General features: G+C 49.7%; 1 protein-coding gene across 2 annotated transcripts; it reads left to right on the top strand.

Annotated features, from left to right (window-relative positions):
• The first annotated feature begins 16,769 nt into the window (after positions 1–16,769).
• Positions 16,770–39,145, top strand: EDN3 (endothelin 3). Of its 2 annotated transcripts, XM_036824260.1 has the most exons (6): positions 16,770–16,948; positions 17,581–17,869; positions 34,407–34,580; positions 35,710–35,790; positions 38,503–38,561; positions 38,645–39,145. In XM_036824260.1, exons 1-6 carry the CDS (start codon positions 16,897–16,899, stop codon positions 38,653–38,655), a joined length of 666 nt encoding a protein of 221 aa, XP_036680155.1. In that variant the 5' UTR covers positions 16,770–16,896; the 3' UTR covers positions 38,656–39,145. The 2 variants fall into 2 exon arrangements, with proteins under 2 accessions (XP_036680155.1, XP_036680156.1); XM_036824261.1 differs by lacking the exon at positions 38,503–38,561.
• The last annotated feature ends 31,722 nt before the right edge of the window (positions 39,146–70,867 follow it).

Genomic DNA, 70,867 nt, shown 5'->3' with positions numbered 1-70,867 from the left:
GCTTATTAATCGTTTGTACTTTTTTTTTTTTTTGGAGAAATGTCTATTCAAGTCCTTTGCCACTTTTGAATCTGTTTCTTTGTGGTTGAATTTTAGTATTCTCTAAATATTTTACGTATTAATTCCTTATCAGATATGTGCTTTGCAAATATTTTCTCCCATTCCGCGTGTTGCCTTTTTACTCTGTTGATAGCGTCCTTTGATGCACGAATGTTTTTAATTTTGATGAAATCCAAATTGTTTGGTTTTTTTATTGAGTTATAATTAACATACAATATTATATTAGTTTCAGGTACACAACATAGTGATTCGATATTTTTATACATTATGAAATGATCACTGCAGTGAGACCATCTATCACCATACCAAGTTGTTACAATATTATTGACTATATTCCCTATGTGTCCATTACATCCCCATGGCTCATTTATTTTATAGCTGGGAGTTTGTACCTCTTAATCCCCTTCACCTTTTTTGTCCATCCCCCACTCCCCCTCCCCTCTGGCAACCACCAGTTCCTCCTCTGTATTATGAGTCTTCTTCTGTTTTGTTTTGTTTGTTCCTTTGTTTTGTTTTTTTGATTTCACATGTAAGTGAAATCATACTGTATTTGTTTTTTCTCTGACTTATTCCATTTAGCATAATCCCATCCAGACCCATCCATGTTGTCGCCAATGGTAAGGTTTCATTTTTTATGTCTGAATAATATTCCATCGTGTATATATACACCACATCTTTTTATCCATTCATCTATGGGTGGACACTTAGGTTGCTGCCATATCTTGGCTATTGTAAATAATGCTGCGATGAACACAGGGGTGTGTGTACCTTTTTAAATTAGTGTTTTTGTTTTCTTTGAATAAATACCCAGAAGTAGAATTGCTGGATCATATGGTAGTTCTAAATTTAGGCTTTGAAATGCAAGTCAAAACCACAGTGAGAAAGCACCTCACACCCGTCAGCATGGCAATTATCAAAAACAACAGGAAACAACAAGCGCTGGTGAGGGTGTGGAGGAAAGGGAGCCCTCGTGCACTGCTGGTGGGGATGGAAATTGGTGCAGCCACTGTGGAGAACAGTATGTTTCTTCTTTTTGTTCCTTGTGCCTTTGGCATCGTATCCAAGAAATCACTGCCAAATCCAAAGTAATGAATTTTTTCCCCTAGCTTTCTTCTAAGCGTTTTATAGTTTTAGCTCTTAGGTTTTAGGTCCTTGAACAGTTTTGAGTTAATTTTTGTATATGGTGTTAGGTAAGGGTCTGACTTTATTTTTTTCTATGTGGATTTCCAATTTTCCTGGTACCATATGTTGAAAAGACTGTCTCTTCCTCATTGAATGACCTTGCCACCCTTGTTGAAAATCATTTGCATATATATGCAAGGGTTTTCTTCTGTGCTTGCATTCATAACTTTTACTGTATTTATGCATTATTTGAATTTGCCATGTTCTAACAGCATCTGTGTGATCCTGGTTCCTATATGGTAGTTCCACTAGATTATAAAATGCTTAACCCCAGTTAAACAGATTTTCTCGTTATTTTGTTTCTTTGAGTTGCCTGGTGGCTTTCTTTTTTATTTGGGTGATTGTCCGGATCAATGTAGTCAGGTGTACATATTGACCTAAGTGACCTGGTGGGTGGGTCTACCTTGATCCCGACTTGAAACTTGACCCCCACCCGCAGGCATTTCATAGGTAACTTATGCAGATTTCTAATGATTTTGTACCACAAGCTTTCTCCTCCAGCCAATGAGCACCTCGGAAATACCCTGCCCATTGCTCATGTCTCAAGAAGTTTTGTTGAGTAAACAGATGAGCTGGTGGGTAAATGGTGTTGGGAATATGGGAGTGACCACGGATGTCTGTATCTGTACCCTCCCACCCTTATCAGTGGGGAGAAGTGGCCCAGTTGGGTTGAATCACAGTTAGATTCTCTTCTCTGTCCTCTTTTCTGGATCTTCCAGCTCTAAACTTTGGATCTCCCCAGGTCTCAATCTCCAGATGTCTTCTTGATCCGCATTTATTTCCAAGGTGAGCTTATCCTGAAAGCTTTACATGCAATCCATCTGCTGACAACTCCCAAATTCAAATCTTCAGACTGTAGTTGAGTCTCTGAGCCTTTCTGCTCCTCAGTTTCCTCATCTGTAAAACAGGGATAAAATGACCTTCCTTGCTGCTGTGTATTATACATATTGTGTGTCAATATGCAGCACCCAGCAGGTGCCCAGCAAGTGGCAAGCATTATTTTTAGTTTCTTTTATTAAGTTTCAGCTATAGGAAGCCCCCAAGATCAATTCTAATAAGGAATACTTGGGGGGAAAATGAAAGCAAGAATTAAAATATTGTAGATCCTAGCATCTCCTGGCTGTTCTTAAGAGATAGAGGGGTGGGTAGGAGGTCCCAGGGCTGGAGGGAGGCCCTCCCAGCACTCTGGGTTACAGAGTCAGCCTCCAAGATAACTCTTTTCTCTTTCTCACCCACAAAAACTCTTCTATAGGAAATGTGCTTTGAGTTTGAAGTAGAGATCAGGGTTGGAATAAAAGAAAGAAACTAGTTGAGTGCTAAGGGAAAGGACTTTGGGGTGTGACCCTCTAATCTTGGGGTATAGGGGCTGCCCACCCCTTAGTTTCAGTTCCTGAAACGGTATGAAAAATTCTCTTCACTCAGAATTCCACACATTCCAAAACACATCTGCATCCATTCCCTCTTCCTAAGTTTCAGGCCAAAATCCTCGAGGGCATTTTGAGTCCTTTCCATCACTCTTCTCTTGCTTCCCAAATTCAATATCACAAAATCCAGTTGGCTCTGCCCCCAGAATATTTTCTGAATCTGATTTGACCATGATCCTTTACTGCCACCACCGTGATCTCAGATTAAGCCGTCGTCATCTCCTGTTTGGTCTGTACAAGCCTCTTAACTGGGCTCCGTGCTTCAGTCCTTGAAATCAAAAGTCTATTCCTTACCTGCTGCTAGAGGGCCAAGAGCCACAGAGGGTGGAGCCAAGAACCACAGAGAATTATTCTCAGGCCTGGAAACCTAATGGAAGTTGCCCTGCTGGATTTCCAACTTGCTTGGGACCAGTGACCCCTTTATTTCCCACAGTTCCTCCTTTTCGGAATGGCAGTGTCTGTCCTATACCTGTCCCACCATTGTATTCTGGAAGCAGATAACTTGTTTCCTAGTGCACAGGTAAGCAGGTGGAAAATAATTTTACCCTGGGCTCGATCGTAACCCATGTCTCATCCACGCTGATTTAGATGATGAGATGCTGGACTTTCGAGTTGTTGATATTTAGATGAGATTTGGGACTAGAGTTGATGCTGTAATGGGTTGAGATTTGTGGGGAATTGGGGTTGGGGTGAATATGTTTTGCACGTCAGATGGACGTGACTTTGGGGAGCCAGAGGCCAGAATGTAGTGGGTTGACTGGTAATGCTCCCCAAAAGACATGTCCCCAGGGAAACTGTGAGGGTGACCTAATTTGGAAGAAGGGTCTTTGCAGATATAATTAAGAGATGAGATCATTCTGAATTAGGGTGGGCCCTGAGTCCAATGACAAGTGTCCTTTTAAGAGGCTTGATTCCACCCTTGCTGGTCTTTGCACATCTGCTTTGCTTCTGAGCAACTGGACCTGGGAAATTGAGGGGCAACTGGTGCCTGGAGCAACCCTCATAACATCTGGTGACATTGCCATGGGGTCCTATTGATGCCACCTTGCATGTTCCCAGCCTCTGCTCCCAAGACGGTGCCCTTGGCAAGTCAGTTCTGGATGGAGACAGGCACACAGGTCCCCAAGCCCAGGGGATTCCCTCCTTCTCCTCCAGAGGAGGGGCTGGGTTGGCTTCTCTTTAACATAAACCCCGGGTACCAGAGCACGTCTTGACTCCTCGTTCACATATTTTCAATGTCAGCTCAGTTCTGCAAACTCACCTGATGAGTTTCAGTTGGGCACCATCACCTGCCAGGTACTGTGTGATACTGAGGCCATGAAGGTGACGATGACACGGTCCTCACACCAAGGAACTCCCCTTCCATTAGCGGGGACATGCCAGGGCAAGACCGCTACTGCAGAGGAGGGAGTGTGAGAATCCGATGAAAAGTCTGGGTTTGGTGTCAGACAGACCTGAATTCTGGCTCCGGTGCCTCCGTTTTTGGGGTTTTTTTTTTCAGCTTTCTGACCTAAGGCCAGTTACTCGATCTTTCTGTGCCTCAGTTTCCCAGATAGCGAAAAAGGGATCATAAGGATATCTACACCATGGCTGACATGAAGATTAAATGAGATGAGATACGGGAAAAGCTCAGCCTGGTGACTGGCACATAGCGGAGAATCAGTAAATGATACCTTTTAATCTTAATAATAAGTTATGATTTGTACTCAGCTCCGCAGAAACCCACCTCCTGGGTTTCACATCTGGCCACGCAGAGGGTAAACTGTATCCCCTCCTGTGCTTGCATCATACTCAGTATCACTGCAGTGGAAAGCTGCTCCAGAGATGCATTTTGGGAGCAAAGTAGAATTTTGGGTTTTGATATGGACCATCTTCTGGAGTTGTCTCCAGACTTGTCCTGTGGTGCCCCTAGGTCTCCTGGAAACAGACACGATACGTCGAAGTTTTCAACTTTATAAATAATTCTTACACTTTGCAGAAGGAGTGATGCCAGGGTTACTTTCGCACCAATGCCTGGGCATGCCTGGCTCGGGTCCCATGCTATGTGGTCGGCAAGGCGCTCTCACAGGGAAAGGAAGGTTTCCTGGGTGATGGGAGCGGAGGGTGGCGGCAGTACTTCACCCCGGCAACGCCCAGGCAGCCCTTTGGAATGAACACAACGTGGGCCTCCCTGGCCACACCCTCACCCAGGATCAAACAGCTCCCTGTGAGGCCTGCCTGGCCTTTGCCCAGAAGGACAATGGGTGGAAATTCCCAGGGCCCATCTATCTCTGCCAGGTGCTTGGAGCTGCTCTCCCATTGGCTGCCCAGACCTGCTCATTTGCATGGCAGGGATGTTCCCTCTCACCTGTTCTCCCCTCACCAGCACTGGGCGCTTTCCCAGGAGGTCTTCTCTGATTCCTCAGACCAGTCTGGCTTGCCCTGTTCTAGCAACTTGGGCTCAACCCTTGCAGCCGTCATCAAAGTTGTCACCTTGCTTTTGTTGGACTGATACTTCCCGCCCCACTGAAGTCTAAACTCCGGGAGGGACAGGACAGTGTCTGAGACAAGGGAGCATTCATAGTGAGCGCCAGATAAATAAACCTTGAGCCACTCCTCCCAGCAGGCAGGCTGTGGGTCTTGGTGTTACCACCATCACCATCATAATTACAGCAAAAATAAAGCAGCTTAGAGTTGTCGAGTTATGATGCGTTATCATTGCACATAGGTCATCTCACTTGAAATCCTCCCGATCTTGCTGCGAGCCGGTTAGGGGTCATTCTTGCCTCCGTTTCTCCAAGGACGACACAGGTCTGGTGCTCAGAGCCAACACTTTGAGTGACATCTGAACGAGTGCTGGGATGCTGACGCCCTTGCCCACAGCTACCCTGCAGGCGTGCCCAAGTGGGGCACGTGAGACAGTCTTAGACGGTGCAGGGAACATGACATTGACACTAATCACCTCCTGATAAGGCCACTCCCGAGTTCCATTTCAATCCTGATTGCCTCCAAGACAGTCAGTATCTCTTTGCCAATAGCATAGCCTGGGCACCTCCCTAACACTTGCTCCCTTCCCTTTTTTGCAGAAAGAGGGCCAGCCAAGAGCTGAGAGTCTTTGGCACACGATCAGGTCTGGTTTGATGCTGTTTTGTGCTTTCATTAGGTTTAATTTTATAGTTCCTTTCTCTTTATGGCCCATGAGACTGGTGTCTGTGTAGCTGATGCCATCTCTCTAAAGCAAAAATTTTGAGGAAAAAAAGTTACAGGGACAAAGGAAGAGATGGAGTGACTAATGGTAGGGGAGTCCCCAGCTAGGGCAAGAATCGTGGTGGTAGAGTGTGTGTGACAGCCCTGCTGCAGGGACCACGCCTGAGAGCCAGCTTTGCATCTTCTGAACGCCCGTCACCCACACAGACCACGGGACACGACTTAGCCCTGACTGCATTGTGCTTGAACAATCCCCTGTCTTTTCCTTCATCTCCCTGGCAAATCACAGGCTTTTAAAGTGCAAAGGCTGTGTCACACTTCTGCCTGCCCCTGGACCCCAAGCACAATGCTCCTGAGTTGCCAGTGATTGATGGATTCATCTCTCTTGGGTTTAACAGTGATCACATGACTGTTACCTGGCTTCAGCATTTGACACGAATTAATCATTTATTCATGATATTGAGGAAAAGGCAGACAGGGCTCAGAATTTTCTTACCACCAGACTTTCCAGGCATCTCATTCCTTCTGGAGCTATGGTAGCCACAGCAGGGAATGGGGACAGCTGGTTTACCATGGGAAATCTGAGCTGCTGAGAAGGTTAGAGAACATGGGAGGGGATGCAACCTTTCTAGAAAACTCAATGTGTAACTAGCTCTGGTAAAATATGTACATATTTATATCTTAGTTTCTTCTATAAAACACTAACCCCGGTAGGGATGGTGATGACTGTTGCCAGAATGTTCCATCAATTAGAAAATATTGATGTTCCAGGTGAAGACACAGACCCACCACCCTAGAACAGGAAGTCTTGGCCGTCCATGTGCAGGTCTGACTCAGGTGAGGCTGACCCAGTGCCTCAGAAGATGTCACCGTGGACCTGCTTCTCTCAGTGGCCCCATCCTATCTTCCATGGAGGTGGCTTCTCTTCCCCAGAAGCCCCAGCAGTGTTGCCTGATTCATCACTGGCTCTGCTTGGGTCACGTGCCCACTCCTGAACACATTGCCTCTCCAGAGGGTGGGGTGCCCTGGTTAGGTTTTAAAGGCAAACAGGCCTGGATTAAAATCCTGACGCCCCTCTCTCCCGCAACCGTGAGACCTTTGGCAAGTCACTTCCCCACTCTGTCTCAGTTTTCTCCTCTGTGAAATGAGGATAGCCATTCACAGATGAAATGGTGGTACCCACGTGGCAGCGTTGTCATGAGGATTAAAGGAGAGAATGCACGGAAGGTGCCAAGTGCATTTGGGACATGCTGCTAAGTGTCAGGCCCTGGAGTCCATACTGAAGCCCCAGCGATGAACAGGGAGACGTGGTCCGTGCCTTCCAGCAAGGCCACGGGGGCAACACACACTCAGCAGGTTATCACAGAAATGGGCGTTTGGTCACAACTCTGAAGAACGCTATAAGGGACAAATCGGGAGTCTCCCGGAGCATCAAGAATGGGAGACCGCACTCAGCTTAAACGGGGAGGGAAGTGAACCGCCCTCAAGCCGGGCTCAGAAGGCAGATCAGATGATACTGTGGAGAGTAACTAACAGTCTGGACCTGCTGCCCTTCCCGGAACATGCCAAGTTCATTTCCGCCGTGCTGTTCTGTCTGTCTGGAACGTTCTCCCGTGTCTTTGCATGGCGTGGCTTTCTCCTTCAGCTCTGTGTCTCTGCTCAAATGGCACGTCCTCAGAACAACCTCCCTCTCCACTCCGTTCGAAACGGGGCCCCTCTGATAAACCATAATGGAAAAGAATATCAAAAAGAATATATGTATATATACACACACATACATATGTATCACCGCGTCACTTTGCTGTAAGGCAGAAATTAACGCAGCCTTGTAAATCAACTATACTTCAATAAAATTTAAAAAATAAAAATAATAAATAATAAAAGAAACAGGGCCCCCTCCCTACCCTCTTTGTCACTACTACTCCTTCAACTCATGCATTTTTCTTCATAGAACTTACCCCAGCCCGAATCCATATGAATTAATCATTTGTATGTTTATCGGTTATTGCCTTTCTCACTGATAGCCTGCAGGCACCGCGGAAGCATCCATCTTATTCAAGTCCTAATATCATCGGTATCTAGAACAGTATCTGGTTCCTGACAGTTGCTTCACAAACGGTTGTTGAATGAATAAAGGAACACACTTAGGACCCTTTTAAATGCACTTTCACTGTGACACCCGTGGGCATCTCTGGGAACTAAGACTTTAATCCTAAGGTTAAAAAAAAGCAAACTGTTTCCATTTCCTCCCCCAATTCATCACCACGTCCCGGCCGGAGAGTTTGCTGTGTCTCAGAGCTCTTCATCTCTGAGAAGGTATCAGGTTAAATCCCGGCCTCTCCGGATTTCTGAACTTGAGTTATGGCTTCCAGACTCAGTTCATTACTCTTTTGTTTAACTGGTGTCCGGCTGCAGCGGCTTCTCTTGTCTTTTAGAAGGAAAGCGTTTTTATAGGAGAAAATGTGGAGCTCGTTCAAAACACGATTGTGTGATTTCTTTCAGAAGAAGGTGCATCCGTGCCGTAACTTGAGAAGTTCTGTGGAGTCCCTTCTTTATTCTAACTTTGGAAAGTTCCAGAATCAGGCAGCCCCTTAGGATTCTGTCCGCCCGCCCCCCCCCAACAACTTCCTCTTCCTCCCATTTGTTTTCACGTCCCTCTCACCCTTCGTTTCCTTACTTCTCTTGGAAGTCTGGAAGGTTCCCCAGGTGTACAGGAGACTTAGATGAGGAGAAAAGTGCTTGACACACCAGGGAACTTAGGCAAATGGAATAGATCTTTTTTTTTCCTCCGACCCTGGGAACAAAAGTTTAAAGATTTCCATCTAAGGAAGTAAAGCTAGCTGTTTGGAGGAGAAAAAAACCCCAAACTTCAATAACAGTGAATCACCTGTACTCTGTAAATTCCTCTATTTTTAATCGCCAATTCTGATGTTTGGCAATATTGGCAACCTAGGTTTGGAGCCCAAGGTCGTGTCCGACTCAGCCAACTTTTGCAGATTTCTCAGGGTCAATTTTACCTACCATTTTAGGCGTGTTGGAGGATTTAAGTTCCTGCCTGTGGTTGGTTGCTAAGGGGTCCGATTCTTCATGCCTCCCTTACCATGCCCTTGACCCTGTAACCTTGTAGTGTCCTCCCCAGTCTTGGGCTTGCCAAGGGAGTGGCTTTGGCCAATGAGATGCTCACAGATGTGGCAACAACAGAGGCTTGAGAAGGGTCAGCGCATCGGGTTTTCTCTCTCTGGAGCCCCTTCTACTGCCATAGGAAGGACATGCCTGGGCTGGTCTGCTGGAGGGTAAGAATCATGCGAGCAGAGCTGAGTCGTTTCTGTTGTCTCAGTCAAGGTCAACCTGGCTCCCCAGCGGTCAGATGACCACCGGATAGATGAGTGAGTTCAGCCAGATTGCAGAGTGCTTAGCCGACGAGTGCTTTGTTGACCAATTGTTACAGTTACTACACATACTATTGTGTCACTAGGTAATGAAAACGCCACCCTCAAAGGACTTCCAATCGATCAGTCAAGTCTGCACACAACGGTAATTATTACAACTACTACCACAGCTGGATAACATGTATGAAATGCTTATTTATTTTGTGCCAGGCCCTATATTCAATGCTTTACCTATAGTCTCCAATTGAATCCATAGAGCAACCCTACTAGATGACTACTACTATTATCCCCATTTCAAAGATGAGGAAGCTGAGACTCAGAGAGATGGAGTGACCTGGCCAAGGTCACACAGCTAGGCAAGGTTAGGGGGCGTCAGGATTTCAGTTAGGTGCCGTTCAGTTCCAAGACCCGCAAGTGTTACCATTTGGCTTGACTGCAAGTCTAAATGTTTCAGCAGCTCTCAGAGATTCAGAAGGTATTCCCTTTAAACACGCAAATCAGGTAGAACTTTCTAGAAGGGGCAGCATTTGGGCTTTAAAGCGGCTTTGGGCAGGATTCGTGCCGTGACGTGAAGGGAATGGAGGAAAGTTTTGCGAATATTTTTATTCTGCATACAGATCAAGGCCTCTGACAGCTGCTGGAATCAAGCTTCCCAAATGCAGCGATTGGTTGCCTTTGGTGGACATGGGAACTTACCCCTCTGTGAGCTTCAGAAGGATACAGTTTGTGAGAAATTCCTCTGATAAAAGTCAAGGCTACTTCAAGGCAGGTAAAAGGGGCAGGTGTGTTTGTGGCATGTTGACTTAACTTGTTCAAAAGTATCTCGCCCATTAATCTGCTGGGATGCCTGAAATTCCCACCTTTAGGTGAAGCATTGGAGGTAAGTTGAGAGCGGGTATGTGAGACAGTGGTCTGGGTGGAGGCTCTTAGGAGGGGGTGGGAAAGGTATGAGTTGGAGGCATTGCTGAAGGAAAACAGACACTGAAATGTAGACCAGAGATTCCCAAACTAAATCTGCTTCTGCCAAGGGCTGATGCTGGAAAAGGTGGAGTCTCTGTGCCCTTCCATCAGGCGATGGTCCCTCTATGGTTTGATGCTTGTGACAGGCAACCATGGGGCTCTGGGCTGGCACTGCATTTGATGGTTGCATAACATGCTGCTTCACGGTTCAGCTAGCTCTCCCACCCCTTCCTGTGTAGTTCCTGCTACCACAAGAAATGGTTTGTGAACAGGCACTCATGTCTTTTGCCTGCTAGAAGTATGGAACCTCAGATGTTCTAGAAAAGTTTAAAATATTTATTTTGGTAGCCCTTCTCATTCCCAACCAAGTCAACCAGCATGACATCCTGCTACTCTTTCTTGAGGCAACCACCAGTAGCCACATCTACTGCCAGTTGCTACCCACTGATCCCTCACCCTTGCATCAGTTGTCTTGACAACTGACTTAACAACTGACTTAACAATGACAACTGACTTGACAACTGACAACTGACTGACAACTGACAACTGACTTAACAATGAGTTAAGACAAAATATATCAGTATAATTTTGACTGCCAGTGGCAGAAACCTAATTTGAACTGGCTTAAACAAAGATGGGAATGTAGTGGCTGATGGAGGTGAAAAGTCTAGTGTACCATGTTGCATCCGGGGCTCAAGACTTAGTCTCATCTCCCCACTTCCACTTTGTACTTCTGCTCTTTTCATATTGGCTCCATTCTTGGACAGACTTTTTCCCTCATGGTGACAAGATGGCTGCCAGCACCTCCAAGCTTCCATCTGGTCCTCTCAGCACCTCCATGGAAAAAGAGAAGAGTGTCCCACTCAAAGTCCCAGAACTGAATCCCATTGGCTCTGATAGGGCTGGTCTTAACTCACGGGCTTATATCCAAACCAATCACTGTATTCAAGATTGTGTTAATTTCCTCTCCCTGCTGTAACAAATGACCACAAACATAGTGGCTTAAAACAAAGCAAGTTTATGATCTTATAATTCTGGAGGCCTGCCTATCTCGAATATGATGTGATGCTCTGATTGGATAATCCAGAGACACAAGCCTGGTCTTGCAGCCCCCCCCAAACCATATAGTGTGTGGAGAAGCTGTTTTCCAGGGGGAGATGTAGTCCGAACCAGAGCTGGAGGAACGGGATGCCCAAGGGGCAGCAACAGCAAGCGTCTATAACAGAAAACACAGGAAAAAACTCTTTCAAACAAATTTTTTTAGACTCGCTGTCAGATTTCTTTTGGGGATTGACTAATTTCTTTTAGCCCTTGAGCACACGGAATTGGCAGGGCTGAAGTTTGGAATGCATTGTGGTAATTTTATTTCACTGAGAACTTGAAAGACAATTTATGTCGCTTTTAAAGCAAGGAATTTGGAGCCTGGTACCTCCTCCAGTGGATCCCAGCGACCACAGGAAGATGGGGAGGTGCACAGCTAAGACTTGGGCAGCGTGGAAAAGCACTTAATTATCTGATTTCTGGTCAAGTTCAGGGTTTCCACTGATGAGGCCAGGCGAGAGGAAGAAACTCCAGGATAGTGGAAAACTACATAACGTGTTATGTTACTCTCACTTAAATCCCCTAATTTTAAGGGAAAACAATCTTCAAAAGAGTCATAAAGCACATGAAGAGGCATCTTGAGGGGATGCTTATCTAGATAAACCACAATATTCTTAACAGCTGGATTTCAAGTCAAAATTTAAGCGAGAGGTACAGTCTCAAAGATACATCCACACATCTACCAGCTTGGAAAATGTTGATGAAAAATAAACAGAAGGACCCTAGCCATGCAGTTGGCTGAGTCCTAGAAGTGTCCTGATATATCACTTCTCTTAGGGGGGCATTTGATGGCAGAGACAGAAAAGGGTGACTAAGGAGGGATGGAGACTCGAGAGGGGGAGAAGGACCCTTCCTTAGTGTCCTCTGCGGGGGAGGCATGCGGTCACCATTCCTTCCCATGACCTTTCACCAGAGATTATGGGAATAAAGAAACAAGACAAATGGAGAAGCAATGACTCGTCGATGACACACAGAGGAAAATGGGTGTGATTATAAACACAGGGTATGAGATCTAGAAGCAGCGCTGCCTAATGGTTATGAACTGTGTCCCTGATATTGAATGGAACTGAATTTGAATACTGACTCTGTCTCTTAACAGCTGTGTGATTGTAGAGCATTCACCTTAACCTTTCTGAGCCTTCATTTTTTCATCTGTAAAATGAGGATAATGATAGTACAAATTGTGTTATCATAGGGCAAAACAATGATTAAAACCCTCACCACCAGCTTGTGAATTGTATGTTTCCTTTGCATACTGCATAGCCTGGAGCCCAGGAAGACTGGTAGTGTTCCAGCCAGGATTTTTTTCGGGTGAAAGTGACAGAATTCCAAATAAACTTAAAAAAACAAGAAACTATGAGCTTTTACAAATGAAAAGTACAGGGATAGTGTGGATTTCAGGCCCAGTTGGATCCAGGGGCTCAAATCAGGACACAACCCAGCTTCTCCAGCTCATCTCCATTTTTAAAATTTAAATTAATTTAGAAAGGAATTTATATTACTACCACACATGCCATAAGTAAAAGATAAATATAAACTTAAATGCAATGAAAACAATGTTACAAAGTCCTAAGTGGAACAGCAATAACAAAAAACCCCAAACAGTCCAATTAAAAAATGGGCATAGGGGACTTCCCTGGCAGTCCAGTGGTTAAGAATCTGCGCTTCCACCGCAGGGGGCGCAGGTTCAATCCCTGGTAGGGGAACTAAGATCCTGCATGCCACGTGCTGTGGCAAAAAAAAAAAAAAAAAGATGGGCATAGGACTTGAATAAACATTTCTCCAAAGAAGACATATACAAATAGCCAATAACCACACAAAAAGATGCTCAACATCAATAATCATTAGAGAAATGCAAATCAAAACTACAATGAGACACCACTTCATACCGATTAGGATGGCTATTATAAAAAAAACCCAAAAAACCCCAGAAAATAGCAAATGTTGGGGAGAGTACGAAAAAATTGGAACTCCTGTGCACTGTTAGTGGGAATCTAAGGTGGTTTAGCCACTGTGGAAAATGGTATGGTAGTTACTCAAAAAATTAAAAATGGAATTACCTAATGACCCAGCAGTTCTACTTCTGGGTATACACCCCCAAAGAACTGAAAGCAGAGTCTCAAAGAGATATTTGTACACTCATGTTCAAAGAAGCTTTATTCACATTGGCTAAAACATGGAAGCAACCCAAGTGTCTATTCACAGATGCATGGATAAGCAAAATGTAGTCTATCTATATGATGGAATATTATTCAGCCTTAAAAGGGAAGGAAATTCTGACACATGGATGAATGTTGAAGACATTATGGTACGTGAAATAAGCCAGTCACAAAAGGACAAACACTGTATGATTCCACTTACATGAGGTACTTAGGGTAGTCAAAATCAGAGACAGACTGAAGTAGAATGGTGGTTGCCAGGGGCTGGGGAGGGGAGGATGGGGAGTTAACGTCTAACGGGTGTAGCGTTTCACTTTAACAAGATGAAAAGAGTTATGGAAATGGGTGCTAGTGACGGTTGCCCAACATTATGAGTGGATTTAATGCCACTGAACTGTACACTGAAAAACGGTTAAGATGGTAGATTTTACATTATACGTATTTTAGCACAACAACAACAAAAAAAATGAGAAAAAATCCTAGCTAGATTCTGTGGCCTGCCCAAGACTCTAAGCACAAAAATGGGAGATTGTTAGAACGTTAAAGACACACCCAACTGAGGAGCTCCCTGGGCACAGTCAGAAGGACTGAAGGAGTAGAGAAGGGGAGACCTTTCTCACCTGTGCACAACTGCTGTTGAGTGTCATGGCAGGTACACCTCCAACATGGTCCTCAGGTTGCTGGAAGGACCAATTAAAACTCTCGCTCGGGCTTCCCTGGTGGCGCAGTCGTTGAGAATCTGCCTGCCAATGCAGGGGACACGGGTTCGAGCCCTGGTCTGGGAAGATCCCACGTGCCGCGGAGCAGCTGGGCCCGTGAGCCACAATTACTGAGCCTGCGCGTCTGGAGCCTGTGCTCCGCAACAAGAGAGGCCGCGATAGTGAGAGGCCCGCGCACCGCGATGAAGAGTGGCTCCCGCTCGCCGCAACTGGAGAAAGCCCTCGCACAGAAACGAAGACCCAACACAGCCATAAATAAATAAATAAACAAATACTTAAAAAAAAAAAAAAGAATGTCATTATTGTTAAAAAAAAAAAAACAAAAAACTCTCGCTCGTCTGACTCTCCAGCTGACCATACTCTCCTTCTCTCAACTAGATTAGAAGACTGAGGACGGGCCAGTGCCATGCTGGTATTCTGTAGCTACGCGTGCCTTGCAGGCTCAGCCGGGTGGTGCAGGTTTTGGTCCAAGCTGTGGAAGGCAGCAGACCCACTGAGTGGTCCAAGAGCTCTGACATCTCCTGTGTCTGAATATACCAGGAAACTGCCCTCTACCCCTTTTCTCTTTTTAGCTGATTAGTATACTGTATTTTCTATTTCTCCAGCCATCCCCCAATCCAAGATTTTTTAATTTTGTAGGCGATGAATATTTGAAGTCCAAGGAGAGAGATAATAACAAAGTGATCCAGATTCTAGCCTGGCAGGAGCAGAAGATGATCCTAGTCTTGGGCTTTTCTAATTTTCCAAACATGCAACACAGAAAATGAAGAAGAGGCCCCTGTAGAGTATTTGTCCTGTTTGGTGACAAATGACCTGTAAAGATGGTATCTCTCCCTCTCCACACCTTGACTTGGACTCAGGGACTGGGTAGGATGGAAGGGGGTTGGAGGTGATGGAGAAATTTAAGCATCAGCTCAATTCTGGGGACTTGGGTACCTTTCTAGTTACTACAGCTCTATAACAAATTGCCCGAAGTAGAGTGGTGTAGAACAACCATTTCTTATGCCCATGGGTTCTGTGGGTCGGAATTCAGACAGGGCACAGAGCCGGGATGGTTAGTCCTCAGTTGGAAGTCTTCAAGGCTGGGGGCTCCAGTCACCTCAAGGCTCACTCATTCACACAGTGGTTGGCATGGGCTGTTGTCTGCGAGGCTTCCGTTTCTCTCTGTGGGCTTGCTTGGGCTTCCTCCCAGCATGGCGGCTGTATTCAGAGGACCAGGATCCCAAGAGAGAGAGCCACGTGGGAGTTGTACCACCTTTTATGACTTTGCTTCCAAAGGCACTCGTGTCACTTCTGCTGCTTTCTATTTTTTCCAAGCGGGTCATTCAGGCTGAAGGGGAGTGGGGTGGTACTCGACTGCGTCTTTTGTGGGAGGAGTGTCAAAGGATTGGTGGACGTGCTCAAGTCACCGCAAGTACCCTGCGACATGAGGAGTGACTCCGGGGCCTCAGACCTGTTTATCTTCCTCTGTGTGGCCTGTGACTCCTTGCCCTACCTGGGGTTTTCAGGGAAGCCAACTCCCATCCAGTCCAAGCTGATGGGGTAGGCAGTGGCCAAAAGGGAAGTGACCGATGCCACCTGGAGCACTGCCTTTCTTTATATCCTTCCCTCTGGTCGGGGAACTCTGGCCAGGGAGGGGCTCTAAGTGCTTCTTGGTCTGCTCAGAGGTCAGCAGTCCAGGGCGGAGTCCATGGGAAGCATTTATTCATTCATCTTTCATTCATTCATTCATTCATCAACAAATCTTTCTTGAGTACTTCCTATGCGCAGGCACAGTTCTCAGCAAAGGGGGTGTTTAACAAGGAAATTAACCGACCCTCTCTCCTGTGCTGCTCAGGGCAGGAGACCAGTCTCAGGTGAGCTGGGAGAGCCTCCCACACGTGGGGTGGGAAGACCACGATTGGGAGAGGAACCTGCTTCTCACCGAAGCCACCTCCCCCGTGCAGGGGGCTGTGAGCAAGTCAGGGACACCCCAGGACCGCTAGCTCTACTTCTTGGTTGACTTTGCCCCTGATTGCTGCCCAAACCCACCAGCTCTGAGCTCCCGGGAGAGGCGGGGGAGACGCTGCCGGTGCCCGTGAGTCACGAGTGTAAAGTACGCCCAGGGCCTTGGCAGGCAGGTCTGTGCAAGGGTAAGGTGTCATTAGGTGAACGCTGAGAAATGCTGCTTTCCAGAGCCCCAGAGATAAAAGACAGGATTCAGGCGCAGCCTTTTATCTCTCCCACTGCGCTGCGGTGGGAGCTGCAGGGTCCGGGCAGCGACGCAGCGGCGTGGGCGCGTGAGCGTGAGTGCGCGCGTGTGCGTGTGTATGCGAGTGTGTGCGCGCGCGTGGCCTTCCGGCAGCTGTCCCGGCCCCCACCCCACCCCACCCCACCCATCGCACCCGGCCCTGCGCCTGGCCGGCTCCCCCGCGCCTGCGAGGCGACCCCCGTGCGCCCCGGGTTCAAAGGCCCTGCGCGGCAGCTCCAGCCCCTCCGGGGGGCGGGGAGGCGAGGGGGGTGGTGCGGGAGGCAGAAGAGCCGGAGCCACAGCCGGCCAGCCGTGCGCCGGGATGGGCAGCGCGCTCTGAAGTTCGAGACCGTCGCAGCCAGCCAGCGGCCGGCCTCGAAGACCCCCTAGCCGGAGGGCGAGGCCCGCTGTGCCCGGCACGAGCGCCCTTTCGCGGCCACAGGCGTCCGTCCTCCGGCCCGGTGCTCCCGCGGCCGACCGGGGTTCATGGAGCTGCGGCTGTGGTTCCTTTTCGGGCTCGCAGTGACCTCCGCCGCAGGTAAGCGGGAGGGGCGGCGCGCGGCTCCTGGCGCGAGCGCACACAAAAGGACCCCGGGACGGGCGGGGCGGGGGACGCGGGGAAGGGGGCATCGCTGGCAGAGGCCTCTGGCCCCGGCTCGCCACCCCTGCAGGAGCCCGGGGGGCGGGCTGGGGGGCAGAACCTGAGGGCACGGACCCCCCCGCGGGCTCGGGAGGTTGCAGCCCACACGCATGCTGGAGACCCGGGGCCCGGGGCGGACTTCGTCGATTTTTCGTGAAGTCGGGAACTTTTCCAAAAGTTTGCAAACGATTCACAAACTGTGCAAAATGACTGCAGAGTTTTCCGAAAGCCTGCACAATGCTTGCACGTTTTCAGCGGGCACAGATAGCTTGCAGGCTGCGCGACGAGAAGAGATCCCAAGCTTTTCACCAAGGGTGCACGCAACTTGCAAACTTTTCGGAAACTGCGCGCCTAGCTTTGCACGCTTTTCCGAACCTCGGGCGTAGCTTGGAGACTTAACAGAAAGTGCCATTAGCTTGCAAACTTGGCAGAAAGTTTGGCTCTCCCCCTCCCCTGGGTTTTGGGGGATGGTGGGTGTCCGGGGCCTGCACCCTCGGCAACTCAGGAGCCCCTCCATCTGCCTTCTGCAGGATTGGTGCCTCGCCCCCAGCCTGGGGACGCTGGCAGGAGCGGCGAGCCCCGGGCCCCCTCTGCAGCCAGATCGGAGGGGGACACGGAGGAGACTGTGCCCACAACAGCAGTGCGCGGTCCAAGCCCCCGAAGCCCTGGGCAGGCGGAGGGACCTGGTCGGTTTGGGGAGCAGGCGGCCAAGGGGGGCCCTGTGCACCACCGAGCCCGGCGCTGTACATGTTTTACCTACAAGGACAAAGAGTGTGTCTACTATTGCCACCTGGACATCATCTGGATCAACACTCCTGAGTGAGTCAGCCCTGGGGGCGGGGGCTCCTGGGCCAGGCCCCTCTCTTCACACTCCGGGATGACCTGGTCCCATCCCAGCCTGGTCAGCCCAGAGCCCGCCTGGCACAGCCTTCAGCCCTTGCTAGGCTCTCCTGCCAGCCCAGGTCAGGTCTGCAGGTCAAGGGTGTGACCCCCATCCCCTCTGAGGGTCTGGCCCAGGAGAAACCCAACCCCAGAGTTTCTGATCCGGTGGAAGGGCGAGCCCTCCCTCTGTGGGAAATGAGCCGGCCAGCGGGATTAGACACCCGAGAAGTCCCTCTGGGAGGGAAGAAGCCCCGAAAGTTATCTCCTGCCCCAGGGGCTAAGTGGGCCTGGCCCCCCTTGCTGACCCTGCCAGGCTCCAAGGAGTTTCAGATTCCTTGAAAGCAGCCTGCTGTCTAGGGAGCACAGGGGTGGGCTTGGCAGGGCCTAGTGGAACCTGCCCCGTAGGGGTGAAATTCCATGGGCTTCAGGCTCCTTACCTCCTGGGGGGGGTCAAGCCCACGGGTCCTCCCCAGGCTGTCACCCCCTGCCCCAGACAGCTCCCCTTGTCCCTTCCGGTCCCTGAGAACTCTCTTACTGCAGGACCGAGACAGTGGCACCTGAGTTAGTTGTGGGGTCTCCTTGCTGTAAAGCCCACTCTCTCCCGAGGCCGTGGGCAGCGACTCAATTGAGGAACCCCTTCTGCAGAAACATCATCCTGCAAACTGTGAAGAGGGCTTGACCTCTCACACGTCTCTCACCAGCCTTTGGGCTTCACCTTCCTGGTCTCTAAAATCTGGGACTTGGACCAGACGTCTCTAGATGTCTCTAGGTATTCTTGGGATCTCTTGGGCGTCCTGCTTGCACCTGACTAGGGATTCTTAGCCTTCCTGGAGCCCTTGGCCTGGAAAGGCAACTTTGCCACTGTGTTTGGAGCCCCTTGATTCGTGTCCTTCAGGGGTTCCTTCATTCCGAGCCGTCTAACCTCTGAGCACCCCGGGTGATATCTCGATGGGCCTCACATACCCACCTTGTTTCACCAATACCTTGAGGATGAAATGCAAAGGAGGGTGAACCTGGGGGGCCGAATGTGTTTCAAACCAGGTCATGAGCCGTCTAAGTACATCTGGGAGAGGTCTGGAAAGTCACCCTGTTGTCCAGCATGGCAAGCAGGGCTGGCTCCAGCGGGGAGCCTGGACGTGTGCACAGGGTTCCAGCTCAGAAAGACCCTCATGGTTTAAAGTGTATTGTCGCCATCTTGAAATGCTTAATACTTTTTTTAAAAAAATCGAAGTATAGTTGACTTACAATATCGTGTTAGTTTCAGGTGTGCAGCACAACAATGGAAATGCTTAATACTTTTTGAAGCAAGGGCTTCAAGGGCATTTTATCCCGGGTCCCCCAAAATGAAGCTGACCCAGATGGCAGAATTTGCTTGCCGGGCTGTGTCCGATCAGGTTCCTACACATACCGTCAGCCCACAGTAGGGAGGGTGGGGCCAGGTCATAACAGTGATGTGTGCTGGGGAGGGACTCCTGGACGGGCTGTCACTGATTGCCTTATATTCTCAGACAGTGATCAGGGTCACCTTCTCCTACAGCCCCATCACCCTGACACTTGTCCTTTCTGATTCTTATCTTCCCGGCATTGTCCTCTGACCAAATTAGCTTCACAGAACCCAGGACTGAGGGCAGCCCTGGTAGGAATCCCAAGCTGTGGATCTAGAAGGAGAAAGAAGAAAGCTAAGCAAGTTTGGGGCAGGGGGGCCTTTGCAGAGGAGAGGAGGGGAGGAAGGAGGGGATATTTGGAGACCACCTTAGTTCTCTGCCTGTTGCCAAGCCCTGAGCAGTGGCTGCGGGAAGCGATTGTCACGAAGCCCTGCGACCTGGTGGGAATCCTGTCTCCCAGTTCTGAGCTGTCGTGTAGGGCCTGAGTTGAAGCCATGGGTCTTTGGCTTTTTCTAGGACAGCCAACTCGCTAACGTTCCCCTCACAGCTTGATTTACCTCTTCCCCTCTTCCCTGACCCTGATTCATTTTAAACACTAGGGGGAAAGGATTAAATATGGTGTTTGGGAGTTTCGTGAGCTACCCGGGGAAACAAAAAAAAATGACAATAGCCAGACTTGAGCATTTTGAAGTCAGACAAGGAACATAACTTTTATACGGAAGATGTTCCTGGATGGTCTTTCTCTGTCTTCCTTTCTTTTCCTCCTCCCTCCCTCCTTCCCTCTTTCTTTCCTTCCTTCCAAAATTCTCTGTTGATATATGGACAGGTCCACTGGCAAACTTTAAAACATCTTGGATAAGATCGCGAAGTGAGGAAATGGGTTTTAGGGAACTTGGACCTTTGGAGAAATGGAAACATCTGAAAAATGGCTGGATTGAGCTAAACGGACGAGGGTAGCATGCACCGAGGACTTTTCCAGCTTTTGCCCCCCACCCCTTAGCTGTCACCCCCTCTTCTTTAGCAGACCCTCTTGCTCTCTCGAAACTTCTCCAGGGTGTGAGTTGCATCCTGTCCCCACCGCTGGCTGTGCTGGGAACCCGCAGGAGTCTGGAGCCTCATGCCTAAATCGAGAGTCTTGGACTTCGGGTGATTTTCAGCTTCTGGTGTCTTTCCTTCTCCTGCCTTCCGGTCACATGGAGGCAGAGGCAAAAATCCAGCTGTATCTCGGAAGGATGCTTGCAAGGTTGCAGGCATTCTTGGAGAATGGTTGTTTTGGCTGTGTTTAAGGACCCAAAATCTTCAGGAGGGATGCTGTAGTTACTGTATCTCATGTGGAAAGTTAAGGCTCGAGAGACCAGCTGCTCCCAGAGGTATTTTCTGGGTATGAGATCCAAGTTCTCTGGTTTCCCCACATCCTTCTATGCACTTGGTTCTTCCAGACCTGAGCTCGAGCAGCACCCAGCACGTAGTAGATCTCAGTAATGCTGGTGACTTCCTGTGAGGCCCTTGTCTTTGTTGTCACTGAGGTTCTGTCTGCGGGTCTTTCTCCCACAAATGAGGCGTGCTGTCCCAGGGCGTGTGGTTGCTGCCAGAGGTCTCACATCCCTATAAACGTGTGCAGGAATGTGGATTTTTCTAGAGCTGTTGCCCATAACTTCCATTGTTTCTTCCAGAAGATCCAGGACCCCAAAGAGAAATGAACCAAGTGCATACTGGGCACTGCCCTTCTTGCCCCTGGGGAGGCGGCTGAGATGGCAGCTCACCCATGGGACAAGGGGTGCTCACGGCTCTCCTTGGCCATGTTAGGAAGCCCCGCCCCTCCCCTCCCCCCAGCAACCCCACCGTTGCCAACAGAAACAAAAACAAAACTCCACACCAGAGAAGAACACATCCCGTCTTATGGCCATGGAAAATTTGCCAAGAATAAGATAATAAGGAGAGAAGTAGGGACAAGTAGCCCATGTGCTTACATCCCTGTGCACTTGGGGTTGTTTTCCATGAGAATACTTCAAAAACAGGAGTGTCCTATGACATGGTGGGGGATTGTGTCTGTCAGGGTCTCCAGAGAGATGGAACTAATAGGATGTGTGTGTGTAGATATCTATGTGTATATAAACACACCACACACACACACACACATGCACACACACACAGAGGAGCTGATGTTGCAGTCTTCAGTCTGAGGCATCCTGGAGGCAGAATTCCCTTCCTGCTCAGGGCACCTCATTCCTCTCTGTCCTCTCCTTCACCTGATTGGACGAGGCCCACCCACGTTATGAAGGGTAATCTGCTTTACTCAACGTCTACTGATTTAAATGTTAATTGCCTCTAAACTATACCTCCCTAGCAACATCGAGACTGGCATTTGGTCACATATCTGGGTACCATGGCCCAGCCAAGTTGACACATAAAAAATTAACCATCACACAGCTCTCAGTGCTAATGGTACCCCATAGCAGGGCAGTCCCTCTGCACCTGCCACTGTACACCTGGCTATGGAGTGAAACCACTCATTCTCAGATGGCCAGTGGAGTTAGCTGCAGGGCCCCCAGCAAGGAACCCTGCTCTGTTCCTTCCCACTTTTTTCCTGAGAATTGAGGGAAACTGCCATCTGTTAGATCCCTCCAAGGACATGATGAGGGAGGCATTGTGATGCGGTGACAGTGACCATGTTTCCAAACAAAAATCTGAGCCACATGGGCTGACAAGTAGGAATGTATTTCTGGAAAGAGAAGTGCAGGATGTTTGAAATCACGGCTGTGGTGGAAAATCTGGGCTCTGTAATCTCGTGGGAAGACTCCAGACACAGGAGCTCTGCCCTGTGTCCTGGATGTGACTCGCTGCATGGCCTGGGGGTGGTGCCACCCTCTCCCTGTGCCCCTGGGTAAGTTGCAGACATCAGTGTGACTCTAGGATGGTGACCTAACAAGATGATCAACCTGGCCACACTGACTCAGGAACGACATTTGTTTCCCCAAAGAAGCAGTGTAAAAATAATAATAACAAAACATTTTAATTGTATGTCAATGTATTCTACCACAAAAAGGCAACAATTCAACAGACTCACCTTTGCCTCCTGTGTTGTTCAAGAGAGATAGGCCAGCACGTTTCTAAGAAAGGACGTTTTAAGTTGGAGAACATCCCAGAGGAATGGGTGGATCTGGTTTGCCAGCCTCCCACTGATGCGGGGCCAGCTGCCCACCCACCATGTGATTTCAGAGACCCCAGTAACAGTCACGTGACCCGTGAGTCAGGACTGGGAGTATCGTTGCTGGAGATGCAGCTTTTGAGGCAGAAGGATAGTCTTTCTGAGCTTCGTCATGATCATGTAGATGATGGTGATGATGGTGACAGTGGTCCACACTGATGTTGACCGTGACTTCTATGAGTAAAGATGTGTGAGGATGACATGAGAAGGCAGAGGGGCATTCTCAGCACAGTGTCTGGACTCAGTAGACACTCAGTACCTCAAAGACATGACCACGCAGATAACTGTACAGCCCCTGGGGCTGCATAGCCCTTCCTGCCGCCCCACCTGCTGTATCCCAGTCTCTGATTGGAGAAACCGGTGACTGAGAAGCTCAAGTCCTGCTGAGGTGGGCTTCCTTGGACCCTCCAACTGGTCTTGCGCTGCTTCCTGCGGTAACACTGAGGAGCGCGCACCCGGGTACCTCAGTTTTTCCCTACTCTATGGCCCTTGGTTTGCGGTCTATTAGCATTTGATTTGCATAGGTTTACAGACCCTGGGAAAAGGTGTGTTTGGCTGACTGCTGATAAGCGGCTTGATAAGCGCTCTGGTGGCCAAAGGTTGTTACAGGCTTGATGAGATTTGGTCCTGCCCTTTCTGCCCCTCCTTTCTTGTTTGAGTCCTGCTTACCTTGGTAAATAATTAGAATTTTGGGGAACAGGGCATGGTGTTCTCTGAAGGCACTGCCCTGGGCTGCCTCTGCTAAATGGGGAGGTGGGTACAGTGAAGCAGGGGAGAGGGAGGGGGTCTGGCATTTCAGGATAATTCGAATGATCTGTTTAGAACTTTTTTGTTAAACGATGAAATCTTAGTGAGGGTGAGTCCAACAGAATAGACACAATTCCCATGTACCCAGCACCGCCGGGGACCTGAGTGTGGGCCACTAAAAAGGGATCCCAGGAAATAACTACGGAATCTGTTTACAAAAATGATAAATAAATAAGGACACATAAGAAAAGACTGTATCAGCCAGACTAAAAATGATCTTGAACTCAGGGTTCTGACTGATCTTGTTTTTACGCTCTGAGTTGTTTCCCTTCCACGTAACCATCTCCCCCTTGGAAATCTAGTAGACGTTTACATCCCAATTTTGAGTCTGGGTAGCAGTAGCTCAGAACATTCCACGGCAAGATGCGTCTTTAAAATTTGAGGGCCTCGGGGCTAAATTTCAGAGTTTGTTGGCAAGGTCGGCTCACACAAGGTGACCTTCCGGTTGGGTTCACTTGGACTGAAAGTCCCCTTTTCTACCCCAGAGTGGGTGTGAGGAGGTGAGATATCCAGGGACAAAGATGGGTTCGTTGAAATGCATCTGATCCTGACTGGATGAGAAAGAGGCTTGAGGCTGGAAGGCAGTTTGATTTGCCTCGAGAAAACTCGGTACAAAGAGGTCGTGACCCTGCATGACCCTGGAGGGAGAATTTAGATTTCTGCTAGATGAAAGGGGCATTGCAGCTAGGAACTTGGCCTTAAATCTGAAGGCAGATGAAAGGCTCTGACATCTCTGGTGCGGTATGTTCCTGCAAGAATTTAAAACAAAGGAAGCTGGGCAGCAAACATTGCTTTCGTTAAGGGGGTCCCACGGCTGGGTCGGAGCTCACAGGGCTTTGTACCGCCAGCTCTCCATCCTGCCCTGGGATGTGCATCTCAGCATGTCCAGTGGGGCTGCCTGGGGCCCCTTTCCTAGCTCCAGGGAACCCCGTGTCACTGATGCTCAGCTTTGGAGCACATAACAAATAGATCAACTGTTTAAGAGGGAAATGACCCCATCTCATTCTAAGTCATGTTTCGGTGGAAACGGAGACCTCCTTAAAATGGGACACGCGTGTGCACACACACACACACACACTTTCCCCCTATTTGGGATAGGAACCAATTTTTTTTTTTTTAGGCATTAGCACACCCAGTCCCAGGAAGGCATAGCCTTTTTTTTTTTTTATTTATTTATTTATTTATTTATTTTTTGGCTGTGTTGGGTCTTCATTTCTGTGCGAGGGCTTTCTCCAGTTGCGGCAAGTGGGGGCCACTCTTCATCGCGGTGCGCGGGCCTCTCACTATCATGGCCTCTCTTGTTGCGGAGCACAGGCTCCAGACGCGCAGGCTCAGTAGTTGTGGCTCACGGGCCCAGTTGCTCCGCGGCATGTGGGATCTTCCCAGACCAGGGCTCGAACCCGTGTCCCCTGCATTAGCAGGCAGATTCTCAACCACTGCGCCACCAGGGAAGCCCTAGGAACCAATTTTATTTGGAAGGAAAATAAATCCGGGCAATGGCCACAATGTAGATGAGCTGCCGGTCCAGACACAGTTCAGGGGGTTTCTAAAGTCCTGCTCCCCTGCCGAGTCTCCCAGGAATGGACAGCAGGATAGGGCGTCCCCTGGCCTTTCTCATCTGCCCCGGCTCAGAATCTCGGGGGAGCCAAGAGCTTTGGGAGAACTTGGCAATGTTCAGAGCCCTGGACATCTTCTCTTCTTTTATAGCCTCTCAGGGCTGACTTAGCAGGAGGCCTTAATAAACAGTAACACTAGAACAGGGCAGCCAGCGAACCCTGTGCCTGGCCCAGTAATTTAAAAAACAGAAACAGATTTATACATCCATGAGAAAGCCTTGGAGGCTGATGTGGCCGAGGTGCTGTGATCCTTTCTTGCTCAATGATGGCACGAACCGCCCACAACTTGGGGAGCGGCCAACAGCTTTGCCAGAAGTCAGAAGCAAGTTGGCAAGAGAGCAGAGGTGTCTGTAGCTTTTCTGGGTTTTTCTAAATCTGATTTCCATGGGTTTCTTGCAGGGTGGACAATAGGGTGAGGCTCATGACCCACTCTTTCAGGTGCAAACTTGAAGATGTCAAAAAGTAAAATAAAACTTAATGCGGTATTTTTAAAAAGTCAAAATTAGTGCAAACATCACTAGTCATAATCAACCAAATATCGACATTTTTAATAAAGACAGGATCTGACCCTGTGCTTGGTTCTTGTTTGGGGATAAAGCCTGTCTCTCTAGAGGGACTCAAGTCTTCTTAGTTTGAGGTAAGCAATCAAGTGATCAGAGCTACCACAGGATGCAAACAATTAGATTAGGAAGAAAATGAGTGTCTTTATTTTTGTTGCCATGGCGAGCATGTCTTCCTTCAGTAGGACTTTTCCATCCTTAAGATGAAATCTCCTGAAAATTAGCAACGGTGTCTTCTCTTGCTTCCTGTGGGTTATTTAAAGGGATGTGTGATGGTGTCTGTATTTTTTTTTTTATCCCTGTACAAATACCCCCATTCTTAAAAAAATACCTGCTCCTTATTTTACCCCTTCTGTTTCCACTGCTGGGAACTATTTTGAGCCACATCTGTCTGCAGCTTTGCATAAAGTTATAATGAGGCCATGCCAGACAGACGTGGATTGCTCATGCCTACATTCGACCTGGAATTCGTTAGGGTCACTGGGGGTTGGGGAGAGAAACTCTAGCCTAACTCATATGGACGCATTTGGGTTGTACCAGATGGAGGGGAAACCAGCTAATCTGTTGGATTCCATAGATGGCTTCATTCTCCAAATATTGCAGGCGTTTGTTGCCCTAACTTTTTTTTTTTTTTAAAGCTGTCACTCTTGGAAATCCCACCCCACACACCGAACACAGAAGGCTTTTTCTGCCGTTCTCCCTTGCTTTGACCACTGGTCAAATATCCTTCATTCAGAGCCCCTGTGTCTGCATTAGGGGAGGAGGCTGCCGTGTCCAGGGGGCTGATGGGATGATATAACCTGTGGCTTTGGGGTGATTTTTAAGTTCAGTTATGTGGCGGTAGGACGTGGGAGAGTCCTACTCTTTGGGCCAAAGCTTTCTAAATACAGTTGGTGAGATCCTGGGAATCTCTCCGCTTGGGTGGGGTAGAGAGCCCACATTTCATTGTGGTTTAATTGCTGGAGAGAAGGGCTGGGCCCTGCTCTAGGATTTGTGCTGTTCGGAGATGCTCAAGTAACAGTGAGGGCGTTCGGGAATCTCTCGATGGAAGTTGGAGCTGGACGGACCTTCCCGAGAGCCAGTGATTTCATTTGTCAACCCCAGAGAGAAGCCACTCACCTAGGGCCTCTCAGGGAGCTAGTCTTCAATTTGGGCCAGAAACCTGGGTCTGTCTGCCGAGGGAAGCCTCTGGTTTTCTCTCTGAGGCCTCATCCATCCGGGTAGCCTGGTTTCTTCCTCACGTGTCTGCGGAAGTTACTAGCAAGACATGGTTCTTCCATTTCTAGTGATCTAGAGACCATATTCTCTCTAGAAGAACCTCAAAGAGGGGCCGATTGAGGACAACGATAGTGAAATCCAGTGGCTCAGCCAGGAATTCTGTACATTTGGCAGACTGGCCATGGCCTAGAAGAAATGGCCAATTGAGACCTCCTTCCCTCCCTCCTTTCTTCACGTAGCAGACCTTTGTTATTGAGATGTTAAGGTATTATTGGGCACCTGCTCTGAGCCAGGTACTGCCTGGGCTGCCCTGGGTGCCGAGGTGAACAGGCAGAGACCAGCTGTTACCAACCCCGGGGGACAAAAAGGAAGCCACACCTGCAGCAGAGGTGAGGAACGCCCCCATTCCTTGGGTCCGATTGATGGAGAGTCAATGTTCTCTTTGAAAATGTATGTAATTCTGGTAAAATTCCCCAACAACCAAGTCCTGGATAAATTCAAAAGTCGTGGGTTGTTTTTTTCTCGGGGGGAGGGTGAGGGGAATGTCTTAAAAAAAATTAATCTCCAACCCACAGCACATTGCTCACACTTTTGATATTTCTAAATGCTCTGGGGTCATAGGCTATTTCTGAGGCTGCAGGAGGACTTTCTCCATTGCCAAGTGGTGGAGGAACAATTTGCCTTGGGATCCTCCCACTTAGAGATGCGGGGATTTTCTGCAGAAGTAAAGCTACAACTTGCCAGTTCACTTTATGTTGTTTGTGAGCATGAAGTTTGTGTCGTATTCTTCAGAACCAGAAAGAGTGTGTGTGTGTTTCTGCTTGCATAACGAGGTCAAGGAGGAGATATAGTTTGGCTATTTTCTTTCCTGGAGATTGGAAGGGCACCCAGTGGTTGTCTGGCCCAAGGCCTGTCCCAAGCAGACTTTCACAGGTGTTTGGTGAGTGGACAAGGAGTCAAGTCACTGCAGGGTAAGCCTTGTGAGCTGGTCAGCCAAGTATCTGGGGGCTGGGCTCTGAGCGTCATGGGGTCATATACTTGCTTCCACCTGCCCAAAGGACAGTGTGATCCGAACCAAACATTTCACAGTGGGCATACCTGGGAAGAAAGGATTCCAGCCAGCTTCGTGGGCTAGGTCTTGTCCTGATTCGGAACATATTCTTTTGTGTTTGCTTCGATGAAGAAAATTTCTACTTGTCCTTGTCAGCTGCAGAGACTCCGGGTCTTTCTATGAAGCCCAAGAGATCAGGGTTGCATCCATCTGGAGAAAGTGAGTTCCAGGGTCAGCTAGAGGTCACTGGTCGCAAGCAACAGAAACCTAGTGTTGCTAACACAGCATAGGAGTTTATTGGGAGGACACAGCGTGGCCCACAAACTGGAAGGGAGGGAGAAGCAGCACCAGGCTTAGAAAGGAGAGGTACCGAGACAGGACTGGGGGTCCCAGTGGGAGCACAGTCGAACAGACAAGGCAGGACGGAGCCACCTGGCAAGTAGCAGCTTCAGAGTATTTTCTGACCTTGAATTGCTTTGCTCAGGAGTCTTGGGAGGGAGAGGGTGTGATGGGCCAGCTTGGGTCACCTGTTGAGTCCTGAGGCAGGGGAAGGTGAGACTGTCAGTCGACAGTCTCTGCAAGACCTCACACAGGGAGGAAGGGATAATTCCCCAGGGGAAAGATAAGAGATTGGATTCCAGGAGACAAAAACAGCCAGCGGTGATTCCAGGCTCTAGAGAATTCTGGGCTTTTAAGTCCTTCGAGAGGGGTACTCCTCTCTCTGAGCTGGTGTTTCCCTCTTGCCTCTATGTCTTTGTGCAAAGTGGCAGTGGTGGGGGGGTGGTGGTCCACTAGATGCTTGTTGAAGTGAATGGATGCTTTTATAGGCCTTTGAATATTCAGCCACTTCCTGTAGTTACTTCATCCTGTCTTACTCTTAAACAGAGTTCTTAGCTAGCAGTTTTTTCTGGCTAAGGTTACAAAGACAGTCAGAGAAGTTGATCCACACTTTCTTCCTTGCCCAAGAAGATATTTTGAAGCTTGAGAGAACAAGTGAGTGGTGTCTTCTAAGGAAGGAATTTAATAAAATCTGAAATCAAGCCCTAGTTAGAAAGCATGCTGGAGTCCCGAAGTTGATTCTCTGGGGAGTGTTGGGGGGGGGCAGTATCTAATGACTGCTGGTGCCCCTGCCTGTCTGCCTACCCCTGGGAAACAGTTGTTCCCCTTCCTCTCGGCTGCAGGACCGGTCACCAGAGTCGCGCCTTCTGTACAGTGTGTCCCAAAGGCGATCCTGCCCTTGCTTTCCCTTTCAGAAGGAAAAATGTGAACCAGAGAAGGCAGAGCATCAACTTGATGTCTGACCGTGAAGTGAAAATGTTCTGTTTGTTGGGGAGACACTCCGCTAGAACCTAGGCTTTTTGAATTGATAATGACAGCACCTTTATTTGTAAAAATAGTAGCAGGTGCTAATTTTGTCACCATGTCACTTGACCTGTCTGGCTTTGCTTTATGGGACAAGCCACTAGAGCAGGGGTTGTAAACTGAGATGCCCCTGAGGGCTAGACAGGTGAGAGAAGCAAGCAAAGAAGGACAGATACAGGGACTGGGGCCAAATAGAGAGCTTGAGCCAGGCTCTGACAGTATCACTCAGCTCCAGACACCTGCTGCCATGTTGGAGTGTGGGGTTGGAGTGAGTATAACTTCCAGTTATACAAGAGAAGCTGGAAATTGTGATGTTTATGTGAAATTTTCAGATTAAAGAAAAACCACCCTCTTTTGATTGGATGAAGCCCACAAAAATGCCAATTTGCTAACCTCTGTACTAGATTAAAACTGTGTGTGTACAGGGCCACTGGTCTGTCTCATTCATGGATGTTCACCCAGAGTCTAGTCCAGGGCCCATACACTGAAAACCACTCCACAAATATTTGTTGAGTGCTATTCAGTGTTGGGGGGGAGGATATGGTAACTGGGTTTTCAAGGACAATTTGATAAACTTTCCTGAGAAATTAGAATTTGGCCAGTGAAGCTCCTTTTGCTGCTACTGGCTGACCCTTGTGAATATGTGTTTCCCTCCTTTCACTTCAGGGACTGAAGCCAATTTTCCGATCAGAGAGATGGAGATGGTTGATTCGTTTAGGAAAAGGCAACAGTGAACTTAAAAACAGATTCTTAAAAGAAACATTCAACTTTCCTTATTTAAAAACTTCTTGTAGAAAGAAATAAAGTTCTTCCAGTGTGATGATGCAGATGAACAATGAATACAGGAGATTTGGAAGTTTAGTATTTAACATTTATGTGTGACATATGGGAGAAAATGTTAAATGGTATATATGACTCTGGCACCACCATCACTGAGCAAATAATGAATGTTCTGACCACATACGCTGAGGACAATTTATTATACAAATACACACAATGCTAGACATTGCCTATGTGAATGTTTTGGGGTGTTTTGTCTGAGAGCACTCGGACTCATCTTCTCATCTGCTTCTGTTTTGTTTGGAGCTCTGTGTTATAACTGGAACATTAACAGGTGGAAGAGCTGACTACTTTTACAAAGAATTGTGTTCTCTAAGCCCCACTGTAAAACACAGGCTAAACCATAGGTCAGATGGTGTGCTGGTCAAAGTTCTCAGCTGATTTAACTTCATTTTCCTGGTTCCATCATTGGGTCCTTCCAATTCACCATTCAGGAAACATTCAAGAAATGATAAAGGTACCAAAACAATTAGAACATGAGTGCTTATTGGGCAGACAGTGTAGAATGATGGACCAGCCAAAAGGAAGCCTGGCAAAGAATGGCATTGCTGTGCCATGCGGCACTCTGGTTCCTTCTTGCCTGTCTTTATTACTTAGTCACACATCTCAAACGCAGGCCTGGTAGATGGGGTTTTTCTGCCTGGTACAACTCACTTGAATTCCCAGACCAAAAAAGCAACAATGGTAGCCACATTAATTCACCACTAGGAGCTCTTTGCTAAGCATTTTTCATGCAGTGCAGTGTATCATTCAGTCCATCTGACAACCCTTTCATAGATCAGGAAACTGTGGAGCGGGTGGAGTGCTCATCATGTAAGTGCTTTACAACATAATAATGGGATCACTAGGTAACCTTTCTCTGTGCTCTGTGTACCTTGCACATACCTGGGCGTATTGGCTTGTCAGGTTTCCTTTACCTGTACTGTTTTCATACACCAGTAGCATGTGAACTCCTTAAGGCCTTTCTGCATCCTCATCACACTTAGACTAATACCACAGAGATACAGGCAGACCTTGAAAATACTGTGGATTTGGTTCCAGACAGCCTCAACGAAGTGAAAAAGCAAGTCACACGAATTTTTTGGTTTCTAATGCATATTAGAGTTATGTTTATGCTATACTGCAGTCCATTAGGTATGCAATAGCATTATGTCTAAAAAAATGTATATCCCTTAAAAAATACTTTATTGCTAAAAAATGCTAATCATCATCTGACAATGCAGTGTTGCCACAAAGCTTCAATTTGTAAAATCCATAATATCTGTGAAGTGCAATAAAATGAGGTATGCCCAGATATAGTGGATGCTTGGCAAGTGTTGGAAATTCTTTGTAATGAATTTTGTGGTTGTTGAATGTTTTAGGTTGGAGAGAATCCAGTCTTATTGGACTAGTTTATCTCACAATCAACAACCAGTTGCTTAATTAATAGTCTTCATTTGCTCAGCCTTGTACTGGGTCCACAGCAGGTGCAAAAGAGGTAGCCCTTTCTTGTACTCTTGAGGAGCTGGTATCCACTCTTAAACCTAAAGACACCTAGGGGCTTCCCTGGTGGCGCAGTGGTTAAGAATCTGCCTGCCAATGCAGGGGACATGGGTTCGAGCCCTGGTCCGGGAAGACCCCACATGCCACGGAGCAACTAAGCCCGTGCGCCACAACTACCGAGCCTGCGCTCTAGAGCTCGCGAGCCACAGCTACTGAAGCCCGCGCGCCTAGAGCCCGTGCTCCGCAACAAGAGAAGCCAACGCAATGAGAAGCCCGCACATCTCAACGAAGAGTAGCCCCTGCTCACCACACCTAGAGAAAGCCTGTGCACAACAATGAAGACCCAACGCAGCCAAAAATAAATTAATTAATTAATTAATTAATTAATTTAAAACAATACATATAGAAAAAAGAAAGACACCTGCCCTGGGCCCTGTGGCATAGAGGGTGCCTCTGACCCTCCTCTGGCCATATCTCCCAGCCCATTGCAAGGAGTCTATGAGACTGAAAGCCATATACCCCTTCTTCTAGACCATGTTCCAGGTATTCACGATCCTGGAATCCCTCTACTCAGATGTCCCTGAGCCCACTTCCAGGGTCTGATACCCACAGACAGAACAGGGCTCCAGCACATCTCCCAAGGCCTACAAGGTGGTCAGGGGACAGCTGCTTGTGGGATGGCGGGTAGATGGAGCTTGGCCTGCATGTGGGATGGAGCAGGTTGGAAGGCAATGTACCTTGTGCTGCCATGTTCCAACACGGAACTCCAAGGAGCCCCAGAATCCTAACATCAAGCTCCAACTTCCAAGGTGTTTTGAAGCTGAACTCTCTTATTTAAGCACTTATCAGATTGATTTAAAAACCTTTAAGTTTTCGACCTATGGGAGGTGGGCCTTTGTTGGAGCTGGAACTCTTGATGGGGGGGGCGGGCCTTCTGTGGTCTGGACCATCTCTTAAGTCCTCTGGTTCATAGCTTTAATCATCCCCACCGGCTTCCAGGTCAGCCAGCGGAGTGCGCACCTGGGGCTTGGAGCAGGGGTTTCCTGCCTCCATAAGCATTCTTGGAAAGTTACAAGGGCTCATTTGCATACTAGCTCCTCCCACGAGGCTGCTGGGAAAGCGCTTAGCGGTTCTCTATTACCAAATACCACGTCGCCTTGTTTGCTCACTAAAAACACTTTGTGCGTTTGCAAAGTTGAGTGGCTCTGCGCACACAAACGCCTAATCCACTGACAGCAATTTCAAAATCGCAGGTCTTGCTGTTGATGGAAAAATGGGAGCCTTGGTTGTTATTCCTTGTGTGTCATTTTCACCAAGAAATGGGGGTCTGGGTTTAATGTCAACACCTAGAGATTTAATGTGGCCCTATTACTGGAAATCTATACCTTTAGCCAAATCCTGCCTCACCACAATGTCTGTATTGTTTTGCTACCTCACCCCCACCCCTATTTCCCATTCCTGAGAAAAGATGGGGTTTTAGCCAAGATTCAGCTCAGAAGGGGACTAGCCCCTGCTTGCTTTCTCTATCCTGTGAGCACAGACTGCTCAGTACTGGGCCTGCTTGGATCCAGGGAAGCCACTACAAGGCCATTTCTCAACTCACTTGGGTGGGAGGGAGTGGGGAGAGGGGAAAAGAGAGAGAGGGTGGGGTTATGGGGTTATGTTCTTAGCTCCAGTCTCCTGCCCAGCAGGGAACAGGTTCGTTCCAAGCATCAGGTCACGATGGGGCACCCCCCCGACTCTGCCCTCACCGCCCCAGAAAGGCTCCATGGCATGTGTTTCAAATTAAAGGAAATTCTATTTGATGCTATTTTGAAAATGCACAGAGAATGTCAGAACCCCTTTTGAGGTGGATGATTGGTGATACTCCATGGGGCTCACAGAAACCAAGGTGGTTGATCTCGGGGACTAGCGGGAAAGCCAAGACTTATTGGAAAAGTAACTTTTGGCCACATGTGTTTCCTCTAGTTATTAGTAATCTGTCCCCCAAATCCTGTTCAGTAGTGCTAATGAATTAAGCATATGCTTTTAACTTTTTCCCACTGAATTGCCTGGCCGTGTCCTCCCATCCCTGGAGAGCAGTGGTTTGGATGGACACGAGCATAAGAAACAGATGTAAACATTTATTGTTTCAAATGACACCATCACCCTCGTCCCAGCTCCAACCATAAATGAAATGGATAAACAGTTTCATAAGAAGACTTTTCCCAAGGTCAGTTCTGTCCTCGGCTGAATCTCACAGGGCACAGAGGGTTCCCCTGACGTTTGTGGCTTTGAGGAAGCCGTGTTCAGGGGCCAGGATGTGTCTCTAACGGCCGTAATTGGATTTGTCCTATTCCAGTTAGTGCAGACTATAAATATGATGTGCACACAGAAGAAATTCGGTGGCCAGCAGGGTGGGAGCCAGGGCCGGCCTTGGGCTGCGGGTTTGGAAGGCATCTTACTGGTCTGGAAGACCAGGCTCAGGGGCCGCTGGCTCAAGGATGAAGACTGGGGTCCGCGTTCGGGTCAGCAGGACTCCATGTCAGGGGTTTGAGTGCTGGAAGGAAAAGCAGAACTGCCCTGGAAGGACCCGGGCTGGGAGGCGTGCTGGCCATGGTTGGGTCTTGAAAAGACTAAAAACGCATCCACCCGGCGTCTGCTTGCTCCCTCCACAAGAGGAGGCCATCGTCCATCTCCCCCAGGGTCTCCCCATCTTTCCATCCCAGCTGCCCAGCCCACTGCCTGGGGAGTAGCGGGTAGCGGGGATGAAGGATCCACTCCAGAGTCTTCCCAAGGCCCCAAGTGCAGGGGAGGGTGTGGACACCAGTTCCTGGGACAGGACTGCACCGCCTGCCTCCTCCACACCCAGGCCCACCATCTCGCACGCCCTCGCCAGCTCCCTGAGCAGGGAGGCTGGGGCGGTTCGTCCAGACGTGGCCCTGACCTTTCTCTGTCCTTTGCAGACGGACTGTGCCCTATGGACTGTCCAACTACAGAGGCAGCTTCCGGGGCAGGAGGTCGGCCGGGACCTTTCCGCAGAGCTCGCAGCCGTCGAAGGGGACGCCGCGCTGCGCCTGTGCGGAGAGCGAGGACGCCGCCTGCGTGCACTTCTGCGCCTGGACCCCGGCTGCCCGCGGGTACGACCCCCTCCCCGGACCCCGGCTGCCCGCGGGTACGACCCCCTTCCCGGACCCCGGCTGCCCGCGGGTATGACCCTCCTCCCTGGCTTTCTGCATTTCCAGAGATCGGTTGCCCTGGGCCGTGTGGGTGCAGCAGGGCTCTGCCTGTTCCGCCCGACGCGGTCCTGCAGGCGGGGAGGGCGTAGGCTGCACGCCGAAGGTGCCGCAAACCCCGTCCCTTCACTGCCTTTCAAAGCAAGGCCTGCAACGTGGCCACGGCCGTGTCTGGTCTCCAGACGTATTTCTTCTGGACTGCACAGCAAGCTGCCAAAATTTGAATAAGTTGCCAACACTTAAAAATTGCAGAATCACCCCCCTCCTCAACAAATGCATATTTTTAGCTTCTCTAAAAATAGCAAATGGGACCATCTGGTCTCACCACCCACATCCCCTCTTGGCCGGATAGGCTGGAACCAAATGAGGGCCACTCAGGTTCTAGTGGGACATGCAACGTCCATTCACCTGTGTCACTCATCATCTCACTTGGTGGCCCCCCAGGCCCCCGAGTTTGAGACCCTGTAGTCTACTCTAACTGCTGGAGAGAAGCTTGTGAGTCACTGTGGACTTGAATAAATAAGCGGACCCTAGGTTCGACCCGTGGTAGCCATGTAAGCTGGTTTTTACTACTCATGCTCCTGATCCTCTTTTTCTTTACTTTGGGCCAAGATCCATCAACCCCGCCAGGCAGAGCTGCCTTGTAAAGCCTCTTCCAAGAGCCATCGCTGGTGGGATGGGACCTCCAGGTGCTTCTCAGCAAGTAAAACACACAAGCAGAGGGGCTTTCTATGCGGCAGGTGCTGTGGTAGCCAGGGGCCCAGGATCTGCTGTCCAGAAACCCCGGCGCCAACCACATTTTTCTTCTTGGCTCCTTAACATCTGATGGGTAACTGAGTAGTGTGGGTGGAGGCTGGACTCTGGTAGAAATCCACCCACCATGTGCTCAGCCTTCAGAAACTGTGCCTGAGATGCGGATCTGGGGGACCGCACTCATGTTGGTGGGAAGAGGAAATCATTCATAATTGGATGCTGAAGAACCAGCCCTGTGGAAATGTGGCTTGATTCATTCAAACCAGCTCTCTCCCCACAGGAATTCAAGGACGGCACGAACACCTGACAGAGAAGCAGGAAAGCAGGCCAGCGGTGCTGCCGGGGGCGTGCGTCCGAGGAGGTGAAGCTGCTTTCTGAGTCGCTGCCACATGGGGGGCACGGAGGATGTGTGGGGCGCACCTGGTCTGTGCGGGCGGCCAGCGGGACACCACGTGTGGTGGGCATCCACAGGCAATGGTGCTTTTGGTAGATCACCCCTGGGGACAGAACAGCCTAAAGCTGTGGACAGCCTGCCCTGCGTCTTAGGAGCTGAGTCCTGCGCTCCCTGTAGCTTTTGAGCAGTGATGTCCAGCCCTGGATTTCACCAGGTCTGGGCAAATCTCACCGATCGCTGCCTCTCAGAGCCCCTGCAGGCTCATCTATCGGTGCCCATGTTGCGCCTCTGCTCCCATAGCAACTGGTGGTCTCTACAAAAAGAATCATTTCTTCTTTTCAGCAGCTGATTCTGGACAGAGGTGAATTATAGCAGCTGGGCACCAGGCCCTCCGAGTCCTCCAGTTCATTTTAGGAATTTTTTTTTTAACCCACTTGTCTTTTTTGTATGATCCTGAGGGTTTCCTGCAGCCCAACTGGGTTTATTTGTCATTCAGTCCATCAGAAATCGTTATTACTGAGTCGCCTACACATCTGCAATGGGATGGTAATTGATGTTCATAGTAATGACCTGGGGCGGGGCTTGGGGTCCTACAGGGTCTGATCAAGGGAGGATTAAACCCTGTTTGGTATCCAGGAGGCTTTCCGAATTGGTGGCAGATTGCTTTGAGTCATCTGGAGAGGGTTCTCTCAGCATCCACAATAAAAATGCAGAGGAGAGGCAGAGACAGACCCCAGGAGAGCATGAATTAGGCCCCAGCTGGTCCCCACTTTGCCTCTTCTTCCTTCTTCCTTTTTCTCCTCTTCCTCACCCCAAACCCAAACCCTTCTCCGCAAGGGAGGGATGTGATTAAAACCACCATCCGTCGTGGCATTTATTCAATTCAGCAAAGATTTGTTGAGCACCTGTGATGTGCAGGGCACCGTCCTAGATGCTGGGGACACCACAGGGAATAAGGCAGAAGGTCAGCCTTCCTGGCACTTAAATAGTGGGGGAAACAGATAGCAAACCAATACATTAAACACAGAGTAGGGCATGTGAAGGAGAGCAGGAAGCAGGCTGGGGGCAGGAAGTGTTGGAGGGTGGCTGCAGTTTGGGTGGACAGGGGTGGTCTCACTGGCCAGGTGACATTGGCATAAAGAACTGGAGGAAGTGGGGAGGGGTGAGCCAGAGGGATGAGGAAGGGAAGGGGATGTCAGGCAGGGGAAGGGTAAGTGCAAAGGCCCTGTGGTAGGAATGTGCTGTGCTGGGTGTGTTCTAGGAAGGCAGCAGAGGCCAGCACAGAAAAAGCACTGGTTGCTTTTGCTGTTGGTGTTATCATTCTGTTGGATGTTCAGGAGATGAGAACGGTGGCACAGATGTCCCACTGGGGCCTGGAAAGGTGCTTCTTCTAGGTCTTTACGATGCATGTCAAGCTCCTGTAAGACGCTTTACTTGGGAAGAAAAAAAGTCTTTCCTTATAAGCACGGTCCCTACTTTCTTGCAAGACTCAAGTTAGTAATCTCCAGATTGACATTCTCAGAGTGGAAGCTGCTGCCATCCTGAGCTTGTGATCATCAAAGATGGGACCAGACTGTGGGAGAGAGAACTCGCCGTGGCCACATCAGCAGCGATGATTGTGTTCACACCTTCCCAGGTGGATGGCAGGCTCTGAAATTGCCTAGAAGCTCTGGCAAGGAGGTTCCGTTCAAAACAGGGAACGGGCTAGAGATAGGCTGGAGAGACGTCTCCTCTTTCAGCCAGCAGAGAGCTCTTCTTTTGTAACAGGCCTCTTTTTTTTTCTTTTGCCCCCCTTTTCCGAGATAGGTTAAAGTCAAGACCAGACAAAGCAAGTAGGCTTTAGACCTCCACCATCAAATGCTTGCCCCGGCAGTGGACCTCCCCGCCTCCCAGGCTCTGCCTGCCCTTTCAGGAGCCCCCTGGGAGAGGGTCCTGCAGCAGGAAGGCCTCAGTTATGGCTCCTGCTCGGTTCACATTTCCACCTCTTTGAGGACAAGAAATGAGTTTTGCCTGGGGGAGAAAACCCACTCAAAGGGTCCTCACTTAACAATACAGCCCTTCCTCAAGAATGCCCCATCCAAAGACCCCAGTTTCCCTAATGGGTAAAACGATCCCAGCTGTGCCCTGGGGCCCGACGCCCAGGGCTCCGGTTTCATGCAGGAAATTGTTTGCGGAGAGGTATGGCACGTTGCAAAGCCACTTCTCTTGGAGAATAAGTGGACTTCAAGCTAACTCTTTGCAAATGTAACCCCGTGTCCATGTTGGAACAGATGCAGGCCCTGGCAGGAGCATGCCGACGTCTGAGCCCTCACATGGGGCAGGCGTGGGGTGTGAGCCACTGAGGCCGCCCGGCGTCAACTTGAGACGCAGATCACAGCTGTACAGGTTTGATGAGTTTGAAGCTTATAGGATTTAGACAGGCATTTTCAGCTGTGCTTGGTCCCACTAAAAGAATGTATCTCCAAAAAAAAAAAAGAAAGAAAGAAGAAACCTTGATGTTTGTGATAAGAAAAGGAGGAAATTAACACCTGCGGGTTTTGAACCCCCGGGCGGGTGTGCAGCAGAGAGACTTCTGTGCCCTTCACAGACAGGCAGACGATGAACGATAGACCCAGTTGCCAGGAAGCCACTGTAAAGGCAGCCCCAGCTCAAGGCTATTAAGGTGATATTTGTTTTCAGGAAGAAATGTGGATCTTTGCGGGAAGGGCTTCAAAATAAGCTGCAAACACAACCGCTTTGTAAGTTATGTAAATTTCTATTTATCTATGTAATGGGTAACAACTGGGAATTGTAACACCTGACAGTTCGCAATCTCTTTCAGCTGCGCTCTAGCGGCCACGCTGAGATTGCTGAGCGTCTGAAGTTGATGGAGTGTTTAGTCATCCACGGGGATGGGGAGAGGCCGCCCCCTCCCCCGACGGCAGAGAGATAAGAGCCGGCATTTGAGTGCCTGCCGAGGTCCTGATGTGATGGTGGATGCCGGGGTGCTAGCCTTGACCAAATGCTAAATTTTCGATGAGTATATCCTAAGTGTTACAGGTGTAAAAGCGAGTGTCACAAGGAAATGGAAGGGACTGATTTGCCAGCAGGATGGGGTACAGTTTAGAGGAGCAATTATTTATTGTGAAACTGTTCTCTGTGTCAACTCCTTTTGGCGGATGTGTTCAACGCAAAGCCTCTGTACATAGATGTTCACTTGTGTTCTGAGTCCCACCTCAGTCCTTAGGGCTTGAATCACATTTTTAAACACCTGTGCACTGTTTGTCTCTGTGGCAAGATGATATCTCGGAGAGAAATTCATTCATTGTGCTAACACAGAAAATACTGTCAAATGCATAATAAACAAAATCTCGAAGTTTGCTCTGATGTGGGTTTTTCTCGCTGGTGTGATATGCATGGTTACACGTCAGTTTTCCGTGGACCTCTGGAGAGGACAGAAAAGAGTTATCATTGGGGAAGTAGATTCATCTGAAGTCAATTATGGAGCAAGATGGGTGAGGGGGCTGCTTGAATTTTAAGGAAGGAGCGGGATCTGGGGACCATCCAAGGAAGATAGAACATTCAGGGTGGTTGGGAAGAGATAAATCTGGGGAGGACGTTGGCTCCTTCCCCTGGCACCATCCTGGTCACCTTCATAGCGATGCATAGCTTTGTCTTCTGTCCCCAGAGGCACGGACACGTGCTGGGCAGGATTCCAGGGAGAGGACGGTCATAGGCAACAGCCAACAGTGGACCTTTGCAGCCTTTCCGATGGGCATTTTATTTTGCTTTGCTGCTCACGGTTCTTGAGAATTAGTAGCCCGAAGTGACCACCTTTTGTTTGATCTTCTCTATCAATGGCAATGTTTTTAAGCCTCCAAGACTTATAAGACATCTGGGGGGTGGGAGTGCCAGGTTCTTCCCTCGCTCCCTCCCTCTCTCCCTCCCTCCCTCTCTCCCTCCCTCCCTCTCTCCCTCCCTTCCTCTCTCCCTCCCTCCCTTCCTCCCCCTCCCTCCCTTCCTCTCCCTCCCTCCCTCTCTCTCCCTCCCTTCCTCTCTCCCTCCCTCCCTTCCTCTCCCTCCCTCCCTCCCCCTCCCTTCCTCTCCCTCCCTCCCTCTCTCCCTTCCTCCCTCCCTCTCTCCCTCCCTTCCTCTCTCCCTCCCTCCCTTCCTCCCCCTCTCTCTCTTTCTCTTTCTCACGCCCTCCCTCTCTCCCTCGCTCCCTCCCTCCCTCCCCCCCTGCCCCTCCCTCCCTCCCTCTCCCTCCCTTCCTCTCCCTCCCACCCTCTCTCTCCTTCCTCCCTCCCTCTCTCCCTTCCTCCCTCCCTCTCTCCCTCTCTCCCTCCCTCTCTCCCTCTCTCCCTCCCTCCCTCTCTCCCTTTTGAGTCAAGAATTGGAGACCATCAGAGGCAGGGAATTGGACAAAGAGACCCAGCCTAAAAGCCAAGAGAAATCCAGTATTCTGGGTGGGTTTGATCACATCTAATCTGCGAAAGCCCAGGAGCCTCTTGTTTAATTAAACACATTTTAGAGAATTTTGACTTTGGTGAACTGACAGAGCTGGGTCCTGATTTATCCTGTAGGATGTGAAGCCGCACAGGAGGAGCTGCCGGTGTGCACGGGAGGTGCTCCCCCGGGACTCTCAGCCCTTTTACCCGCTGCAGATCCAGAGAGACGGAGGAGGAGGGCCGAGGGGTCCCAGGCGCTGGGAGGGCAAGTCCCAGTGTGGCGGGCGTTTCTGGCATCTGGGTGGAGGAATAGAAGGGGAGCCTGTAGAGCTGTGAGTAGGATGGGCTACAGGATTTACAGGGCCCAGTGCAAAATGCAAATGCAGGACTCCTGGTGAAACCCTGGGTAATCATTAATTGAATCCATTACACCTGTAACCTGCCTTCACCATCAAGGTCGTTTTAATTGTTGCTACAAAAAACGGGCTTGTCCTCCAAGGGGCACCGTAGCCTAAAGAAGAAGATATTTGTCCAAGCTGTTTTCCAAGAACTTGGAGTCAGCTGTTTCTAGTTCAAGCTGAGCCAGTTAAGACTGGATAAGACCACCAACCCTCCAACTGGGCATGTGTGAGTGTCTGCTCGGTGACCTTTTGACGTCAGAGGGCTCAAGTCTCCACCCTCGGATCGTGCTAAGCACCTCCATGTTTTAATGTGCAGAGGCCTGGAGCTTGATTACATCTGTGCAGAATGACAATTACTGCACCTTTTTCCAACCACCTTCTCCACGCTGCTCACGTTCCCCACGCCTCAGACCACCCTGCTTCTTCATCCCAAAGTACCCCAAGCCCCTTGCCTTCAAGAAGGGGCGTCTGGGACTCGGTGTCCCATCTCCTCGCTTGGCTGCCACGTGAGTAAACCCTTTCTTTGCTGCAAACCTTGGAGTCTTAGCATTTTCGCTTGTGCGTCAGGCAAAACGAACCTGGTTCGGTAACGCTGGATCAAAATTATTGAGAATTTCAAGACGGCAACAGGAGAACCAAGCTAGGGGCCTTTCTAGGCACAGGGCCTGTCACCTGCCCAGTTTGCAGGCCGGGGAAGCCCAGTGGAAGGGGCTGTTCGGTCTGGAGACCTGGCTTTGCCACCAAATCCCCGAGGGGAACCAACCTTAAACTGAGCCTCACTTTCCTCGTTTATAAATGGATGTGATCACCGGCCCCTGCCTACCTCACAGCCTTACTGGGAGGCCAAGTGGAAAGAAACAAGTATATAGACAACTTTTTTAATCCTAAACTCACACAAGGCAAAGATACAGTCTTCAAAGTTTGCCCTGAACTAGTCCCGAGCTCCTATTTTTACTTAGAAGTTTCTCACGGAAGCACATCTGTGAATGTTCCTCAGAGTAATAGAATTTGAAATTGTTATAGAAATTGTCAGGATAGTCAATTAGCCCCATCCCCACCCCTGGAAGACATGTATTCTCAAAATCCCCAAATCCTTTTATATGAATTCTTAAGTATCTCGAAGCTTCGGTAAATCAAGCTACCTGTTATTCACACCATTATAAATCCACTTGGGTCCTTCCGTCACCTGAATATGTGATTTCTTGTCTCTTTGCTGGCAGGAACGCTCAGAATTGTTGAGATCTGAGTGGTATTTAGTGCAGGGAAATTGTAAGAATTAATAACAGTGGGGGGCCAGAGTGAATAAACGTGAGCACCCTTCCGCCAGGCGTGTCTCATTAATCCTTCCAGCGTTCCGGAATGAGGCGCTGAGTAAATGACAAGAGGTGGGCGAGAAACGGAAGAGGCAGAGGGATCAAGAATTCGTGACAGAGGGAAAGAGTCCCATGGGACCGGGGCGGGGATGGGGGGGGTCGTCTATCGAACAGGAGCTTGTTGCCTCCCCTTCTTCCTTCCTCCCTTCTCCTCTCCCGTCTTTGTTTGAACAGACCTCCATCATGGAGCTACTCTACATCAATTCCTATTTATCTACACGATTGGCAAGAACCGCCAGGGTCAAGTCTGGCCGGTACTGGCTCGCCCACACAGCACGATCTGCGGGGGTGGGATGCGGGGTGTTCCACCATCTGCAGAAACGTCGGATCTTTCTCTACAGCTTCTGTTCTGTTCATTTCATGAGGGGCATTCACAGCCAAGGGTTTCCGCCTCTTCCTCCACAGTGACTCTCGTAGCAGATGTCTCCTTTGTCTATCGTGGTATTAGATGTATCTCAGCCCCAGAAAGGGGGTGGAGAGAGAACCCACCTGGACACAGAGACGAGATAAGCACCTGGGACACAGCGCCACAATAGACAGCACTCCAGAGATGCTTATGATGCAGCATATAACGGGATGAAGAAGCGGGTACTGACCCAGTCTGGGCGTGGGGAAGACTTCTTGGAGGAGATGGGAAAGCCAAGCCAGGCAATGGAGGAAGGGCACCCCGAGTGATGGGCAGAGCCTGAGCAGAGGCTTGGAGAAGGACCAGGTGGGATGCTGTGCAGGGGGAAGGGCAGGAAACTTGGGCTGTTCTAGCATCAGCTGTGCATCAGGGCGCAGTCAGAGAGAGCAGATGGGGACAGACGGCAAGTGGGAGGGATGAGGAATTCATGACCAGGTCCGTGACGCAAGGAACCAAAGCCAACTCTGTGACCCTTGAGCCATCTCAGGGTCCCAGCTCCCTGTCTGAAACATGAGATTCAAAGGGGGCTGAGTTATCTCTGTCGAGACAGATTTCTGTTTTGCTGTTTTCAGACACACCTGTGGGCTCCACCTCCCAGAAAAGAGGGGTGGCTATCTAGCACAGCCCTTACTAAGCTTCCGTCTGCCTGGGCCAGGAACCTGCCATCCTTCATCTCACCGTGTTTGGGTCTGGCACACACGGCGGACGCTTAGCAAGTATATGTTGGATGAATAGATACACATGTAAATACTGAGTCCTGTGGAGCAGGGATCAGCAAAATGTTCCTGTAAAGAACCAGAGCGTAAATATCCTTGGCTGTCTGGACTATACAGTGTCTGTGGCAGCTACTCTGCTGTTGTAACTGGAAAGCAACCCTAGATAATACGTATATGAATATATGAACTGGCTTGGCTGTGTTCCAATAAATCTTTGTTTGCCAAAACAGTCAGTGGGCCAGTGGGCTGCAGCTTGCCAATCCCTGCTACAGAGAACTCCATGAGTAGTGAATTTTGTGTTGGAATTTATAGATGACAGTTTGGCTGGGGAACTTATAGATGACAGTTTGGCTGGGGATAGAATTTAGGTTGACAGCTGTATTCCCGCAGTTGCTTAAAGATGTTATGTCATTCTCTCCTGATGTCAGTTACTGCTGGCAGAAAATCTTGTCTAAGACCGACTGCCCTTCCTGCCTTGGTAATTTGTCTTTTCTCTCTGGTGCTTTAGGAATTTTATCCTTATCGCTGATGGTCTGAAGTTTCAGTAGCAAGTGTCTAAGTGGGGATTTTTTTTTTTCCTCCGGTTTATACCAATTAGTACTTGGTATAACTTTTCAATCCGAGGATCTCTACCCCCTAACTCCTATTTTAAAAGTTTCTGGAAGACTTTATGCTCTGTCCCCAATACTGCTGCTCTGCTGGTCTGTCTCTCTGGAGTGTCTATTAATAGAATTTCTTTTTAAAAAATCTATTTTTTATTGAAGCATAGTTGATTTACAACTTTGTGTTAGTTTTAGGTGTATAGCACAGTGATTCAGTTATACATTTTACATATATATATATATGTTCTTTTCCAGATTCTTTTCCCTTAGAAGTTATTACAAAATATTGAGTATAGTTCCCTGTGCTATACAGTGGGTCCTTGTTGGTTATCTATTTTATATATAGTAGTGTGTATATGTTAATCCCAAACTCCTAATTTATCCCTCCCTCCTCTTTCCCTTTTGGTAACCTTACATTTTTTTTCTATGTCTGTGAGTCTGTTTCTGTTTTGTATATTAGTTCCTTTGTATCATTTTCTTTTTAGATTCCACATAGAAGTGATATCATATGATATTTGTCTTTGTCTGACTTATTTCACTTAGTATGATCATCTCTAGGTTCTTCCATGTTGCTGCAAATGGCATTATTTCATTCTTTTTTATGGCTGAGTAATATTCCATTGTGTGTGTGTGTGTGTGTGTGTGTGTGTGTGTGTGTGTATCACATCTTCTTTAGAATTTCAAGTACATATTTTCTTCATTTTCCCTTGCCTGCATATTATATGTTCTTTTTCTTTCTTTCTTTGAGGCTGAGTTTAGTATTGAAAATCCAGGCCTATCATTAGAAGACTCTTTTAGGTTTTCCAGGGAGCAAGTTTTCCCATAAAACTTTCTTCCAGTCAGTCAATCCACAGATGTTCCTAGGGGCTCTGCCTGTGCAAGATACTATGAGGAGTCTGAAACACACATGAATTTCTCCCATTTATTCAAAGTATGTGCCACCTTTTAAAATCTTCGGTATATTTAATTCCATGATACAGGTGCTTTCATTGTCCTCATCTCACAGATTCTCAAGAAAACAGAGACCCAGAGAGGTAATTAGCCCACAGTCACGTGGCTGGTACTTGGTCCTCACCTATCTGCATAGCGCTCACTTAGTTAATGGCAAGACAGTGAGGAATTAAGGCTCGTGATAATTTTACGAAGATTTTGTAAATTAAAGCATTTAACAAGTGATACTCTCACATGATTGAGAAATTAAAACTATGAAAAAATTACATATAGGGAAGTCTTGTCCCCATCCCTGACCCTGGCCACCCTGCTCTAGGTGGTCATTTTTATTACTTTCTAGTCTACCCTTTCGCTGTTCTGTTGTGAGAATATGGGCAAATCCAAACACGTAGACTTGCTTCTCTCTACTTTCTTACGTGAAAGCATACGACACTGTGATTTTTTTTTTCCAGACACAACTTCTTGGTCCAAATGCGTGGGTTTTTTTCTGATACCAAATATGCGTCATTTTTCCACACCAGTACTCCAATTCTGTGACACCAGCTGGGTGTCAATTCAATTCAATTTCAAGGTACCTGGAGGTAGCATCAGATCCCACAGATCAAGGGCTCATTCCCATGAGACCGACCCCATTTCAGATACCAGCACAAGAGGGGTCCCCAGGTGATCCCCACTTCTGCCCAGCTGACTACAATTTGCCTGTTCTCACAACCCTTGCCTCCTCATCAGGTCTGATAACTCACTAGAATGATTTGCAGAACTCAGGAAAGCACTCTGTTTGCAACCACAGGTTTTTTGTTTTGTTTTGTTTTGTTTTGACAAAGAATGCAACTCAAGAACAGCCAGATGGAAGAGGGGTATAGAACAGGCTATTGGAGGAGGGGGTGTCAGGCTGGCACAGAGCTTCCATGCCCCCTCTAAGCCCAACCCCTCCCCAGCACATCAATGTATTCGCCAATCCAGAAGCTCCCAAACCCCATTAGGGGTTTTTATCGAGGCATAATTGATTAAATCTCTGGCCACTGGTGGTTGAATTCAACCTCTAGCCCCTCTCCCCTCCCTGGGAGTCATGAGTTGGGGCTGAAAGTTCCAACCCTTTAATCATTGCTTCGTCTTTCTGGCATCAGCCCCCGTCCTGAAGATACCTGGGCCCCTGCCCCCGCCATGAGTCACCTCATTAGTATAGAGAAGATAGGAAATTCCAGAGGTTTTAGGAGCTTGGTGACAGAAACTGGGCACAAAGACCAAATATTTATTTTCTATTATACCGTGAACCCACACTTCTTTTGTACCTCGCTTTTTTTGCTTCTTATGTCTAGGAGATGAATTTACCATGGTTTCTTCAACTGATACCTATTGATAGGCAATTGGGTCACTTTCAATATTTTTATTATATGACAAATAATACTATGATGAATAACTCCACAATGGTCATTTCATATACGTGCACATCATTTCTAGAAGTGAGATCGGTGTGTTAAAGCGTCAAGATGTCCGTATTTTGGGTAGATACTGTCATAGTTGAGGAAAGTGTTGTTATTATCCCCACCTCTAGAGAAGTAATCTATCTGAGGCTCAGCGAGGTGAAGTAATGTCCCCAAAGTGCCACGGCTAATAAGGAGGGAAGAAGGACCAACTTATTTAGGAGTTAGGGAGTCCTGATGGGCTGGGATGGAAAGTGCTGTCTGGGTAAACGGAGGTAACGTTTCATGAGCTGGAACATTAGGGAAAACAGTGAGTGGGGTGAGGACCGGTACACAAGGAAGTGGGAGCCACTGAAGGTTGTTGAGAACCTCTCCTGTCCCATAGTCATCCTGGGGGTGACTGATTCTTTCTGGAATTTTGATAACATCAGGAAGGGCAGCGGGAGCCATTAAAAACAGGATATATTTGTTTCTTCCTTACTGTTGAGCGAACCCCCTCATAGGCAATTCTTTCAGACTGGACTCCATTGTTTGGTTGTCAAGGACAGCTGCCATTTTCAGAAACACTAGGCCTCCATCCCATTATGATAGCTTTTGCATCTTTTCACCAACACGAGCATGTTTTCCTCATGGAGAATGCAAAAGACAAGGTCCATATCCGTGTATGCCAAACATTTTGGGGGTGTCTATAAAGCCCATTCTTTAAAAACTTAACCGCCCACCCTCAGGATAGATCTCTGTGGCAGAGTTTATACAACATGACCCCACCACTCTGGCCATTTCTGATTGGACCAGGGTTGGCCACCTGAACAAACTGTCCATTAGGAGTTTAGAAGTGGGATGATCTGAGAGCTGGATAGATATTGGGGGTGAGGGAGCTGCAACTGGGGGTGTCGCAGCTCAGGAAGGAGCTCCCTTTTCTTTTTAAAAATTTTTTTAATTTAATTTTTTACTGAAGTATATTGACTTACAGTGTTGTGTTAGTTGAAGGTGTTCAGCAAAGTGATTCAGTTTTATATACATACATACCTATATATCTATTCTTTTTCAGATTCTTTTCCCTTATAGGCTATTACAAAATATTGAGTATAGTTCCCTGTGCTCTACAGTATGTCCTTATTGGTTATCTATTTTATATATAGTAGTGTGTGTATGTTAATTCCAAACTTCAATTTATCCCTCCCCCCACCTTTCCCCTTTGGTAACCATAAGTTTGTTTTCTATGTCTGATGGTCTATTTCTGTTTTGTATATAAGTTCATTTGTATCTTTTTTTTAGATTCCACATATAAGTGATATCATATGGCATTTGTCTTTTGCTATCTTACTTCACTTAGTATAATAATCTCTAGGTTCATCCATGTTGCTGCAAATGGCATTATTTCATTCTTTGTTATGGCCGAGTAATATTCCATTGTGTGTGTGTGTGTGTGTGTGTGTGTGTGTGTGTGTGTACTGCCTTAGACAGAGCATTGAAGAAAGCCCGTCTTCAGAGATGGAGAGAGGAACAAGGAACCTACAGTCCTAGCAGAGAGACAAGACAGCATGAAGCCTGGTTCTTGGTGATGCTTTGTCTCTGGCTCAACTTCTTATAAGCACTGGGTGTACTTTACACTTGGATTTCATGCAATAACACATTCTTCTCTCAGCAAAATCCCTCCAGTTCCTGAAGCTCATGTAATGGGATAAAAATTCTAACGTGGGCACTCTCCTCTAACTTACCAGACAGAAGCCAGTAATTACCAGCTCTTATGGCCTCAAGTCCAAGGGAAAAGAGAGAGCTTTGACTCAATTGCTCCTGTAAAGTCCTGCATCCATTGCAATTGGGCCAATGTGGGTCATCTGTCCATCCCTGAACTGGTCACTGGGCCAGGGGATTGGCCTGGGCTCCGATGCTCACTCAGCTCTTGGACTGAAGGAAGCTTGGATGCTCTTCTCAGAAGATGGGGAAAATGGGAGATGGGCAGCTAAACCCATGGGGCCCTATTGCAGGTGCCTGTAACCCAAGGACGTTGATTAAGGTATCATGTCTGCCTTGAATTAAGTGAACTAAGTGCTGCCAAGAGAAACCATGGTTTTCATCAGTTTCCAGCCTGCCAATGTGAAATGCATCTTGACAGGCGTATTCAGGGACTTCTTTCCAGGCACATCTTTCTAGCATTTCTCACCAGAGAAGACCTGGTGCCATCTTTATTTCTCTCCATGCCCTGTGACCCAAGAAAGAGCCTAGGGTTTTAATTGGGGGAAAGAGAAAATTCAAAGGGAAAATATGCCTTCTTTTTAAGAAAAGTGTTAGAGGAGACTGTCTCACAAATTGCAATGTAACTATAAGTCTGAGGCCAACGAGTGTGTGTGTGTGTGTGTGTGTAGCATTACAGGGATGCCCAGGACACCATCACCCACAACCATACTTCAGTCTTACCCAGGGTCAGAGGGTCTGGAGTTTCAAAAGTCAAATCTTTTATATTTTAAGTACTCATGCACTTAGTTGCTTGGATCAAAGACCAGGGGAAACATTTTCCTAGTGACTAATTGATTTACTTGGGCTCAAGGAGTCCTAATTACAGGCATAGGTTAGAGATAAGAAAACATCAGTGTGAATCAGAATTGCTATTGAATCTTCTTCAAAGTTATTTGACAACAGAGGGACTGCCAATTGGCTCAGGGACTTTAAATATGGCCCTAGCTTAGATCTGGGGTGAGATGAGTTCTAAAGGTTTTGCTTTTTCTCTTGGTTTATGTAAACTGGAAGTCAGTATTGGCATGGGGTGCTGGGGGTGGGCGGGGGGGAAGGCCAGGTCCTAAGACCATACTATTTACCAGTTACTCTTAAGATAAAGTGAGCGTAAATCCCTCATGTGACTGTGAGGCCATATTTGATTTGGTCCTTCCCCATCTACAATCTCATCTTTCAAATTATTTTTTAAATTTAATGCTAGTTGATTGACAGTATTGTGTTAGTTTCAGGTACACGGCTTCAGATTCTTTTCCATTATAGGTTATTACAAGATACTGACTCTAGGTCCCTGTGCTCTACAGTAGGTTCTTGTTTTTCTCTTACAACCTCATCTTGCCCAGTTACTACTGATACTCCAGCCACACAAGACTCCTTGCAACTTCCTGAATTCCTGTCCTCCTGGTGACCTTCACCGTGCACACCAAGCCGTCATCCACATGGTCCTGTCTTGGGAGAGAGCCGCTAAGAGGCACAATTCAGTGATGGAAAAGACTTGAGTCCTTTACTTGAATTTCCCACAGGTGTTGAAGGGAGACCCCACAGATCAGCAACACCTGTCAGCATCTTCCCGCACACGCACAGCCGCTCACACCTTCTCCACATCTCCCACGAGGCAAGCGCCTCCTGTCCTCAGCCCTTCCCCCCAGTTCCATCTCACAGAGCAGGTTCCCCTTCAGACAGGGTAGGTGGAGGAGCCAGAGGGGGAGGTGAAGGTCACGGCTGCAGACCTCCTTGTTGATTCACACGTAGTTCGTCCTGCGCATACTTATTTTGTCATTTTGTTTATTACTCGTCCCCTCCATTAGTCTCCCCGGCGAGGACATCCGTCGTGTTTTCTGCGTGACCGCAGCACTCAGGCCAGCACTCAGCGCTCACAGGGAGTACTGCCCAGTTCCTGCCTGGAGGGCCCACCGTCCAGTGGAAAAGCAAGCCAACAGACAAAGCGTGATCAGCCTGGGATTCTGTGACTTGTAGGGTACTACACGGGCAAGGACCAAGCAGGCCTCCTCTCCAGGACACCTAACAGGTACCTTGCCAGCCATGGGGCTCTTCCACTGTCTCACCAAGAGTCACCACATTCGTCCGCCTGTGGTGTGTTTCTTTTTTTTTTTTTTTTAACTTTGGGTTTATTTATTTATTTATTTATGGCTGTGTTGGGTCTTCGTTTCTGTGCGAGGGCTTTCTCTACTTGTGGCAAGTGGGGGCCACTCTTCATCGCGGCGCGCGGGCCTCTCACTATCGCGGCCTCTCTTGTTGCGGAGCACAGGCTCCAGACGCGCAGGCTCAGTAGTTGTGGCGCAGGGGCTTAGTTGCTCTGCGGCATGTGGGATCTTCCCAGACCAGGGCTCGAACCCGTGTCCCCTGCATTGGCAGGCGGATTCTCAACCACTGCGCCACCAGGGAAGCCCTATGGTGTGTTTCTTGATTTAGACCAGTGCTAATGTCCCCTAAGCAATTAGCCTCTCGAGATCTCACTTTTTCCATCTGAAAAATGAGGATGCTTTCCCAGAGCTGTTTGCAGACTTTTGCAGGCCATGGTCACCATCATTGTCAGCGGTCTCGGGCCACAATATGTTGACTGCATGAAAGTACACGCACATCCATGCTAGACAATTTTGCGGGGACTGTAAAATTCTCTGAAAGGTTTATTATTTTTCTTTGGACACATGTGGAATTAGGGTCAAAGTGGAAAAGATAACTATACGAACTTATGATTTTCAACATTTTAAAATTTTACTCAGAAGAAATTATTCATTTGGCTTGCGTGTGTTAAATTTGACTTAGACAGTTACATGTGGATACAGCAGAGTTGCAGTTGACTAGTTGACAAGATGCTTATGTGTTGAAGGCATTTAGTGAAGCATTTATCAATTTTATTTTGCAAGGTTTGTTTGTATCTCGGAGCCAATAGATTTCATTTTTTTTCAGCCCTCAAATGTGGGTCCTTGAGAGCTTTCTCAACCAAAGCCTTGTTCCTACAAGGATGTGCCTCGGGATAAAATGGCTTCAGGCTGCCATTTGGGTTCTTTTTTTCTTTTTCTTTTTTTGCCTGTAGGGTTCTTGATTATCATGGGTCCAAGTACTGCTTAGATTCAAATGATCAGTCTTGAGAAATGAAGCCAAATGCTTGAAGTTTGGCTAGCTTCTGTCAACAGTTCCGTTAGCCATTGCTTGGTAGCAGATCATCTCAAAATTTAGTGACTTTGAAAAGATAACCGTTTGTTATTTTGCCCATGGGTCTGTGGGTCGTCTGAGTGTTTCTACTGACCAGGCTTGGCTGCTGTCTGTGGGTTGGCTTATCATGTGCCATCAGCTGGTGGCTTGGCTCGGGACTCGCTGGGCTGACCTGGCTCTGCTCCGCGTGGTCCCTTGTCTTCCCACAGGCTGGTCTCCCTGCTGGAGGCAGGAGTGTGAGGGAGCAAAAGATGCAGGGTCCCTGGGGCCTCAGTTCCTCTACATCTTGCTACTGGAAGCAAGGCACAAGGCAGCCCAGATTCGAGTGGCACAGAAATGAACTCCGTTTCTCAATAGCAGGGGTCACAAAATCATATTGCAAAGGGCGTGGATATATGAGAGAGGTGGAGAATTGGAGTTACAGTGGTGTACTTAACACAGATGGACAGCAAATCCCTCGTTTGTGTTTTATAGTTCAAGGAAATGTTTAGCCCTAGCAAGAAATAGAACTTCCTTGTACCCGAATTCTGTCTGTCCTATACAGTGCAATCTGTGTTTCCTTGATGTTAAGTCCAGTGACAGAGATGCGAAATGCACATTCGCTGAGATGGTCTTTCCCAGTGTCAAGCTGTGTAGTGTCCAAGTGTATGTGTTGGTCCCAGTGTCTCGTCAGAGGCCTCCATCCCTTGGGCTCTGGGGTTTGTAACTCTGCTGTTAACTAGTTGTCTGCCTTTGAACCAGTGAATTAATCTTCTGAGCCCCAGTTGCTTTCAAGACTGGGATGGCAATGTCGGCTTCCTCACAGGGCTGTCGTGTGGACTTGATTAATATATGCCAAGGGCTTGACGAGCTCCTGGACACCTTGAATGTCTTCGATAAATGTGACCATTCCTGCTGTTCTGGCTGGCTCTCTAGAGCCCAGGGAAGTCTGTTGAATGAATGAATTAATGATGTGAGACCCGCTTCTCAAGAGCAGAGCAATAGAACATATGCGAGGAAAAGAAGGCAAGGAAGTTTGCCCAGGCCCTTGGGGTCTCGTGAGGAACAACATGGACCCCCGGTCCCCTGTCGTGTGTCAGATGTCTGGGCTGTTACGTAGCTAATGGGAGAATAACCTGAGACTTTTGAAGCATGGGAAGAGGGCTTTTTCTCAGAACTTTGAGGTGCTTCTTTTCTGTTAGGATAGTAAAACCACGAGGACAGCAAAGGGTAACAATATTATTGGAGAGGTTCCAAGCTCTTTCTGAACCAGGCATGGACGAGGGTCTGGGCGGAAGCCCGTCTTCTGATGGACAGTCCTTGCTGGAAGACAGATGGGGCCTCGTTGCTGCAGGAGGTGGGGGGCATCGGTGGGAGGGGATTCAAATGTTCTCAGGGACAGGAACAGGCTGGGAATGGCACTGGTAACATCTGAAATGGAACACTTGGGCCCCTTTGGCTCACAAGGAAGCTTCTGGGCATGGGAGTTCCTGAGCCCAGATGGTGGGAAAATCCTCAGAAAATTTTTGGATTTGGGTCCCTGCAGCTGGGCAGCAGCTGTGGGCCTGGAATCGGAGCCAACCACAAGTGGTACCCACCTGCTCTGGTTACTACATTTCTCCCAACCTCATCAGGGGGGCCCAGCCATCTCTCACTTGAGAGTTGCAGGGAATACGGAAGAAGCTGGGAACAGACTGTTGTGAAAGGATTAGGGAGATGGGCGTTCAGCCTGGAAGCCTCGCAGAGGCTCAGGGTTAATTAGCAGAAAGGCCCGGAACAGCAGAATTTGCGCTGTTTTGCACTCAGGCCTCAATGAAATCATCCTCTGATGTCATATTTTCTGCACCTGCAGAATTGCGTGGTCCACGCTTGGTAATGTGGGCTCCATAATTTCGAGTTTATAATTGTTCTGACAGGGAACGGATTGGATCGTCAAATTATCTATGAAATAGCAAATTAAGAGCATAATCCCGATGGCATGGGACATGCCTGTAGGAACAAACTCCATGCCTTTTCAGCACATCTGTTACTGTGTCATAAATTAATAGGGTAATTACCGATGAGTCTTTTCCAGGTCTATCAGAATTCTGGTGGGCGACCTTCTCTCGGTTTTGGCTGTGCTCAGAGTCGCACACAGTAGCACTTAAGGTAGCTCATTACAACTGTTTCCTTTCTGATGCACTTAGAATACTTCACCCACGATGAAACGGAGAAGAAATTCAGGGCTCAGTTGTGGAGTCAGGCGGCCTGGGTCCCAGCCTCAGTTCTGCCACTTGCTGCCCTGGTTGGTTCCTTAATCTCTCTGAGCCTCAATTTTTCCACCTGTAGTAATGGGAGATGATAAGGCCCCCTGCCAACACTCAGCAGCAACGTTCCAGGTTGGCGAGAGAAACCACCTTGCGGGTGCATCTTCCTGCCCTCTGCAACCCATCAGAAGTCTGCGGCCTGGGTCTCCATCTTGACTGCAACCTCAGGAAAGACCCCAAGCGGGAACCACCCAGCTAGCCCCTCCTGCATTCCTGACTCACAGAAACTTTTAAGATAATAAATTGCTTAATTGCTATAAGCAAAACAATACTACTAATAATAGTACTGACCTGTAGGGTCATTCTGAGGATGAAATGAGTCAATGCAGAGAAAGTGCTTAGGACCATCTTAGCATAGAGTAAAAGCTCATAAATGATAGAGGTAGCAAGCTTTGCCCTGATGTGTGAAGGAAAAGAACAGATAAAATACACAGGCTTACAAAGGGGGATTGGGGTAGGGTTGCCAGATTTAGCAAACTAAAATGTGGGAAACCCAGTTCAATTTGAATTTCAGATAAGCAATACATTTTTAGTAGAAGTATATCCCGTACAATCGTTGGGACATACTATGCTGAGAAGTTACTGGTTGTTTATCTGAACTTCAAATTGCACTGCGTGTCCTATATTTCATCTGGTAATCTGAGATCGAGGGGATTTCGTTCTGCACATTCCAACAGATGTCTGTCTCTGGCGTGGTTCAGCCCTTTATTCCCTAATTGGAAAACAAAACAAAACAGCAGTTTCTGAGTGTAGAACTGACTTCGGCAATTACCAAACCCGACAACAATACAGAGGAATTACCATTCTCATCGCCTCCTGACAGAAGTGCAACCTGGAATAATCCATCTGTAAACAGTCTGTCAAAATGATGGAAGAACTTGCAAATGTTCATACCTCGAACTTTGATCACAAAGGTATTCATCACAATGTTACTTAAAATAGCAAAATACCTGGAGAAAAAAAAAAAAAAAACACAAACCTGTTGCTTAAATAACATTCTGAAACCTTCCCCTAAGTTTTTTTAGCAAGAAGCGAGAAATCCGATGACGGCTGTCAAAGGAGTTTTCGGTGGAGTGAGAAAAAATAAACACCAAAACATAGTCTTCTGGTTGGGCTGTCACTGGCCCGGGAACGGACATTTGGAGGTGACTGTCCACGTGCAGAGGGGTTCCTTCTGCAGATGCACTGGCCCCTCTACCATTCATCAGGGCTCACGCACAGACCATCAACTCTGATTCCTTGCCCCAGGGCCCGAGGTTCAGAGAAACTTGAAGTCAGAGGGTTGGATCGGTGTCTTAGGAAACATACAAAATGCATGCAAAATTCCTTTCACACATAACCCGTCAGGAATACCGGCTTTGCCTAAACTGAGGCGCTCCTGACAGCGTCTGGGGTGGAGTAAGGGCTCCAGACAGGCTTAGGGTCAGGCTGGCAGCCGTGCGCTGGGAGGATGCTGGTGTGATTTCAATTCCAACACGCGGCGAGGCTCCCTGTTACAAAGGCAGCCACGTGTGTTTGCTGGATCCTGGGATGTTGGTGGGTGGAAGGGCGGTGAACGGTGGCCTGGCCAAGCCGAGGCTGGAATCCACAGCCTGATGTCTGGGGAAGTGATGGGTTGTGGATTACCCGCAACGTTGACGTGCATGAAAGAGTTTGGGGCAAGGTGGTTTCCTAAAGGACAGAGACAAGGCAGGGGGCGTTCCGTGGCATCCCCCCTTGCCTACCTTCCCATTGCCATGTGGACTTGAGCCGCTGTCTCATGAGAAGGTGGAGGCAGCGCAGCTGTGGGCCCCCAGACCAGGGGCGCAGAGGTCGGGACCCGCCCCCCTTCTGCCCCAAGCCCAGCAATTCCGAGGCACCTTCCCCACTAGACTCAGTAAGCACGGTGCTACGGCCCACAAGACTTCCAGGGCGCTTTGACAATGTTGACATTTCTTTTAAAGTCAGAAGAAAAAGGAACATCATAACAATGACTATCTAATAACAGATTCAGCCTGGATTACGTTCATCCTTATATCGATGGAATTGTAAAATATGCTTTTCAGTACTTTTTAGGGAGGAAGGGGACCAAGAGGGCCAAAGTGCCCGGGACCAGTGAGAAGCACGATATGGTTCTGGGTGGCAGCACCTCCTCAGTGAGGTCTTTCTCCGAAGACGGGTTTTCTCCTGGAAGTTTGGGGAAAAGGAGGGCCGGTGTCCTGCTAGAGGACGTACGTGGCCCTGTATCTGCACAACTCGAGAGGACCCCGGGGACTCCAAGAAATTCTACCCGTGCAGGTGAGGGCGAGAGCAGTGAGGCAGCGGTGATGCACTGCACCCAAAAGCTGGGGTCTGGGGGTGCAGCCCCGGACATCTGAGCGTTCACCTTTATCAGCAGCATCTGGGGAGGCCTGAGTGCTCGGGACCAGAAGCCTGACCCCGTACTACTGGGCGTCTGTGGCAAGCTCTTTGACCTCCCTCTGCCTTGATTTCCCCATCTGTAAAGTGGGATAGTGAGGACGCTTTCTCACGGGGTGGTCGTGAGGGCTACGGGAGCTGGTGCTTATAAACACTTAGCAGGGTAGGCACGGGGCATGTGTCATCGATGAAAATCATGAGAAAGAGGGGCCGAGAGGAGGGGTCTGCGTCTGCAGTCCCTCCGTGTGTCTGCCATGAAACCCTTCACCGTCCAGCGGCCCCCCTCGTGTGGCATGAGGAGTCCCCTCGGGCCGCTCTAAGCCTCGGCCAGGATATGATCTGGGTTATTGGAACGTGCACCCTGTCAGACTAGGACTCCCCTGCTGGTTGTCTTTGCAAAGAAGCACGTGTTGAAAGAACAGCAAGGAGACAGGGGCGCTAAGTCGCAGGGTGCAGGAGTTCATCCATAAGGGGTGCTGCTCTGCTTCAGCCAGACGACATCTGCACCCAGCATGGTGAGGCTGGGGGTGCCTGCCAGGGAGCAGCTGGGGAGATGGATGGTGATGAAAAGAAAATCTTTCAGCCCGTCCTTCAGACAGCTTGGAATCACACATGAGCCAAAGGGCCTGGTGGAAACAATTCAGAGCTGACCCGGTGCCAGGCTCTGGGCTCGGCCCTGGGGCTCTGAGGCTGGTCCTTGCCTCCCGGAATCTGGTCCTCTGGGTGGAGGCATCCCGGGAGCCATCTGGAGGGCGATCAAAGGTCTAAGAGACATCCTGGGGGATCCCAGGGCGCTAAGTGTTCTGGAGACCGCCCGACGGCCACGGTGCAAATCCTGGCTCCCCACTTACTGGCTCTGTGACTTAGGGCAAATTACTCAGCCTCTCTGTGCTGGTGCCCTCATCTGTGGTCTTTATGAGGGTTAAATGGGGTAATACATCTAAGTGTTTGGAAAACTGGCACAAGCTCCCGGTTCTTGTTCTGCCCTGGGATTCTGGCAAGGCATCAGGAGGGCTTCCTGGAGAAGGCAGCCTTTAGTGAGGCATCAAAGACTGAGGCTCCTTGAGGAGCCATGAAGTGGGGGGAGTGGGGGGGACAGTTAGGTTCACATTAGAAGGGGCGCTTGGGCTCCCCACAGGGTTAGGGGTCAGACAGGGCCCCAGAGACCCTGGGGCACTGGAACAACAGCCCAGCCAGGCACGAGGCGACAGAGGCCAGAGGGGCTGCTGACCCGCTCTCAGGAAAAAGTCTGCTCAAGAGAGATTTATGACCGAGATGTGACGTGTCTCCCTCCCCACCCATCCCTCGTGGGGGGAGCTTGGCTGTTGCTGAACTTGGGTGCACGTGGAACACACATTCTTTCCCAGAAAACTCCAGAGCCCCGAGTTCCTTTGTCAAAGAGAGTGCCACCAGGCAGCGTGGTGACAGTGGCCGTCCTCTGATGGGGCGACTGTGATTTAGGGAGGTGTCTGGGCGTCCGTGCAGATGGCCTGCTGCCCTGTCGTGTGGTGCCCTCTCATCTGGGCTGGTCACACCCGGCGGATGGATGCGCTGGAGAAACGAGATGAAGACACGGCACTCTGGAGATGTCACAGGGCGGCAGCCTCTGCTTTGCACCTGCCTGGTCCTCACTTTGCTAGAGGAGCCACACGTTCGTCTGGAAAAGCCACTTGGGCGTCTGCTCGGAGACACGCTCTTGGTGATGGAGGTCTCGTCATCTGCTCTGTCTCACCCAGTTCTCATAACACTGCGTGGGGACCATCTTGATCTACATCCCATAGATGAGGAGACTAGGGAAGGAGAAAGATTCAGGGTAGAGGCTGACCTTGGACGTTGGACCTTGAGCCACAATCCGAACCTTTCGCCAGTTCTGTAGACAGGGTTTCTCGGCCCCGGTGCCGCTGATAGTTTGTGCTGGATCCTTCTCCATCGTGGGGCTGTCCTTGTGCGTCGTAGGATGTTTAGCGGCATCCCTGGCCTCTACCCATGAGATGCCAGTAGACCCGCCCCCCTCCACTCGTAACAACCAGAATGTTTCCAGACCTGCCAGATGTGCCCTGGGGGAAAATCAGTCCCGGCTTAGAACTCATACTTTAGGGAGAGGCTAAGATGACCTCAAAATATCTCCAGCTGCCCCCTTTCCTCCAACCCATCCCCAGCACCAGCGCTGCCTGTTGGTCTGACCTGCTGAAAATGAGCTCCGACCTTGTCGCCTGCTGGGCTATGGTGTGCCTTGGTCAGGCTGCAGGCAAAGGTCTCCCAGAGACTGAAACCTCCACGTACCTTCCTCATCTGTATCTTGCTTCCCTGGCGATGCCTCAGAGCCTGTGTTAGCCTCGGGACATTTACACAAGCCTTCAGCCGTTTCCTGTGCCACTTGATCAAGGCACTGGTCACATTCAGGTTAAACTGTCTGCCGTGTCCAGCATGGGGCAAAATCCCAAGGGTCTTGAAAGCCATCTGCGTGTTGTAGGCAACTGTGTGAGGAGATGGGCGCCCTGATACTCAGCCGGCAGAGGCCAAAGTGGCGGCCTCCTTTCTGGAGGGTCGTGGGGGGCCGAGGCCAAGAGGTGGAGTTCATGTGTTCCTGGCTCCAGTGGGTCACCTGTGGAAAGAATCCCACAGGAGTGCAGCAGGTGTGTCTGCGGAAGGCTGTTCATCCCAGGCGCCGAGAATAGTGAGAAGTTGAGAGCAACTCAACGCCCGCTGACAGCAGGTTGGGTAAAGGCGAACCCCAAGACTGCTCGGCACCGGCCACCTTTAGACGCAAGATGCACATTAATATTTAGGGACATGGTGCTCCTCGAAGAAGAGGAGAGGATGCAGACACACAGGGAAGAGGCCACGTGGAGATGGAAGCAGACATTGGAGCCACGCGGCTCTGCGCCGGGGTCACCGATGGCCGGCCACGCTTGGGGGCCTGGAGGCCACAGGGAAGCAGTCTGGACTCCGAGCTGAGGAGCCCCTGCAGGGCTGGGAACAGGGGAGTGACATCCTGGGATTTACGCTTTAGGAGGACCACTTGGGCCGGGGGGGAGATGGGCTTGGAGAGGGGGGAGGGCAAGGAGGTCAGTGAAGGATACTGGGGGCTCACAGCATCGAGGAGGCAGGAGAACCAGGCCTGGGGCTGGGCTGGAAGCAAAGACGCTCTCGAGGCCCAGGACAGAGAGGCTGCAGGAATGGTCTGATCAGAATCACTCCTGGAATGAGCGAATGCCGCCGTTTCCAGGCTCGGTTACCCTCTGCTGGATCGTCATTGTCCCAGGGGGAGGGTCTGATTGGCCAGCATGCTGCTGGGCCTGCTTCTCGGCTTGGGGACAGCGGCACTCATTATTAACAGTCCTCCCCGATGGCATTCAGGGCGGGGAAGTTCCCCAAAAGGATAACGTGAGAAAGAAGAAGTGGATGCTGGAAGTCAAAAATCCAGAGAAGATAAACCAGAGGCTACTACACAGATGGTGACAGACACTGCAGAAGTGACTGCGGTTCCTAACCCTCTCTGTGTCCACGGGATTAGGGATGTGACTCCCTGTCTTCTCCCCAAAAGATGTCAGTTTCCCCATCCTTTGAATTTGGGCTGGGCTGTGGCTGGCTTTGTTCAACTTAATGAGTCAGAACGGACAGTGTGCCAGCCCAGAGCCCCAAGCGACAGGAGGTCTTGGGTGATTCGGCTCTCTAGGGACCCTGCCCAGATGCCATGAGAATAAGCCTGTGGGGGATGAGAAGCCACACGCAGGAGAGCCCAGTTGTCCCAGCCAAGGCCATCCTAGACCAGCCAACAACCAGCCAGCCCAGCCAGCTCTCTCAAACACATGAGAGAGCCCAGCCAAGACCAGCAGAGCTGCCCACCTAAACTGCAGAGGACCACAGAATAATGAGTGAGTCCAGCTGAGCCCAGAAGAACCACTGGCTGATCCATGGACCCATGAACAATAGTAAAGGTTTATTGTTTCAAGCCTTTTAGTCTGGGACTTGTTTGTTATGCAGCAAATGCTAACTGATGTACAGTAAATAGACCAAGGCTCAGGGAGAAGATTGATTTGGCCAAAGTCACATGACTGGTGGGTGTTAGGTCCAGAGGGTAGACCCTGACTCCAGTGGAGCCAGTCCCCATAATAACAGAACCAGAGTCAATAAGAGGTTTGTTTCAATAACCAAAAAAACTTCCCAGAGAAAGAAGAAGCATCACGTCTTTACTGCATGCGGCCCGGAGTCTCTTCAGTGGCCCTCAGCTCCCAGGCTGAGCAGCGAGAGAACATCAGACGTGTTTGTAGCTCAGACTCTGTTTCTTAGCACCTCGTGGGGGCTCCTGGCTCATGGAAATGAACATATTGGGCTGCACTGAGGCGAGAGAAACACAACAGAGACAATGATTCCAAAAGCAGCGCTAACTGAAGTAACAGCAAAACTCATTTGGTGGAACACACGGCTGGGAGGACCTCACAGTTCTGGAAGGCGCGGCTCAAGGGGACGGGTGTGAATGCTCTTCCCAGTCTGCCTGGCCACCGGGAATTGGGGCTCTGCTAAGCAAACGGCGGGCTGGGGAGAATGTGGGCAGGCGAGTCCTGGCCCAGACCCGGTGTCACCCTCAGGACTTCCCTGAATCCCAGCTTTCCCATCCATAACGTGGGATAGTAACACAAGGCAAAGATGAAAGAGAACAGTGTCCTGGAAAGATGGAAAGGCCTGTACAAAAGTGTGGCATCGAGGTCATGAGCGTGGACTTCGGGTCGGGTTTGGTCCTGCCTCTGGGCAGTTGTCACTTAAGTTTTCAGAGTCTCATTGTCCTCATTGTAAAAGGAAGATGATAATGACATTTGACTGCGAGAACCAGAGGACAGGCCTTTCAACACCAAACCTCCCTCTTCCCCAACACTTAGCCTGGTACCTGTTATATGTTAGGCTCTTGATGAATAGTGGCTGAGCCAATAGAAAAAATATAGTAGCTGTTCACTGAACACCTCCTATGTGCCAAGTGCGTTACATACTGTATCCATTGGAGACATACTGTCTCCAGGGAATATCTATCTATCTATCTATCTATCTATCTATGTATCTATTGAGAGAAAGAGAGAAGAGGGGAGAAATGAAGCTAGGACCTGCACCCTGATGGGTGAGAAGGAGGTAACTAAGTCAACAGGGCAGGGAGCGTCAGCAGTGGCAACAGCAGGTGCAAAGGCCCTGTGGTCAGGGGAGCAGGGGCATGTGAAAAAGAAGAACTGAGGGAGATGCAGCCAGGCAGATCAACAAGGGCTGGACCACACAGGCCTCGGAGGCCAAGGTGACGGGTTATTGGAGGGCACTGAGCAGAGGGTGACTTGACAGTGAAGGGGCTGCTGGAGGAGCCCGAGGGGTGGAAGGGAAGCAGGTGAGAGACAGAGGTGACCTTGGCAAGGGCTCGGGCAGTGGGATGCCAGGCTGCTTCCACACCTTGGTGCTGTCTCTGCAAAGGCGCTTTATAAATAACGTGTTTTGTAGCTGCTGACATTCAGGGCTGGCCTGGAGGACCTGAAGACAGGGGCCTCTGGCCTCCCGCCCCAGCCTTCCTGGGCCCCCATCCCTTGCCCAGCTTCTTCTAAGGGGCGTGCCTTGCTGGTCAAGAAAGTTGTTATCTTTAAAAATTAACTTCCAAGTAAAACCCTCCTGCAGGGGACTTGCCTCCCCTCCCCCATGCCTTCAAGACTGATGGAGATCAGATGTGTGTGGGGTAGGGCAGGACCATAGGGTGACAGGTTCAGATGTGCTTTTAGAGCCCAGCCTTTCCTAACGGAGTCTGAGTTCAATGGCAAAACCACAGCCCCACAGAGAAAGGCGCCTTGCTGCCCTCGCCTCTGAGCAGACAGAGTCCAAGGCAGTGGGACCCATAGACTCAGCCCCGTCCTCCTGCTGTTCCGTGGTCTTTTGGAAAGAAAGCCCAAAAGGTAGATTTGAGGGGAAGGCTTTCCAGTGTCTGGGCACCAAGAAGGCCAGGTTGGCACCGAGGCCTGTATTCCGGCCTCGCCTAGCTCGCCCCCAGGGGCATGTGGCCCCTCGCGCCTTGCTCTCTGCACACCAGCCCCGCAAACCTTTTCAGGGCTGATACTTTCAGTGCCAGGTGCAGCTACAATCTGATCGGTGGGACAATCGGGCCAGCAAATTGTGGCCAAATCCAGCCCACCCACTGTGTTTGTAAGGCCTGCAAGCTATGAATGCTTTTTACACTTTCAAATGGTTGATTAAATTTTAAAAAATCAAACCAATATTTCATGACCTGAAAAATTACCTGAAATTCACACTTCAGCATCCACAAAGGAAGTTTTATTGGAACGCAGCCACACCCGTTCTTTTACGGATTGCTCCAGGCTGCTTCCTCGACTTCCTCTGCTGAGTAGTCCCTCCCAAAATCTACAATATATACTATGTGACCTTTTACAGAAAATGTTTTTCTGACGCCTGGTTGGAATTGTGAAATCCCTCCCTGCTTGTTGTTAAACAGCGGCTGCCCTGAGCGCCCCTCCCCAGGAACCTTCGGGACCTCTCCCAATCCATCAACAAAGGGGTGACAGCTGGGCCGTCAGGAGGGGTCCAGACCCCTGTGACAACCCAGGTCTTCTCTCGTGGTGGTTCCCACCATTCTACCCGTGCTTCGTGGTTTAAATCCCGCCCCTGGTCCTCTTGCTGTCCTTCAGCAAACTGTGCTTCCTTTTGCCGCAGAGTCTTAGCTCACTCTGTTCCCTGTGCCCGGATGCTCTTCCCCTCGTCCCCACCACCCACACAAACTCAGCTGGTCCCTCTCCTCCTCAGGTCTCGGCTAAAGTGTCCGCGGAGCCTCCTCTGCTCCAAGGTTAGGTCAGATCCCCGGTTCCGTGCTGCTGTGGCCATGAACTTCTCACGGTGCAGCCCATCGTGATCCCACAAATATTTGTAATTAAATCCTCACCGCCTGCTGTGTTTACTGCCCTGCTCAGTGCGGGGACCCTGCCGTCGTTCTCAGGGCTGAATGGTGGGCACCTGGGAGGCACCGGGCTCCTGGCAGGACTCTGGGAAAAGATGGTTGACTGACTGCGTTCCCGTGGCTTCTGTAACAAATGACTGCGACCCGGGGGGCCTAACACTGCAGAGATGTATCCTCTCACAGCTCTGGAGGTGGAAGTCCAAAATGTAGGTGGCTTCAGGACCACGCTCCCTGCAGAGGCTGGAGGGGAGGATCCGTCCTGCCACTTCCAGCTTCTGGTGGCCCCAGGTGTTCCGTGGCCAGTGGCCTCAGCCCTCCCATCTCTACCTGCATCGTCAGGTGGCCTCCTCCTCTTCTGTTCCTCTCCTCTGTCTCGCTCTTATGAGGACACTTGTCACGGATTATGGGTCCACCCAGATAATCCAGGGTAATCTCTGGACCCTTAATCACATCTGCAAAGACGCGTTTTCCAAACAAAGGCACGTTTTGAGCTTCCAGCGATTAGGACCCGATATCTTTGGGGGGCCATTTTTTAGTATACTGCAGTTTCCTGATTACAGATTCAGTGGAGGTGGAGGCCTTTTTAACAAACAAACTGTTTATTTTAGAAGAGTTTCAGATTTACACACTTACTGTGAAGAACGTGTAGAGTGTTCCCATGTACCCCACACCTAGTTCCCCTACTAACGTTTTAGATCAGTGTGGTATGTTGTCACAACTAAGGAAGCAATAGAGTCCGCACTTTGTGTGGATTTCCTTAGTCCTTTCCCTAATGTCCTTTTTTCTTTTTTTTTCCTCCGCCGCGCCGTGAGGCTTATGGCTTGTGGGATCTTAGTCCCCTGACCAGGGATTGAACCTGTGCCCACAGCAGTGAAAGCATAGAGTCCTAACCACTGGACCGCCAGGGAAGTCCCCCTAATGTCCATTTTTTTAAAAAAATTGGAGTGTAGTTGCTTTACAATGTGTTATTTTCTGCTGTACAGCAAAGTGAATCAGCTACACGTGTACATATATCCCTTGTTTTTTGGATTTCCTTCCCATTTAGGTCTCTAATGTCCTTTTTCTGTCCCAGGATCCCACCCAGGACCCGACATGACATCTAGTCGTCACGTTTCCTTAGGCTCCTCTTGGCTATGGAGGTTTTTCAGACTTTCCTTGTCAGGTATTTTGTAGAATTTGGGTTGGTCTGATGTTTTTCTCCTGGTTAGACTAGGGTTAAAGGTTTTGGGGAGAATGATTGGAAGGGCGCCCCTCTCATCACATCATATCCGGAGACCACGCACTCAACCTGACTTATCACTGTTGATGTTGACTTTGACCACCTGGCTGAGGTTGTGTTTATCAGATTTTTCTGCTGTAAAGTTACTCTTTTTTTCCCCCCTCCCTTTCCATCCCATCCTCTTTGGGAGGAGTCACAATGCACGGCCCACACTTCAAGAGTAGAGGTCGTGCTCTACCTCCTTGAGGCTGGAGGATACATCAACTATTTGGGGTTATTCTTCATGGGAGACTTCTCTCTTCTCCCCAGTTTATTTATTTATTCAATCATTTTTTTTTTAGTCAGTATGGTCTCATGGATATTTATTTTAGCTTTGAGTTTTAATCCAGTATTACATTTTTATTTTTCTTGCACAAATTGTCCAGCTTTGACCACTCGGGGTTCTTCCGTTGGCTCCTGTGTCTCTTTGACTTACCCCCCATCACTGTGGGTGGTTATTATTATTATTTTTAAGCATTTCCTGACTTTCTGGCACTGGAAGATGCCCCAAGTCCATCTTGCATATTCCTGTCCAGAATAAGCTACTTCTCTAAGGAGCTCTGGTCGCTTTTATTGGAGAATGGTATTAGAAACCAAGATCTAGGTGCTGGGTGTGTTCACTGCTTCTGGGGTGTCGCTGCTTCTAGGTGTGCTCAGCTGGCAGAGTGAGGAGATGGGTGTGTGTACACTAAGCCAGGCACTACACGTATCAACACATATTTTCACATGCAACTACCTGTATCTATATTAAGGTCAGCATGAGTTCATACCGGTATCTCCAAGTGTAACCCACTACTTCCTGGGTCATTTTCACCTCACCTCTTTGCTTATGGCACTCAAACAGTGAGAAAACCTGCGGTCCAGAGAGCATTAGGTTCCCCTTCTGTAAAGCACAGGGCTTAGAAGAAGGGGGGGCCATCCATGCTGCTTCCAGCACTAACCCCCTAGGACACCAAGATAAAACAAACACAAATAAGCAGTTCATTAACCCAGATCCTATTTTTCCATTTGAACACAGCAGGTTTTTCCTAATGGATCTTAAACATATACTCTGGAAGGGCCTTTTACCTTTTCCAGGGATTATGTTGCAATCTAAACAAATATGTAAGGAACAAAAAACAGCCATGATGACGTGAACATTTAGTGTAGCCTGCGGAGGCCCTGGGCTATTTGTCACCGTCCATGTGGATGGCACAGCCTCACTATGGGGTGATCACGCACCTCTCCTCTCCTCCCCCAAAGATCTTTGACCAAACAGGCCCCCTTTAATGGGGGAATCATTTAATGCACCAGAAAAGTTATGATCTGTGCTTCAGTGGGCCACCCAGGAGGCAACCCAGCTCTTAAAGATGTCAGCTGAGACGGGGAGACCTAGGGGCAAGTTCAGAGGTGCCTTCAGTTCTTTTACAGGAATTCCTCACCACCGCCTGCCCATCCAAGGGTTGATAGTGTTGACAAATGCACTGGGCCAGGTCGCCGTTTTACAGCTATCCAAGTAACCCTGAGCCAATCAGAATAAACAATCACTATGAAAGTTGAATCCAGAACCGTCTTCATCGCCCTCCCCCCCCCGCCGCCCCTCTCCCCCCACCATGTGGAGTCCCTCTCTGACCCTTTCAGTGCCTCCTGCTCTGCTCCCCCCGTACCCTTACCCAGTGGCAGCCAGAGGGCAAATGAGCCATGAGCCTACCACCTTCCCCACCCAGACTTCAGCAGCGGGGGACAGGATCTGTGTGTGTCTCATCACCAGGTAGGCTGAGGATGTGGGCTCTGGGGCAGGTGCCCAGGAGGCAGCCTCTGTGGAACTTGGGTTCTCTAAGGCTCAGCCTTCTCATCTGTGAATTGGAGGCAATAATACCCCCAACTCAGAGGTAGGGCTACTATTTCCATTTTAGAGATGAGGATTCTGCACACTAAAATTTGATGAGCGTTGCTTTAATTATTGGCAAGTCTTCCTTTCTTCCTTGCTTCCTTCCATCCTTCCTTCCATCTATCCATCCAATTATCACTTAGTACCTCCGCGATGTGAGGCTCTGTATGGAGTCCTTAGGAATACAACAGTGATCTTTCTGGAAGTCTTCGCTCATCATGGTGGGGAAAGAGAATCAACTAAATACCTACGTTTTGGCCCAGTCAGATGAAGGGTGGTAACAGAGGCAATGGGGACCCAGGGGAGGGAGGGCCCGTTTTCCTGCAGGGTAGGGTGAGTGACAGAGGGGCAGAGGGAGGTGGGCGGGAGAAGCACATTGGGGTGGGCTTGTGTGCCAGCTTGCTGAGTTGGGACCCAACCTGCCAGCAGGAAACTCTGGTGCATGCCTTAGCAAGTGAAACTAAATTTGAAGAGTGAAAAAGAAACAGAAGAAAAATGACTTTCTCTCCCTCGGAAACTGTGGCCGCGTTTCATAATCCTGAGGGCTTGGAATAGGTTAAACTTGCTTTCCCTAATGGAGTGTGGCAGCAACAATGTAGCGCTTATCTGGAAATCTTCCATCTGAAGACAGGCAGATGCTGTGCTCCTTCCTCTCCAAGGCGGAAGTTATTTATCCACCTAAACCTTGACGTCAGTATTGAATCGTTCAAGGAATTCAGGGCTGGTACCCCTGGAATGATCTGGGTAATTAATAATTTGTTCCCAGGAGATGGCAGGGCTGATAGGATCTCACGTGATGCGGAGATTTCTCCTTCCCTTCTCCTAGAACACGCCTCCCGCTGCCCCTCACTCTGGCCCACTGGGTTCTGGATGGTTCTATTTTTTCAGTCATGGTTCTGGGGGTCTCCTCGGGTGACCCTGTTCTCTGCTCCTCACAAGGACTGGCCTCCCCAGATAGTGTTAACTGGTCATTTCTTTAAACAGTTATTCAGGCCGGATTTCCTATTTTTCCTTCCCCCATTTCTGGCAGCTCGCCGGCCCGGCTGCACCCCCTGGCCTTCTGCCAGGTGTGTGCTACACGGGCCCAGGTGGGAGTCACCTGCTGGAGCTTCCCTCCTCCCATGAAAGTAGGTCCCCTGTGAACTGGCCATGGGAAATCTGCAGGTTCCACACAAAACCCAGGCACCTGGGTTCTCTTGAGGAACCGGGTGATCTGGGCATCCACATTTGGCAACAGTGGGCTGGAGCTGTGGGCCGTTGCTGCCTTCGGGGGGCTTGTTTTGCCTGCCTGCTTGAAGCTGAGTGAGGGAAGGGGGCCCTCACCTCCCTGGTTTCCATCCATGCTGGACCCACCGCATCCCAGGCCTCGCGGGTCACTGACATGGAGCAGAAAATGTGCACACATCAGGTGCACATCTGGGTCAGATTGAGACGATCCCACCATCCCCACCGGATCATGGCTGTTTGCAGAACTAAGGCTGGGGGTCCTGCAGGAACTGCGGAGAGTGCGGGCAGGGGGCGATTTGGCAGAGACAGAGGGAAAGCTGGAGCTTGTGGAAGGGCACTCATCCTCACTCGGGACCTAGGACAGGCCGGAGGAGGAAGGTCTGAGCTTACAGGGGTTCCCCAATGTGATCTCGTCAGCTGGGGCAATGGGCACCTTTGCAGATGGTGGACCAGCCAGAGGGATCTCTCCTCACTCTGGAACCTGTTCAGACCTCAGCACACCCTAGGGAGCCCCATGGTGCCCTCCAGCTGGCAGGAGAGGCCCATGGCAGTGAATTTCAGTGATGGGGAGACTAAGAAACATGGCTATTTCTTGCCCCTCTGAGCTGTGGCCTGAGATTCTCACTGGCTCCGTGGGACCCTGGAGCCCCGGGCACGAGGGCACTTTCTCCTGCTCTGTGTGGCCTGCAGCCTCTGGATCAGCATACTTCTGGGCAGGGGGCCATTGCCTGATTCACCAACTGGGGCAGTAGCAATTTTGCATTTCAATCTGACCCCCGTCCCCGAGACAGATGAGGACACTGGTCTCAGAGGCCCCCCCCGGGTCACCCACTGGGATTCGGACCCCAGGTCAAGCCAGGCCTGAATCTCACCCACTCCCAGTTGGCCACTGCTATGACCATTTGTTCCATTTTGTCTGCACAGAGCAGAGGCTGGTCATCCCTGTGTCCTTAGCCAGTGCCTGGCCGGGCCCGTCTGAGAGTCACACCTGTTCTTCTCTCTGCCTGGAATGCCCTCCCCACCCACTCACCTGGCCGGATCTTCTTGTCTCAGCCTAAGTACCCCCATCCCTGCCCTCTTAGGCCTTTTGTTTTGCTTTTTAAATAAATGGAATTTTTTAAATGAAAAAGCAAAATCAGAATTATGCCTTTTGTGATAAAAGCCATTCCCCCTTCAATTAAGTATAATTACACAAAGGTATGGTATTACCCAATAAGGCTGAGATTGGATATAAACAGTCTGGGTTTGGACCTCTATAACTGCTCAGCACCAGGCCCTGTGGGCCATCACAGGCCTTTGTTTCAGGTGTGTCCACTCTAGCCAGGGAGGCAGGCCTGTCCGGGGGACCCTCTCTAAGAGGATAGACTCGTCCACTGCATGTCTAGTCGCTGAGTCAAATGAATGAAGTAAAGGGAACAGCGAGGTCATGGGCTCAGTCCTGCTGCTCCAGCTGGATGACCTTGGGCAGTGGGCCGCTGGACTCCTGAAGCCTCAGTTTGCTCATCTGAAAAATGGGCGTGACCACAGCGCCTCTCCCATGGGGCTGATATGAGTGTCCGGTGGGATCACAGCCACACTGGGCATGGCAAGGGCTCAGGAAGCAGCTATTTTGAATATCCTCAGGGTTGTTACAATTAATAGTGCACGTGGGGAAGGAGGAAGCAGGCCTCAGGGGAGCCCCCATTGTCACGGGTTTATCACCGGGCTGCAGGGCCTCGGGGATGGCCCCAAGGGAACCACAGGGACATTTGCCAAGGGGCTCCTGGGGTCCAGGAAAGCAGAAGGGAAATGCTGCCTTGGCCTTTTTGACCTCTGCGCGTCTCCCCCTCCCCACTCAGCTCCGTGGAAGTCGGGGCCAGGCTTCCTCTGCTGTGCTTTCCATTGTCTTTAGGACCGCTGCCACCCTCTCTCTCTGTGTCTGTCTCTCTCTGTGTCCCCACCTGCTCACCGGGACCAGGGCCCACCCTCTAAGAAACGAAAGGGTGCGATGAAATACCAGGAGTTTTCTCCAGCAGGGGGAGGTGACCCCGTCTCTACCTGCTGGGGTCCCGCGTGGGCTCTCAGCTGGTCTGGGGAAATGCAGGGAACCCACTGTCTGGGGTTTCAGCGTGGCCCAGCCTTGGACCCCCTCTGGGTGCTCCCCCAAGGCCACGGCCCGGATACGGCTGGAGCTGGGGGTGAGGTCATCCGTGGTGTATCTCATGCTGACCGGATGTGGGCCGGACCTCAGCGGGAAGGAAGGAAGCTGTAACTGAGCCTGGCCGTGCCCAGCCCTGGCTTCTACACACTGCAGCCCAGCGCCTCCCACCCCCGTCCGTGGAGGAAGCAGGGTGGTCAAGGCCATCGCCGCTCAGGTCAGACGTGGCCACATTCAAATCCCAGCTGCACCGCTCAGCGGCAGCGTGGCCTTGGCCGTTCCTGGGCTCTCTGAGCCTTAGTTTCCTCCTGGGGTGGCGGGGGCAGAGCTAGAACTTGCTGCATTGGTTGCTGGGATGACGAACAGGGGTGCAGCACGGACAGGGTTTAGGAGGCAGCCTGGCACCGGCCACGCTCCAAAGCAGGAGCTGTCCCATCCCCGCTGGGGGAATAAGGAAACGGAGGCGCAGAGAGTTTGAGGGGTGAAGGCGGCCTGTGCCGGGCAATGGGTGGGGAAGGCTTCCGAGGATGAGCTCCGCTCAGTGTGAGCAAAGGCGCGTGGGAGACAGAGATGGAAACCCAGCACTGAGGTCACGCAGCTCCAGCCTCAAGAAGCTGGTAACGGTCTGCGGGCCCCTTGGCCATCTCCCCTTGCCTTCAAACCCTGCCTGTTCACGCGTCCCAGGCTCCACTTGGTTTCCAGCGCCATGGAGGAGGGGGGTCCATCCCCGAGTGCCCACCACGCCTGGGAAGCCTGCCCCTTCCCTGTGGACGGGCTTTCCCGTGTGATGGTTCACTGCCGGGTCCCCAGACCCAGGTACTCAGCCCTCATCAGGAGCCTCAGACGGGCTGAGAATGAATGAGTGAACGAATGAATGAACGAACGAACAAGCTCACACAGCAGGACCTTTCTGTCCTTCCTTATGGGACGTGAGCTTGTCGAAGCCAAATCCACGTCAGAGCCTCGGGGAAACAGAATAAATTAGTTCACCTGGGGAACATTTGTTGCGGGAACAAGACGAGGAACAGAAACGGTGCCCGTGTGGCCAGAGCAGGCTGAGCGAGGGGAGAAGGCAGCCCGGAGGCCTCGGCAAGGTTTGGGCATTTTCAAAGGACAGCGGGATGTTCCTACTGGGGGTGCACGCGTCTGGACACAAGCCGGGGTGTCCTCTCGCAGTTAGAAAGTCACCTGCCTCTTTCTACCCGTTAGCCACAGCTTTGGGGGAGCGTGACCTTCGTTCCATGGCAGGGCCCACGAGGGTGCCTTCATCCTGCCTCCAGACGAACCCCGGGAGAGGGAGGAGGGGGAGAGACCGTATGTGATCTCCTATTGATTCCCTCGCTAAAGCCCCATTTACAAAAAGGTGTTAAAAATTAATGTACAAAACCTTAAACTCTCAGCTTGGCAGCTGAAGGACACATGCAGATGCACTTTGTCACGGTGACAGATTCAGGGGCGTTCATTTCTTACGGGGAGAACATCATTTGAATGAAGACAGCAGCCATCAGTTAAATAAATAGTCATGTAGTTTCAAGGACCAGCCGGGCTCAGAACACCGCCTGGCCGCTCCCTCCCGGGCTTTGCTGGCTCCTGAACTTTGATGTGTGTGCGGTTCCCTCAGAGGCCAGGAGATGGGGGGCCATCCCTGGAGGGAGGAGGAATTCCATCTCATCCGCAGACTTCAGAGCTGGTCATGGAAGTTTTCAAATTCAAACTCATTTTAAA

The sequence above is a fragment of the Balaenoptera musculus genome, chromosome 15, assembly GCF_009873245.2.
Source record: "Balaenoptera musculus isolate JJ_BM4_2016_0621 chromosome 15, mBalMus1.pri.v3, whole genome shotgun sequence".
Classification (NCBI taxonomy): domain Eukaryota; kingdom Metazoa; phylum Chordata; class Mammalia; order Artiodactyla; family Balaenopteridae; genus Balaenoptera; species Balaenoptera musculus.
The sequence above is the reverse complement of the archived record's forward strand: the minus strand, read 5'-3'. Positions and strand labels throughout refer to the sequence as shown.

What these genes read in the sequence shown, in the direction of transcription:
- EDN3 (XM_036824260.1), top strand. Translation starts at nt 16,897, where the DNA reads ATGGAGCTGCGGCTGTGGTTCCTTTTCGGGCTCGCAGTGACCTCCGCC. An exon ending in CGCAGTGACCTCCGCCGCAG is followed by an intron (nt 16,949 to 17,580) that starts GTAAGCGGGAGG and finishes TGCCTTCTGCAG; the next exon opens with GATTGGTGCCTCGCCCCCAG. An exon ending in ATCTGGATCAACACTCCTGA is followed by an intron (nt 17,870 to 34,406) that starts GTGAGTCAGCCC and finishes TGTCCTTTGCAG; the next exon opens with ACGGACTGTGCCCTATGGAC.